Source organism: Dysidea avara, chromosome 5, assembly GCF_963678975.1.
Source record: "Dysidea avara chromosome 5, odDysAvar1.4, whole genome shotgun sequence".
NCBI classification, from domain to species: domain Eukaryota; kingdom Metazoa; phylum Porifera; class Demospongiae; order Dictyoceratida; family Dysideidae; genus Dysidea; species Dysidea avara.
Window position 1 is genome coordinate 34,811,108 of NC_089276.1, and position 72,089 is coordinate 34,883,196.

At 38.7% G+C, this 72,089-nt stretch overlaps 5 protein-coding genes across 5 annotated transcripts; 2 read left to right on the forward strand and 3 right to left on the reverse strand.

The window, feature by feature from the left end:
* Positions 1-9,331: 9,331 nt before the first annotated feature.
* On the reverse strand, positions 9,332-10,785 carry LOC136255222 (uncharacterized). The gene is made up of 2 exons (XM_066047948.1): positions 9,959-10,785; positions 9,332-9,878 (listed from the first exon to the last, which is right to left on the reverse strand). The coding sequence occupies exons 1-2, from the start codon at positions 10,783-10,785 to the stop codon at positions 9,332-9,334; spliced, it is 1,374 nt and encodes a 457-aa protein (XP_065904020.1).
* Positions 10,786-12,171: 1,386 nt separating this feature from the next.
* Positions 12,172-37,356, forward strand: LOC136255223 (early endosome antigen 1-like). Its single transcript, XM_066047949.1, has 9 exons — positions 12,172-12,184; positions 12,271-13,061; positions 14,479-14,529; positions 14,610-14,927; positions 16,936-17,082; positions 17,878-17,991; positions 36,796-36,963; positions 37,016-37,261; positions 37,309-37,356. Exons 1-9 carry the CDS (start codon positions 12,172-12,174, stop codon positions 37,354-37,356), a joined length of 1,896 nt encoding a protein of 631 aa, XP_065904021.1.
* On the forward strand, positions 37,343-41,978 carry LOC136256865 (uncharacterized). The gene is made up of 2 exons (XM_066049926.1): positions 37,343-37,843; positions 40,965-41,978. Exons 1-2 carry the CDS (start codon positions 37,370-37,372, stop codon positions 41,931-41,933), a joined length of 1,443 nt encoding a protein of 480 aa, XP_065905998.1. The 5' UTR covers positions 37,343-37,369; the 3' UTR covers positions 41,934-41,978.
* A 2,637-nt stretch (positions 41,979-44,615) lies between these two features.
* On the reverse strand, positions 44,616-45,662 carry LOC136255224 (uncharacterized). Its single transcript, XM_066047950.1, has one exon. It carries the CDS (start codon positions 45,660-45,662, stop codon positions 44,616-44,618), a length of 1,047 nt encoding a protein of 348 aa, XP_065904022.1.
* Positions 45,663-45,768: 106 nt separating this feature from the next.
* Positions 45,769-47,210, reverse strand: LOC136255225 (uncharacterized). Its single transcript, XM_066047951.1, has 2 exons — positions 46,249-47,210; positions 45,769-46,195 (listed from the first exon to the last, which is right to left on the reverse strand). Exons 1-2 carry the CDS (start codon positions 47,208-47,210, stop codon positions 45,769-45,771), a joined length of 1,389 nt encoding a protein of 462 aa, XP_065904023.1.
* Between the last annotated feature and the right edge of the window lie 24,879 nt (positions 47,211-72,089).

Here is a 72,089-nt window from a genome sequence, read left to right on the forward strand (position 1 = left end):
TATTCATAAAAAGGGTGATCCAATTACTGTACCAGCTAATTACAGACCCATTTCACTTACATCAGTGTGTTGCAAGGTTATGGAACACGTAATTTATCATTCTATCATGTCTCACTTAGAACAGAACAACATACTTAACCCCCTCCAACATGGATTCAGATCTGGTCACTCATGCATTACCCATTTACTTACCATGATTGAAGAGCTAGCTAAGAGTCTGGATGATCGTAAACAAGTTGATGTGTTATTTTTGGATTTTGCTAAGGCTTTTGATACCGTGCCCCACCAACGTATGTTTTTAAAGTTACAGTCTTATGATATTACCAGTAGGACTCATCACTGGATATCTCAGTGGCTAACAAAACGAAATGATTAATGGAAATGAATCTGACTATGTCCGTGTTATATCAGGAGTCCCCCAAGGAACCGTACTAGGTCCCCTTATGTATTTGTTATATATAAATGACATCAGTGAAAACATCTCATCATCCCCATTCGTCTATTTGCAGATGACTGTATTGTATACTGATCAATCCGTAACAATGACGATACCACCTTATTGCAGAAAGACCTTGTTGAAATTTCAAACTGGGCACATATATGGCAGATGAAATTTAATGCTAGCAAGTGTGTGTTACTAAGAGTTACAAGGAATCATTCACCATTTACAAGTGAATATATTTTAAACAATTCAGGTAAGTGACACATATAAGTACCTTGGAGTTCTACTCAATAGTACACTTTCATGGAATGCTCACATAACAAATATCACCAACTGAGCCTCTAGAATGCTAAATTTCATCAAACGAAACCTAGGTAAATGTACCAACAAGATTAAATCCAAAGCTTATACATCACTTGTCTGCCCAATCCTGGAATATGCCACCCAAGTTTGGGATCCATACCAGAAATCTTTAATTTACAAAATTGAAATGATACAGAGACAAGCAGCAAGGTGGGTTTTTTCCAACTATGATTTCCATAGTAGTGTTTCATCCATGTTGAAAGATCTTAATTGGTCTACACTTGAAGAAAGACGGAAAGCCAGCAGATTGACACTTTTATCTAGAATTGTTCACCATAAAGAGCCAGCCATACAAATGCCACAATATTTTTTTGCCACAGACCTCCACCACCAGACATTTCCACCAATTACATGCTATATTACCATCATCACACACCCAACACTATCAAGAATGCTTTTTTACAGAACTGTTAAAGAACGGAATGAGCTGCCACCATCTAGTTATGACGAACTCCTGGACCAACATTTATAAGTCAATTTATATTATTGGAAGTATATCAGCACATTGCTGTCTTTCCAATATAATATAATCATAATCATCATAGTCATTATAAGTGGGTTAAAGTGGTCTGTTCAGTTAGGTAGTAATGTAATTACAAAATATTTCAACAATTACGAAATACAAATTACTATGATTCAATTGTGTATGTAGCAACCCAAGTACACTGTTATATTAATTCCAGTTAGGTTTGTTTGCTGCATGGCGCCTGGTTTTTAGAAGCAGTACAACATCAACTTGTTTAAACACACTAAACAGTCGCTTGTCCACCCCCACCCTTTTTGGAGTTCACCTGGTAGAGTCAACATTGAGTTATATATCTAATGTGGTAGAAAACTCAAGTGTTGGCTACTTCTACTGTGGATGCTTTTGAGGTAAGAAATGGGTGTAATATGTGTAAAAATTTGGCACATGTAGCTTCTACCATTGGTGAACTACAGTACACTGAATACTTAAAACCAGCATTTCTCGATATTTTAAAATAGGTAATAAGACTGGTATTCCCAGACTGGGACACACATTGCCTTCACAGAAATTATATTATATCTCATGAATTGCAAATTTGTATATGTAATAGGATGGATGGCTGTGGTATTCGGGATTAATAGTGCGAGCATTGTAAACAGGAAGGAGTAAAATAGTGCGAGGCGAAGCTGAGCACTATTTCCTTCCTGTTTGCAATGCAAGAACTATTAATCCCGAATACCACAGCCATCCATCCTATTGCAAATTAATCCGAAACCATAGCAACTGTTACTAGGCAACAGAAATTCAAAAATAACCACTGCAAAAACTTAGCAACCATTGCTAAGCAACCATATTGTTGCTATGCCATGGGGCATCTATCACTATGGTAACACTAGTTGTCAAGTCGGACATTTACGTATAATAGAAACACACCACACTAATTTAGCCAATCAAATTAGTATAACAGGTTTATGTCAAGGGACCTTGACAAACAAGTGTAATACTAAATGCTATTGGCTAATTGCTTGATGTATTTCAATATAATACGTCAAGCTGCTATTGAGAGTATTATATTGTAACACATTCAGTTGTTGGATTATTAATTTTATAATTTGTGCTCTGCACTACTTATATAGCCAGATCTTATCTAAAGTTATTGCAACCTTAGCTAAAAGTGCACACAGTAATAAGCAAATGATTTGATGGATTCCCAGCAGAATGATGCTAAAATTGAAAACAAACACAAATTTTTGAATCTAAGCTACCCTACCATCCAAGACAAACAAAGCTCAATCTTCTTCATAGTGATATAGCTGAATGCATAGTCTACTTATGCAGTTGTTATAATGACCTGCTGAGCAAAAGCCAGTTATTTTTGCAAAATTCTATTTTTGCATTAATAAACTAGGTAAAAAATATATGAGTGTTACAAAAAATTATGCATGTTTTAATCGCTTTAGTATGTACTGAAAAAAGCTGAAATAAATAAAACCTATATACACCATCAGATTTGCCTGTTCATGGGGAGTAAGGACAATCTTTGTTTTGTGTTTGTGCAGCATACAGCACATGAGTTATTGGTATTTATTTATGATGCGGTGGAAATTAAGTTCATCATTGTCATTATGTTGTTGAAATGGTCTTCTTCTTTGTCCACATGGAGATGTAGAGGGAAGACACTATATTTCAATCAATTTTCCAGTTCATGGTGAAGAGGCCTAGCCTAAACCCGCATTTGCAGCTTGTTTCAGTCGTGAATTATGATCAATTAAATAAGTGCCTATAATTTATTAGTGGTACTGTTGCTGTACAAATTAAATTTATTCTTGCTCCAACTGTCTAGCACTGTAACTCCAAGACTATTCATCACAAAAGGCTGGAACATTGGTTGTCCACTTGTTTGTTACTATAGATAACACAGAAGCAATAAAATGAAATTCGAGGAATATGCAAAAATGACCAGTTTTTGCTCAGTGGATCACATATAGTCTGGAAAGGATCTCACTATCTGGGTGATAAGTGTCAAAATTTTCTGCAGCATTAAGGAATTATATTGTACCTTCTAGCTATTTCCAATGTTTCTGCAGCCATGATAGCCATTAATAGAAAAAGTCGGTACTAGTGATTGTTGAGTATTATTTCACCCACAACCTGCATGTATCGTTCAAAGCCCTACATCACAGGAGGGAGCTAAACTGTCCAAATTTGACTTCACCTCTCAAGCTCACAGTGGCTTCAAGGATCACTCTACAGCACCAACATGTTGCAACTTATCCAAAAATAATTCTGAAACCACAAACTATTTAACGTTTGAGCTGAGCTTGATGTAATTGTTGTTATACTATCTATAAACACCAAAACATTGACTGCTACTACTGTCAAGTGTTTCAGTCCATCATTTGTCATCATTTAAAGCAAAATTAGATGACCAGTATGGCATCAGAAGTGCTGGAAAGGACTTTAGCATCATTAAGAGAATACTAAATAATGAACTATGAAAATTTTGAAGGGGCACTACAATGAACACCCCACAATAATTGATTGGTAAAAGTTGATTTTTTGGCTTGTGGACCTTAACTATGGAAAATATACCACTCAGGCATGGCAAATATAGCACTCAGCTTAGCCTCTTCCTAATTTGTTTCTATACCACACCCTTGTATTGGATTTTTCATATTGCACCCACCACGGTGCTTTCTATAGTGTAATATACAGTTACAGTCCATTGGCAGATAATCTGGCTAATAAATTCAAATCTGTAGTGAACTTGTTAGAAGCATTTTGGACTGTTCTGAAAGTATGTTCGGACCTTAAAATTACTGTTGAGTCATCATGAAGGAAAGGAGAGGGTGGATTTCAAGTGATATTTTATGGCACGTAAGTGCAAATCAAGCTGACATAGTGTAGATAGGCAGGCTCAAAAACGACATATAACTGTGTGTAAAGCATACTAGGCATGCAAAGCACAATATCTCTAAGGGGGGAATGCCTTCGGACATACCCCACAATAAAATTTTAGATTCTGAAATCAATTCTGAAGGCAATTTTATGCATTGACTGTTCTATTGAAACAAATAATGACTGTTCTATTACAGTATTTTGACCTTTTTGCAAACTAAAATCAGAAAATCAGTAGGGGACTCAGGTTGCTATGCCTATGCTAATCTTCATGATTCCAACTACAATGCTATATGATATATGTTCTTTCTACCAGCATTATTATTTATGGCAAACCTATTGTAGTTACAGCGTCAAGTGAGGTGGACAGAATCACTGGTGGTGAAGTTGTTAAGCAATACACTGAAGTCAGGCAAGAGTTTATTGTGAACTGTAAGTTAACAGATATTATATTAATTGTGTAATGTTTCTAGTATAAAGTTAATAGCATAGTGTATTGCACACATGCAGTAAGTATACATGTGTTTTTTGTATCATGTAAGTTGGTGTGTTGTGTATTTTCTGCTTTCTAATCTTTTCTCAGAGCAAGATCAAACTTTTATCGCGTAAGATTAAAAAAATATCTTTGATGGAAATATAAGGACTTGCTAATCATGTTGGTATAATTTTTTGGACATAATAGTAGGGACCCGCCGATTATGCTGGCATAATTTTGAGCATAATAGGTACCTGAAAGCATTGAGCATAATGCCAGCATCATAGTATTAGTATTTGTGTTACAGGTAAAGAAGGCTCAAGGAGCCTGTAAAGCCTGATCTGTACAAAAAGAATTTAACAAATTTGCAACTACATAGCAAAAACTTATATACAATAATAGTTAACTAATTAATAATTATACAATAAAGTAAACCAGCCACTGTAGAGAAAATTTTTTAATCATTAAGCGGTTAAATATTTGTACGATAGTGTAAATTCTTGCTGGAAAAATGACAATTGCAAAATAAGATCGATATACTCTAATAGAGCAGTCAGTAACTCTAATAGAACAATCATCACACTGACTGTATTAGAGTATATCGATCTTTTCTCTTACATGCAGCAAGAATTTATCTGTGTTCCAGCCACTCGTTTTCTTTCTTTCTATACATTGTTAAACTAGTAGCAAAGCATATGAACTAAGGCATGAACATTGAGCATAGTCGAGCATAATAGGTAAATGTTGAGCATTAATTTAAGCATAATAGGTGAATTTTTGAGCAGTGCAGCATAGCATAATAGGTAAAATTATGAGCATAATCGGCGGGTCCCTACATAATAGTTCTCTAAAAGAAGTAAGAATAATTCTGAAAACAATTCTTTGATTTACTTGCAGTGTAATATAAAGTCCATGAAAAGACCCCTAAAACTTTGCTAATCTAAAATCAGCCTGGATACTAATACAGCAATAGTTATACGATCATTTATGTGTTATCTGACTGCTCTATTTGATTATTTTGATACCAGTTGTTTTTCAAATTGCAAATGAAATGTCTATACTAGCTATTAAATTAATTTTAATTTTTTAAAGAAAGTAAGGATTGATATAATACACATGCTACAAAGGTAGGGAAACAAGCTCAAAAATGTTAAAGCTAAATAATAATGATTCATGCAATGAAACCAGTCAAACAAGATTAGATGGCTACTTGAGACACATTCTAATGCCTACTTTTGGCTAATTTGATATAGCTAGTCTCATTTCAACATGTTAGCCAAAAGTAGGCATTAAAATGTGCCTCATTTTAGCAAGTAGCTTGTTTCCTGACTTTTCGTTCCATGGATCATTCTCATTAATTTTCAACTGTAATACTTTTGAGCCTGTTTCCTTACTTTTTGTGGTATGTGTATTATAATGATCCCTATTTTTGAATTTTTAATAGCTAGTTTGTTAACTTTTTATGTCTAGCTAGGTACGTAGTACTTTTTGTTGTAGCTTTTTCTTCACTCCTGTAAAAGGCATGATTGCCTTGCAAAGAAAACTAAGCTGATATATAAGACTATAAAACGACTGTACAGTGTTAATAAACACCAGAGATAATGACTCCTTGACTATTACACCTTTGCTACCGTACTTTGTATTATTACTCCCAGGAATAATTTTGAAACTGATACATAGATGGGATTACTATAAATTTAGAAGCATAATCAGCCAATCCCTAGATACAACTCTTATGTAAATTACTTTACCCATTCATACAGTTCTTGGCTCCCTACAGTATACAACTGAAAATTGTTTGTAAGAATCTCGAATAACAGTGATAAGGACACACAAGGCAGAACAATTCTTATCACGTGATTCCAAACACACACTAATTACATTCCTTACATTACAAAAGAAACAATCAATAATATTACACACTTCCCCCCTTAAAATGTTAGTCCCACTTACAGAGTATGTCCTACAAAAGAAACATAAAAACAAGTCAGTATCCATAATAGTCTACTGGACGAATTACACGGCCACTGCGAGTTGTCTGTTCCACTACATGATTGTTGTCTAGAGTTGGTGAATCATTCTGCTCCTCTGCGGTGCTTGATTCAGTATGTGTGAATAGGGGAGGTTCCCAAGTGAGAGTTTCAGTAGTTGAAGTGTCCTTCATTAGCAGTGGACGGATCCGGTTCATGTGAATTACTTGTTCTCTAGATCCCATCTTCACCTTTACACTGGTTGCATCGATTTGTTTTAGTACAGTCCATGGCCCAGTCCACCGTGCATCCAGTTTCCCTCGAGTTGGATTACTTACAAGTACTTTTTGTCCCTCAGCTAGTCTTATTTCCTCTCCACTGTGATATGATTTCTGTTGTTGTGCTGCAGACTCAATTATGTTGGCTTCTACAAGTTCTCTTAGTTCAAGGAGTTTCTTCTGTAGTCGATCACTGTACTTACTAGGGTCTAGTGCCTCTGGAACGTTTAGGATGGGGATAGCAAGAGAGGGGGGATTGTACCCAAAAAGGACTTCATGTGGTGACATGCCTGTGACACGATGTCTGGTAGTGCGATAGATATATAATAGCAATTGGAGATGATCTTCCCAATCTTCGTCATTCTGTGTATAGCCACGCAAGAGACTTAGCAGTGTTCTGTTCATTCGTTCCACCAGGCCATCTCCCATTGGGTGATATGGGGTGGTACGAGATTTTACAACCTTAAATGCTTTGCAGAGTTCTAAGAGGATGTGGCTCTCAAAATTACGTCCCTGGTCTGAGTGCAGCTTTTCAGGTGGGCCCACCACTGTAAAGATTTGGTCTTTTAGGATTCGCACTATTCGATCTGCCTTCTGATCAGGCATGGGCATAGCAAAAGGCCACTTAGAAAAGTAGTCCTGTGCCACCAAAATGTATTCATTGCCATTTCGTGACATTGGCACCTTGAGCACATCTACAGCGACTAGCTCCCATGGTCTAGAAGCAATTACAGGTTGTAATGGGACTGGAGTGTGGGGCAGAGCCTTGGCCGTTTGGCAGGTAAAGCAGTGACTGCAATACTGGCTCACCTCTCTAGCCATACCCACCCGGTATGCAGTCTGTGATAGCCTGTCAAGTGTCCTCTCTGAACCCTGATGCCCTGCCCTGTCATGAGCTTCCTCTAGGAAGAATTGGTGGAGGGATTGGGGGGCAACAATGAGCATCTTGTCCTCAACCATGGTTGGGGATTTCACTACGCGATACAGGACCTGATTAGAGAGTTTGAGCTGGGACCATAGCTGTTTATAGCGCCGAAGGGGGAACTTTTGCCAATGGTTTGAAGTCGGCACTGTCCCTGGGTTATCTCTTAAATGTGCACAAACCATTGACAAAATAGGATCCTGGTTCTGGGCTGTGGCAATTTGTTGTAGTGCGATTGGTGTCTCTGAAGCCACAAGTGATACAGGTAGTCTGGACAAGGTGTCAGCACACTGGTTGTCTTTACCTGGACGATAAGTGATTTTGAAGTCATATGCCCGCAATTCAAGAGACCACCACTCTAGGCGTTGCGAACGGGCTTGGCTCTGTTTGTGGGATTGTAGCCACTCAAGTGGTTTGTGGTCAGTTTCTAAAGTAAATGATGTGCCTAGAAGGTAGTGACGAAACTTGCGTGTGGCCCACACAATAGCCAGGCACTCCTTCTCTGAAGTGGTGTATTTCTTCTCAGCTGAGGTCAGTGCTCTGCTAGCAAATTCAATGACTGTTTGTTGAGAAGTGGAGAGCACTGCACCCAATCCCACATCTGAAGCATCAGTTGTTAAGATGAAGTAGTCAGTTCTTTTAGGGTAGTCCAGGATTGGAGGTGACATCAGACTTTGTCGGAGGGTGTCAAAAGCTGTTTGGTGACATGCTGTCCAAATGAAGGAAGTCTTATTGCTGGTTAGCTCATTGAGTGGGGATGAAATGTTGGCAAACCCTGGAACAAAATTCCGATAGAAATTAGCAAGCCCTAGAAAGGACCTGAGTTCCTTGGGAGATATAGGTGTTGGCCATTCTGCAATCACTTTGGTCTTGTCTGTAGATGGGGAGACTCCTTGGGACGAGTACTGAAAGCCTAGATGAGTGATGGAACTCTGACCCAGAAGGCATTTGGATCCCTTCAGTGTGAAGCCTGCAGACTGTAACTTCTCTAGCACTTGTCTCAAGTCGGTTATGTGAGATTCCATGTCATCTGAAAATATGATGATGTCATCTACATAATTGTCAACACAATTATGGCACTCACTGAATAGTCCATCAAGACCACGCTGACAGGTCTGAGTGGCACCAGTTAGTCCATAAGGCATTACCACAAACTCCCACAAACCATATCCTGGCCCTGGACTGAAGGCTGTCTTCTCTATGGATGCCTGGTGCATGGGGAACTGCCAATAAGCACTTTTCAGGTCCAGTTTTGAGAATACCTGTTTGCCTGCAAGACGTTGGTGGGGTCTGTCTGCCCTAGGGACTGGATAGGAGTCCTTCTTAGTGATACGGTTGAGTTGCACAAAGTCTACACAAATGCGTATCTCCCCATTTGGCTTTGGTACGTAGACAGCTGGTGCACACCAGGGACTACTGCTTGGTCTAATGACTCCCTCTTGCACCATGTCTCTAAGTTGATGTTCGACTTGGTCAACAAGGTGGAAGGGGATGGGTCAGGGTGGAACTTTTACTGGTCATGTATCACCTGTGTCAATGATGTGCTTAGTGAGGTTGGTCTGTCCTAGCTGTTGCGAGAATAACCCCTTGTACTCATCTATGACTTCCTGCAAAGCTGGGTGAGCATTCCCTGGCAGGTCAAACTGGCAGTGACTTGTGCTACTCTTTGATGGTATGGCCTGTGGCAGATCTTCATCTAAGAGTAGGGGATTACAGTTCTCAGTCTTATGAGTATCTAGGGGTAACTTAAGGGTTGGACGCCCTGACTGGTGTACTGTCCCTGCTTGGATATCTAGGACGAAGCCATGCTGAGACATGAAGTCACACCCCAGAATGACAGGTATGGACAGCTGTTTGACCACTACAAAACTGTGGTCAGCTGACAACTCCCCTAGTGTCACTCTCATCAGTGATGTACCCAGTGTTGTGAAGGATCTGCCATCTGCGTTAACAAGTTGTATGGACTGCCCAGCTGACATGTGTGGTACATTTATGTGCAGCTTACTAACTACTGAACAGGAAGCACCTGAGTCAAGGAGCATTTGTGTTGCCTCATTATTTATTCTACCAGTTATACATGTAACTCTTACTAGATTGTGTGTCTGTGTGATTGCTGGAATGTGTTGTGTTGTGCGAGCACTCACTTGCGTCTGGGAGCACTCCCTGCTCGCTGAGTTGGGATGCTCCCCCTGTCGTTTCCCTGGTCCCAGCAGTTGCGTGCTAGATGTCCTCGCTTTCCACAATTAAAGCAGATTGGCACTGTGGGTGGTCGCCGCATTCTACAGTTTCTTGCAAGATGGCCTTGCTTCCCACAATTATGGCATTGAGTGACATCCCTACGTTGGGTACCGAGGGCCATTAGCTGTGCAGAGAGATTCTCTAGTGTTGCTTCCATTCGGTCTAGTCTGGTAGTTGCCACTGTGTCCTGGACCTGGTTGACTAGCTTGGCGGCATCTGCCCGGTTATAAATGAGACAAACTTCCCTGGCCTTTGAGATGGTATCCGCAAAGCTAACTTTTGGTAAGAGTTTTAGCTGAAACGCAACTTTCTCCGGAAGAGAGTTAATCAAATGAAACCTTAGCTCTGTATCTCTCACGTTTTCCAGAAGTCCCGGTGATGCCCTGTCTAACAATCTCTCCAGCTTACGAGCTAGTTCATCGATGCTTTCTGCCCCATCTCGAAACCTCCTCACGGATAATCGCTCGCGAGCAGCCAGTCTGTCTTCCTCGGTGTCTGGACTCAGACGGCGAAGGAGCGCCGCCTTCAGGTGTTCGTATGAGTCCGTGTCAGCTTCACCCAGAGAGTCGAAAACCGCCCAGGCGCGGCCTCTAAGCAACGTAGGAAGACGTAACAACTTCTTCGCTTCATCCCATCCATTCGCTGCCGCACACACTTCAAATCTCTTGAACCATGATCGAGAGTCTTCATCATGTAGGGGTTCGGGTAGGGCAAATCCTACTCCTGTCGCCATAACTGTCCCAGGTTTCGGCACCAATGTAAGAATCTCGAATAACAGTGATAAGGACACACGAGGCAGAACAATTCTTATCACGTGATTCCAAACACACACTAATTACATTCCTTACATTACAAAAGAAACAATCAGTAATATTACATGTTTAAGAAGTGCATATAGCTACATTAACTAGTAACTACTTCCATAACTCCTGAGTACATGACTAACATAAGTACACTTTACTCTCTGACCCTGTAGATCTAGTGCATGTGCACAATCAACACACTGTGAAATGCATGTATAATACTTATGCACAATACATAAATATCTGCAAAAAAATTAGCTACTATATAATTATGCATGCTACTATACATCTCATGTACACAGCTGATCCTGATAGTCACAAAGTGGATTTTCATCAATTTTCAAGTGTTACAAAGGCATTCATTAGTCTTACTTCTAAAATGACCAAGTTGCTGCGAAATGCTGATTTTTCAATAGTACGAAGAGCCTGTATTGAGCAAATCAACACACCAGATGGTGCCCAGCTTACCCAGAAGGTTGTTGATGACATAAAAGCATCAAAGAATATTGACACAATATTTGACACACTGGCTGAATCACCATACTGGAGTTGGATTGATATTCGACTGTTAGAGGCTATGGCTGTATCTTCAGACATTAAACAAGCTGATAAATTGCTTGAAAATTACAAAAATGCCATATTCACAAAGAAGCTGAAGGATCTTTTACCAAATTCTCCAAGCAAAGAAGTCAAGGAGAAATACTACACTAAAGTGGTATCAAAATTGAAAAAAGATCCCGATGATGTAACAGTACAAGATTTGTTAGATTTTCGTCAACAGCTAGAGACAGTAATCATGGATATCAAAAATGGAGTTTGCATCTTAGAACACTTGGAGAGAGGTTGCATAGAGGTGTACTGGTACATTCCTACCTGTTGTGCTGATCATGCATATCAGTTTGCTCAACAAAACTGTGACCAGTTTTGGTACATTGGTTTACAGCACCTTCAGATAGGAAATCATCCAGTAATCTATGATCCATCAATGTTACATGATGTCGCTATAGCTGAACCAGTTCTTCAAGTTAATACTGGTAAGGTGAGTTAATAACAACCATCTTGTAATGTTTTTTTCTGCAGTAAAGAGTTTTATCAACCACTACTATGACTACTTGTCAGTCAACATGGATGCTGAGGTGGTTTTACAGTTGATGATATCCCAGCAGCTACTCAGTGAAGACATTGTTATGACTGCTCAAAGTCTTTACAACAAGAACTGTTTCATCCTGGAAAGTGTTCAATACACAGATGTGCAAACACTGGTATCCTTTTGTGAAACCCTGAAAGCAAGTAACAGTCAAAAAAAGATTGGAGAAATGCTGTTAAATGGTTAGTTAACAACCAGTTAGCTACATAATAATTATCTTGAAGGTTATTTAAACACATAGTATAATCACTTATTTTGTTTTCTTTAGCATTACAGAATTCAAGCTTCACAAATGTTGGTGGCCAGGATGATTTTATGGTTACTGCTAGAAAAATACACAAAGACACTGTCAGTAACATTTTTGTGCCATCTTATCTTGAAAAGTTCTCAGGTTTGAAGATCCAGTTGACAGAATTTTTACAGTCACTTGATCCTAAGATAATTACTAACCAGTGTGGGTCATTGAGAGCTAGTGTACAAGCCAACATTCCTCTGTTTCCTACAGACTTTGTGGAAGTCCTCAAGGAGAGTACAAATGCCACAGCTGTGCTCTACAAAATAGCACTATTTACAAATTGGAGCGATCATTCCATTCTCAACTCGATAGTTGAAGTTTGCAATGTACCTGAAGCTGTAGCACTCCTCGACCAATTTGATGCTGAGATTGATCCATCTCAGCCACTCATGAAGTACCCCATACCAGCACCATCTCATCACATGGTACCATATGATACTAGTACACACACTGTACTGGCTGTTCAACTTAACTTGCAACTGCAACACTCAACTCTCCAGAGTGTGTTTGATATGAGATCACTGATACAAGAAAAATGTGAGGTCACTCCTCACTGTTTACAACTACTGGCAGTAGCAAAGACTAGCCACACAATCATCTACTGGACTATTCCTAAACATGTGGCTTCTCTCATAACTTCAAAAGTTCAACAATACCAGAGTGACCTTCACCAGAATGGCATACAACAAGTAGCAATCTACCCTGGAATAGTACTTGTTATTGGCAGTGCTCTGACTGTGGGACCATTCTCATTCTTTACTAAAGTGAGTGTTAGCACATACCAGTCACCTATAATTGTATGCATAATAAAGAGTGTTAACTTATACTTATAGGAACAGTTTTATATACATATACAGTAGCTACAAAAAGTTTAGTGAAGAACTTAACTTTTTACATATAATCATGACACATGAATTCAAATGACTCTTATAATTTCACACTTCATAGCTAATAATTTCAAAACATAGTGAAAACCGTGATGTATACATGTAATCCAAATTATAATTGCCCAACACTAGAGTGATTTTATACAGTTTGGATGTTTTGATCTACGCAGTTCTACACTCTTTTTATCTGCTATATAGTTTCATCTAGCTACAGACACTCACCTGCAATTTCTTTGGCCCATTTTCTGTTTCACCTTATTACTAGCTAAGTGTAGGTGTCTCAAATTCAGCCTAGGTAGTCCAAAGGCTACAGCACAATCAGTGCTGGTCACTGTAAAGCTTTAATAATTTGAATTTTTGACTCTTCTCATTTGATTCCTTTCATGAAACTTTCAATTGTCAAAATTTTCAGTTATTCAGTTCATCAAAGCTTTCATATCTTTACATTAGTAATGCAAATAAAATTATTATCTAAATTAAAATTTTATAGTATCAACTATTTATTGCCCAGTACCTCTCCTCTCATTTAACAATGCGTGTTGTTCGGATTTAGAAATACATGCTATACGTTATAGTTGCAACACACCCATGAGTTATTTGCAAATCAAACACAAACCAAAGGGATGTTTTATAACTTGATTTGTGGTATGGGCATGCACAGATCAAATTTGTAACATGGAAGGAACAAGAAGGCATCTTAAGGCTAATATAGGCTTTCACTGAGCACTATGTACAAGGAATGATTTTACTCGCTAATTACTGTCTTAGTGGTTTGTTACTTCATTGTTAGCTGATTAATTCATTGGTAACATGTTTCACATGCACAAGCACGAGGTGTATTTCAATGCTGATCACTCCAGCCATTCACATCATTTAGACTGGTGTAGCTGAAGTGTCTGATATTCATTGTTGAGTGGTGTAGTGCTATAATAGTCTTGGTTAGCTTATTTATTGGCGATTAGGCGTGTGGAATGCAGACTCAGCCCAGTGGTTGTACTACTTCCCATTAATTCAGACAAGTGCAGTGCTGTGTGTTTATTCATTCTGGAACGATTCATCTCCTTGATGTTTTAGCCAAATTCATTGCCTTCTATTGTGACTTGCTGTGTTGGTTTGATGTTTGGTGTCTTTGAACTAACAGTCTGTGTGAGGTACTTAGCCATGTTGCAGTTATTTATAAACTGGTTTATAACTGATTTGTAACACTGGCGGCAGCCTTTGACCTGCCTATGCACCATACTACAAGTAATATATGTAACATATATAACATGTTACTAATAACCATCCATTACAGGTATCCAGTATCACAAGTGACAGTCTTAACGCACAGCTCTACCAATTGAAGGTGATTTATTTGTGTGTGCTACACTGTATAAGTAATTACACAGTAGCTTTATGTACATTTTTGATGTGTAACACATGTAGGAAATTCCTAAAGCAATGAAGAGAATACAAACTGATCTACAGCACCTACAGAAGAAGCTTTTTAGAGAGAAACAGCAATATTCTATACTGTTGGATAAGTATGAGAAGTTACAAAGTTTCAAGTCAACAGAAAATTCATCCCAATTAGTAGTGGACACATCCCAACAAGAGAATCATGACAAGGGTGAAGAGCTACAAACCTCAAGATCACTTGATGAAGACAGTATAACTGAACTGACCAAACTGCAACTGAAAATGGAAGATGTTTCTGATAGTTTGGATAAGGCTGAAGTGATCAGAAAATTTTGGATGGAACAGGTACAAGGCTGTTGTATATGTAAATGCACTGACTATGCATACAAGAACCAGACACATACTGTACATACAAGTTTTTAATAAGCGTGTATATATTGCACAGCATGGCTAGGAATTCATATCAGAGGACACTAAAATATGATTTTAAATGTTTGTGGACAGACTTAGTAAGAATTTTATAAGGTAGTAGCCCACTATTATAAGATATAAGAATTGATGCCATCAGAGCTTTAAAAGTTTGGTTAATGTTATGACAATTGACACAACCTGCAAAAACATAATTTAGGCCACATAAACCTAAATATTAGGTTCTCATCACCACCTGCATCACCATTTTTCTTACCTCATCAAGGATTTTTTGCACCACTGGTGGTTAAGGGAGGCCAATTAGCACCTTTTATAGTTGGTACCTTGCTAGAGCAGTCTATGACAATTGGGTAGATAAAAACAGTGGACCTGTGGACCAAGGACCTGGGATCAGGGGACCCGGGGACCCATGGATATCCAACTTTACTTGGAATTTTATAGACCTCACAATATTCTATACTTGCACTAGGTACCTTTGCAAGTAGTCTTGCATGGCCAATCCACTTTTTCTCCCCTCGCAGTGCCAGCATCTCACACGATGTTTACACCAATTAGAAATTATAAGTGCCTCTAAATTATAGTTAGACGTCAAGAACCAGGGTTCTACGGGATTTAGAAAACTCGAAGGGCCTGGGCTGTAGCGCCCGAGCACAGCAAGGGCGCTACTAAGGGCCTGAGGGTTTTCTAAATCCCGTAGAACCCAGTGGTTCTTGACGTCTAACTTATTTAGACTACAACTCGTTATTGTACCTTGAGTTGACAGCTGCTTGTAAATGGGAAATGTATGGCTAATTACTAGAAACAAGCGCTCTACACCTCCCTACATGGCGGGACCTCAGCGTGGCTGTTGCTACCCGTTTAAACGCCCATGCGTTGCCAATGTTACAGGCGCGTGCTATGTATCGAAGTACTGGACTCAGCGACTGGACTACAACTCATTGTTGCTGTTGTTGTGCCCCGACAGCTGCTTGTAAGCAAGTAATGTAGTGTTGATTAGTACAAACAAGCCCATTACACCTCCCTCTAATTCAGTACGGCTGTTACTAGCCATTTAAACGCCCATGCATTGCCAATGTTACAGGCGCGTAATTATCGTGTTTCGTATCGCCTCAGAGCGTGGTCTCTATTGGACATGACCGTGGCTCTACGAGATTTAGAGACCACGTTTTCAGCCAATCAAATTTCAGTATCAAACTTGTTGTAGTCTAAAAAGTGTCAGAAGCTGACTGCATTTATAGGCCACTGCCTGCTGCACAGTAAGCATACTAGTCTATTATGTCACCTAGCTACTAGAGTAGTTTAGGAACATTGTGCAAATGCATCATGACGTATGAAGAGCTGCTGGAACTTGCTTAGCTTGGCTTAGTGGCTGGTAATTGTTCGCCTGCTGCACAATGAGCATGCTAGTCTATTATGTCACCTAGCTACTAAAGTTTAGAAACATTGTGCAAACAAATACTCTGGGAAAATAGCGAGTGACCTGTAATTAATGCAGTCAGCTTCAGACACTTTTTCAGAAGCGCTTATAATTTCTAATTGGTGTAAACATCGTGCAAGACGCCACGAGGGGGAAAAAAGTGGATTGGCCATGCAAGACTGCTTGCAGAGGTGCCTAGTACAAGTATAGAATTCTGTGAAGTGTAAAAAGTTCCAAGAAGAGTTGGATTTCTGTGGGTCCCCGGGTCCCCTGGTCCCAGGTCCTTGGTCCCCGGGTCCACTGTTTTTACCTACCCATGAAAATTGCATTTTTAGTCATTTTAGCTAGCTAATTCAGTTACCTAGTTAGTAAAAAATAAAACAAAAATCCGCCCTCCCGCAGCACTGCTATCTTGAGTACAGGAGGATGAGAAACTAATAATTAAGTTTATGTGGCCTTATGCACACATTTATTATTCTATGAAGCTACTAAAATATATTTTTATAGAACTCAAAAAGTTCACTGATATCAATGAAGGATCAAGAAAAAATGAAAGACTCCAGTGGAATGCTAGTAATAGCACAATCAGAGGAAGAAACAATTCCATTAGTAATGCAACTAAAGAAATTGAGCATAAAGTTGGTAGATGTGGAGGTAAGTACTAGTGACTTATGTAGAGACAGACCTTCCCTATTGGCAGCAACACTTATCATTATCAATGCAATATAGTCCAAAAGATGTTTACTGCAACCACTGCTCCACGCACAAATGCCCAACTATATACCCTGGAATCATTCCTGAACCTACTTCAACAGTGTATAGTAATTGTGAATGTTGCAGTACAGTAATTTGATGTAAAGGGTAGTAGCCTTTAGTAGTTTTATGCTAGCAGCACCTGATTTATAGCTAACCTTGGGAGTTGAAAACACCAAGTAAGTGTTTATAAATGTTATAAAGTAGGCAAAAGTATCTAGAGCTAGGTTTTATTGCACTTTGGAATGCGTATAATAAAATGAGTATGTAATTGCCTTATCTATTGAGATTCAATTGACTTTGTCTTCTGACTTATATTTTTGCTTTTGCTTGTTTCATTGTAGTAAAATACTGTTCTTAAGATGTGGCTGCACAATGTTGCCAATCTTCTTGCGTTCTTCTAATAGCTTTTGCTTTATTCCACAACCCAAATAAACACTGGCCACAATATATACCTTCAGGGCTCCCGGTATTGGTAGTATAATGAACCTTCAGTGCAACCCAAAATGCTTCCTATATGTTACTACAAATTTTAATATAATTTTATTGAATGGTAGCACAGCTGAAACTGAAGTAAATTGACCACTCTGCTTGCCAGTAAGTAATATTAGAGGCATGTGTTGGTTGAGTGTGTGTTAATGTAGTGTGTATTCCACAAATGTAAGGAAATGTTGGGAATAAACTCCTATTTGCTAGGAATGGTCAACAGTGATAAACTGTCTGCACACTGAAATAACTGACTGCAAAGAAAAACATGATGAGTTAGAGTCCAACTATACACAGGCACAAGAAACAATAAGAACACAACAGGTAGTCAACTAATAAGTGTCTAGTATATTTCAAATTTAATATCGTTTACATGTTTATAACTAGTTACTTTAAAAATCCAAGTGATAACAAGTAGTGAAACAAGAGATGAATGATGGTTTATATAGGATAGCTCTGTGAGAAAACTCCTACATTGGTATGTTATAACAATAATAAAATTAATGCCAAAGTAGGGATTTTCCCACTGAGCTATGCTGTAAAACCACCATTCATCTCTTTTTTCACTACGTTTAATCACTTGGATCACTGCTTCATTTTAAAATTAATACTTTTTACATATACTAGAATACAGCTGCAACAAGTGGGACAAAAGAACTCATCTCAATTTCCCTAATACGTTCTTCATACTTCCGTTGTTTCTTATGTTCAAAATGTGAGGACACTTGGGTACCACAATATGAAGGTGCATTAATAGCATTAACTTTAACTTCAAAAAAATGCCTTCTGATGTTTATCTCCTCAGAATTCTGAAGCAGAAACATCTGCATGAGCTCCATCCTCATTATTAGCTGTTGCATATTGAAGAGTCTCACCCGAAAGATGCTGCAACAGAATGATACATGAAACTACGGTGGTTTCTGGTTCCGTAAAATGAGTATGTTGCCCACCCACATTGGCTGTACTTGGCTGCATGACATGGCTATTTCATAATGTTTGTTTTCCATTGGTAGATCTATGAATTTTACTATTAAGTATATTTTAGCTAGAATTTTCATTTATAAAGCAGAAATAAGGTGAGGTGATCAGCTGTGATAGCAACAGCTCGGTGGTTAAGGATTTGGGTGTTCAGTATGGAGGTCCCTGGTTCGAATGCTGGAAAGTTTTTTAGACATTTTTCATGCACTTTTTTACCCTGCAGTGACTGTCTTATTAGTCTGACCCAGTGATTTACAGCTGTTTGGTTTTTGCCTTATAACTCTGTAGCTGTCAATGCGATTTCTTTTAAACCACAAAGGTTTGAGCTATGATGGTTTACCTATATGCATACAGATTTTTAAATTATTCCCATAAGTGGTTTACCCTGTAGGCATGATTTAACGCAAATAATCATCCATAGCTCTATGACTATTAATCAGAGTTGCACCAAACTTGGTACGTGATTGTGTTGCAATATGCTCTTAAAGTGCACCAAAGCTTAAGACAATCAAGCTACACATTTGCATTTTATAATGGTTTTTGTAAAGTGTGTGAAAACAAGAATCTAACTCCCTGAGCCTCCTAAACGAAGAAAAAAAACCAAGAAATTAAGCTGAATTTTGAAGGCTTATATTTCACGATTGCATTAGGCAATCTTGCTCAAATTTGGTATGTGTGGTGTTGAAGGTGGAGGACATTTGCAGTATAAAAATGATTCCAATTCAAGAAGGGAGCATGGAGCTATGTATGCATGAAAATCACATTTTTGTTTCTTCCTGTAAATATACTCACAGTGTGGCATACCTGGTCTGGCCCAGCTTTCTTGACCACACAACACACTACTGTGTGTCTTGATATTATTGTCATGTGCCATTTTTAAGCTTGAACAGCCTTCTTGCTTGAAGGAATGGGTAGATATAGTTGCCTTTCATCCATGCACATCCCATATCACAAATCAATTATAGCACATTCGTTTGGTTTTTATCTGATTTGTAAACACTTCACTGTCATGCCTGTAGCCCTTGGGTCAGGATTTTTGATAAGTATTTTGACTCTGAGTCAAACTGGTACAACATAGACATCTACTGCTCCATCAGTAGTGTACCGCTGGGCCAATCAACTTATGTTTGATGTGCATTAGTTGCGAAGCTGAACTAGTGCTGAGAAAATTGGAGTAGAAACCATGAGTTATGTGGGTTATTTTGTGTTAATTAATGTAATTAATTAATAATTATATAATATCCCTTTCACCGCTGAATTTTCCATAGGGTCCAATCAATGAGCTATATGCCACTATATCTTACAAACCATACAACATAATCCCAGAAACCTATATATAATATTAATCACCATTAACCAGCGAATCCATTTATGGTAATATAACGGTAACCCCTACACAGTTACGTGACCACAAAGTTAAAAAATTGGCTAATCTTTGTAAACCAGCAAATTAACACTAACTAACAGTCTTACAGTGTTTATAACAGTACAATGAAAATCGCTAGTCTACTGACAATGGAAGTGATTCTAGGCTCCGGCCTATTATGCCCAAAATTTTATCTATTATGCTTTTGAGCATTGCTCAAAAATTAAGCCTATTATGCTCAAAATTATGCTTTCAAAATCAAGATTATGCTCTTAAACTGACTGTTTTATTAGACTATATCAACTTTTCCTGACTGCTGTATTAGAGTAAGTGACTGCTCTATTAGAGTATCTCGATCTTATTTCTGCATAGTGTGAATAACCAACAAAGAAATGTGTTTTTAAATATGAAATGTACTAATAATACTATTGGCAATGAATATTTGCTTTCTTTCAGGCGTACGTATTGCGCATTTTAATTAAATTTTCAAAATATCGTCCCTATTATGCTGGCATTATGCTTGATGCTTTTGGTCACCTATTATGCTTTAAAATATGTTGGCATAATCGGCCGGTGCCTAAGCGATTCACTGGAAGTGTGGTTTTCAGGTGATTTAGCAACTACGCATGCGCATAACCACACGAGGCCATAAATCCGTGATGTGAAAATCAACCTGTGAAGCATTATAATACATCTAATCTGTTTCCTTACCACTTCACTTCTTTTATACCATTGTTATCACTCTGAAGTAAGCCCTAGAACGATTGTTTCACTCGACCACAAGTTCACTGATTATGTAACCTTACGCGCATTAGTGCGCGAGTATCTGTTTATCCCTCTTCCCGTTTATGTAGGGGTGTGATCTTTTCAGAATAGACGCACTACCTATAAAAATACACAGCAGTGTTGATAGCGAGTCAAACATATAATCAGTGCATAAGTTATACTTCGTGGTGCCATATGGCATCTATGGTAGTGAAAAGGTTAACATTGGGCTAATGGAACACCATAATATTACCTTATCAAATACCCTGCCTTGGATGTTGTGTTTACACAGTAAATACCAGGGATTCCCCTAGTCCCTTAACATTTCCTGCAGTAATATTGAAGTAGTAACATTGATCCTTGATTAAATCAATTGCCTGGGACAACAATGATGTCATCAGATATAATAGTATTAGAACTTATTTAGGGACACATCTATTATGCCGGAATAATTTCAGGAATAATAGGTAGTTGAAAGAATTGGGGAATATACCAGAATAATCGAATGAGTTCTAGGAATAAAAAAAATTTGTACAAAATTATACTTGTAGTGCAATGCAAAAATATTTTGGGGACAACACTGAAACAGTGTAAGCATAAAATGGTTCAAAAGGTCGAGATACTCTAATAGAGCAGTCAACTCCCAGTGCATAATTCTGATATAGCAGTCACTTATGTAAAAACTTTCATCAATATGCTTGTTTTTCACAAATTCCAGGAATAATGTTGGGAATAATAGGTAAATGTAAAAAGAATTGCCAGAAAGAATTATTGGGAACTCAAAAAGTATAATAGACTCCTGCCTAAAGTTTTTATAATAGCACAGTGTATTTGTGCAACAATTATGCTTTTGATGAACCTCAGTACAGTAGTAAAGGTATTACAGGTTATTTTAAGTATTTGGAATAGGGCCATCTAAAATGTGATGTTTTAGTGAATTTTTATATTGAAAAGTGGTAAGTTTTTTCTTAATCTCCTTATGCATCAATTGAATTGTCAAAATCTGCTATAGAAATAGTCCTTACTCTAAGAACAAAAGCATATTTTACTCTGAAGTTATTATTTTAAATTGTTGTACACTGCTGCTATTTTACCCCATGCAATTAATTGAATAATGGTGTGAGGCTTGTTTCCAATGCTTTATTACTAACAATTTTACCATTTAAATGTGGTGATGCTTATACATTGGCATATAGTTCTCGAAATTTCAATGTTTTTATCATAAAAAGAATTCAAAATAGTCAATAAGTCCAATAATAGTACTTTACACTATGAAAAACCCTTGGCAACATACGTACACAAATCATTTTTTCAAAGCGGTTCGTACACACGTTAAATTGTACCAATGACTATACTTAAATTTCTGAAGCTGTATTAAAACCAATCATTATAACGCATGACAAAATTCATGTTAGCTAAATGTCGGTGCACCTGCATGAGTGCACTTTTAAATCAATAATATGTGACCAAATTTTACAAAATTGGTCCAAATCTCACATCAGGCAAAATCAAACTAACACCAGCAGTGGATTGCAACACTACCAGTCTATTGGTTTTTACCCTCACCATTACTCAAACTACTTGGGGCTGGCTTTAAAAAAATGTCTTTTCTGGATGGTGTTGCAAGCTTGAATGGAGGTTTCTGGCCTTGTGAAGGGCCTGGCTTCATGAAAATCATTGGTGCACGGGTGGATAGACTCATATGGTTAGACAGACGTTTTCTGTGTGGTTTTTGCTGCATATCAGACACTAAGGAGCCAGCACAGCATTGTAATCTCATGTCTGGATTTCGATCATGCTATACCTCCATTTTGAATTCTAATTTCTTGCCCACTGCTCCGTCCCCTGCCTCCCACACCTTTGTAAGCACTCACAATACTACTTTGCTTGTCCAACTGTTCAGATTTTCTATTTTATTTGGTAGGAAACTCTACAAACATCTACAAGTACTAGAAGTATTCTGAAAGTTAATAAATGGATGCATCTCTTGTGAAAATTTCATACACATGTTCACTTCCCTTGGCAAGTTATGATGGCTTAAAATCTTTAAAACCATATACCTCAAAACTTCTCTAATGTGCAATTTTGGATTGGATTTCTAAAAGCCAGTCACATAATATATTCAAGTTTTGTTGTGGCCCTCAGGGTGTCATGTTTACAAATCATATAGAACCTCATGGGTGTGTTACAACTATAACTTGTATACTCATATCCAATGCAATAACAGAGTTATATATACTAATCAGGTTTTCACCTAGCAGGTAACCAGTAGTGTTTGTGTCGAATACAGTGTTTATTCTAGGGCTGTTAGGGGGAACCTTCCCCACTTAAAATCTCAGACTCACTCCCTAAACTTGTGAGTGACTACTACACTATACTTAGGTTATGCTTGTTCTTAAAATGGCACACAAAACTTATCAAAAATGCTCTCAAATTCAATCTCAGAGTGTTTACTAAGTAAAATTTTACCAGGTTTAAAGTTGCAAACACAGACTTAAAATGCTCTAATTCAGTATCAGATCATAAATTTTTAAAAATCTCCTAGGGTACATATAGTGTACCACTAACAAAAATTCCTACATAATTTTATGGCTATTCAATATCACGAGAGTCCTATTTCTTAGTTGTTTCTAAATAGTATGCTTAACTCATCCTTAAATTCAATCTCAGAGAGTGTATAATTTTATAAAAATTTTAGCCAGATTACTTTCAAAATGGTATGCACAGCCAGCAAAAATACCCCCAGATTTAATCTCGAAAGCCTGATTTTGCAGATTTTAAATTTGCTATAGTAGTGTTTTTTGTGGTATCATACAATGATGGTCAATACAATATCTCAGTGATTTAGTGTTTAATCTCAGTGATTTATTATTTATTCAACACATTGAACAAGTAATGTAATGCACTACTAATAAAATAAGTACACAAAAAATTGGAATTTTCAACTAGAGTAGGGACCATAGCACATCAATAAAAAGTACTGAAACAAGTTGAAGTAGTCCATGATATTAAATCACAGTAAAACAATAAGAAGCTTAAGGTATCATCGATGTGCTATGGTCCCTACTCTTGTTGAAAATTCCAATTTTTTGTGTACTTGTTTGTTAACTTTTTTGTAAATAATTATTATGACTGGTGAACCCACACATACCGCATCTGAAATGGTGCTGCATGTTCCAGCTATATCAATTATCGTCTGAAAAGTGAAGTACCCATTATGCTTTATTGTCAGCTATGTTCAACCCATTACACAGCATTATGAATCAAGAACTATTCAAAAAGTACTTCTGCAATCAACGCATACCAAAAGAATGAAAGGGTGTTGCATGCCCTAGTTATATCAATTATCGCTTGAAAAGTGAAGTATCCATTATGCTTTGTTGCCAGCTATGTTCACCTGTTACACGGCAGTACGAATCAAGGACTGTTCGAAAAGCACCTCTGCAATCAAAATATCCACTATGAAAAATACGGACGATTTCCGTTACTAAGGGAAGCCATCACGTGCTACCACCAAATCGACACTTTCACTGTCAGCAAAGATGAATGGGACACAAATAGGCCTGCATCAAATATGCCAGCATAATCAAAAGCATAATAGGCTAGAGTGCTATGCTGGCATAATGCTAGCATAATAGGTAAATATTTCAACATCTGGAGCTTAATTCCTTGAAAATAGATCGATACTCTCTAATAGAACAGTCAGTGGAGAATTTAAACTCCAATAGAGCACTCAAATGCATTGTATATAGCTCCTTAGATCGATACTCTCTAATAGAACAGTCACTTTATAGTGAAACACTCTAATACAACAGTCATTGGTTTAAAGCTTCAAAGGTGATACTAAGAAATGTTGTCAAGCTAGAATGAAGAGTATAATACAAAAGAGTATAAAGAAGAGTATAACACAAAATGTATTATATGTAAGTAAGATTTCAGTGCTCTTCAGTGTTCTAAATACTCTTCAGAACACTGAAGAGTATAATACAAAATGTATTATACTTGACTTACATACAAAATGTAGCCGGGCTACAACTGGGCAGTGATTATATAGACGTTGAGGCCGAAATCAATTGTGGAGATCGATTAATACTCATGTGATTATGATGCACAACTTTGATTTTGCCATGAAAAACACTCAGACGGAGAGCATTTTGCTACCCTCGCCATCCTACGAGTTGAAAAAAGTTGGACTAAGTGAGAACTAGTGCTATAGCTTATTCACCAATCGTTTTTGCATACTTTCGAATATGGACATGCCCCCATCACAAAGCTACCACTCTGCATGGAGTAACCACTCTATAAGCAAGTAGGCCTTTAGTGAGCTCCGTATGTTTTCCATAAACAATTCAACAATAGCACTGATTAAAACATTATACTCGCATAACCGAAATTCTCCGTGATATCTCTAGGATGTGTCCATTCATCGTAACCAAATATTCATCGTAACCAAACGTAACCAGATTGTACTAGCTGCTGACCCACAATCAAAAATTTTAGGTATGCATATAATTATAATAATACCCAGTGGCTGTACTCGTATTGGCTTGGGTGATTGATCACCCTGTACACTGATAAGTGTTACATATTAGCTGTAACACAGGCATTCGAGTTTTGCCTGATATGTATGCCCTCTGGCCTCAGGCCTGCGGCCCTCGGGCATACATATCAGGCAAAGCCCAAATACCTGTGTTACAACTATTACACGCACACACACATATATATATATATTTATATTATGTATAGACTTTCACCTGTTCGCCCCCCACAAAATCCTAGAATAAACACTGGTCGAATATGCTGGCATAATTAGAATAGTAGGGGGTGAAAAGCATATAGCATAATGCTGGCATAATGGAGCATAATTAGCAGCATAATGGAGTAAACTTTCCCCATAATAAGTATCATTGCAAGTTTAACCCATGTTATGATGTGCACCAGATAGATATATTATATTGATTTAGGTGTATACTAGTACATATGCCAAAGCTTAGCCATCCACAATGCAGTGGTGAATGTATTGCAGGAGAAAAAATTACAGAGGTTTTTGCACCATTAAAAGACATATCTTCAGTACCCTTAGCACAAGAAATTGTGTCATAAGTTAAATACCCTTTTAACCCACTATTGGGTCCATAGTACTGTACATTTTCTGCTCTATTTAAGGACACGTCTTTAGTGCCCCTTAGTACAAGGTTAACCTTGAAACTGTATCATAAGTCAAGCACCTGTAGCTTACCATTGGGTTCACAGTGTGATTAGGCTACACCATCCCTTGCCAAATCTTGTGATTTGATTGACTGGTTAACAGCTACAACTGTATACCATATTTAAAATGAAATGATACAATCGATATTACACCACACCCATTTATTTGGCTTTGTGCCTTCTTTTCAAGAGATCACCAAAACTTACATGCCTGGTTAATACGTAGCTATACATAGAAGCATGAAATAACACAAAAGGAACATAATACTTAGGTGGAAAGACAGCTCACCTGCAACTGTCTTTCTGTGGCCACCTAAGTTGGTATATTTTTGGCATAAATGAAACATAGATCCCCAAAAATAGCCCATTTTGCACCTAAACATTATGTTTCTTTCTTGCTGGGTAGGCAGTTTACCCCTGCTCGCCTGATTCAATTGGCCCCCATGCAGCTGGAACCTCCTGTACACCTACCAAACCCACACCCAATCATTTGACTGGGTGCTTACTTCCTCCAGAATCTACCCTGTATCCAGGCACTGTGGTACAGAAGGGTAAAGCAAGGAATGATATTAATTTGCCATGTTAATCATAGTTAATATTATGATGTGTGCTGGATCAGGACACACGATAGTGTGTCGTGCGGCCCAAGAAGCTGGCGCGTCGCACCGTGGGTATATTGACAGGAAGAAAGAAAACGTCATTTTCACACCTTTGTATCTCGGTGATACCTTATCCGGTTGGAAACAAATTTGCTTCAGAGTTGTCCGCCATCTAGGAGAGTCCACATTCCAAATTTGAACGAAATCGCTCAGACCATTTCCGAGATACAAGCAGCCACAATTTCAATTTTTTTCTTCGTTTGTTTCTTCGTCTTTTCGCACACTTGCAAAAATTGCTATAAAACGCAAACGCATACTCCGGTCGCCTTGAAATTTGGAACACAGAAAGGGAGTACAAAAGCGAATCCTAGTATCAAATGTGGTGCAAATCCAATGAACGGTTCAGGATTTATGACCAATTATTCACGTAATACAAGATCAATTTGTTATCACGCCTACAGGGTAAACCGCTTCATGGAATGAGTTGAAAATCAGTTTGTGGATAGATCAACCATTGTAGGAGTGCCTTTTGGTGGTTTGAAAGCAATCGAAATAAAGATCATGGAGATATGACACGAAACTGAAGGTGTGTAACAACTGCGCAATCAAGATTTGTGAATAAAAATACCAATACTTTTCACGACTACCAGGAAAACCGCTTAGAGCAGTGAGCTGAAAATTGGTATGTAGCTGGAATACTCATTGTAGAAAGTCCTTGCAGTAGTACAGAGCAATCGGATTACAAACCGCTGAGTTATGATTCGAAAGCCAACTCTGTGTAGCAAATGCGAAATCGAGATACTCTAATAGAACAGTCACCCTAATAGAGCATTCAGCTAGTTTATGACTTACTCCATTATAGAATTCTATTACATTGCAAGTTATTCTGTAGGGAGTTCAGCTGCAAACAGTTAATATTATAGACAGTTCAACTACAAGCAAGTCACCCTGTAGAGAGTTCAGCTACAAATATATCGTTGTAGAGATTCAGAATATTACAAGTCACACTGAAGAGAGTTCAGCTATTAAGTTATGCACCCTGTAGAGAGTTCAGCTATAAACAATTCATTCTGTAGAGAATTCTGCTACAAACAGGTCATCGTGTAGAGAGTTTAACAACCAAAAACCACCCTGTAAAGAGTTCAGCTTTACTAACAAGTTACTCTGTAGAGAGACCAACTAGAAACAAGAGAGAGCTCAGCTAGAAGACATCACCTTGCAGAGAGTTCAGCTACAAACAAATCACCCTGCAGAGAGTTCAGCTACAAACAAACCACACTGTAGAGAGATCAGCTAGAAGAAGCCACCTTGTAGAGGGTTTAGCTACAAAGAAACCACCATTTAGAGAGTTCAGCCACAAACAGAGAGATCAGCTAGAAACAAGTCACCCTGTAGCGAGTTCATCTACAAACAAATCACCCTGCAGTGTTCAACTACAAATAAATCACCCCGTAGAGAGATCAGCTAGAAACAAATCGCCCTATAAGGAGTGCAGCTTGAAACAAGTCACCCAGTAGAGATCAGCTGAAAAAGTCACCCTGTAGAGTGATCAGGTAGAAGAAATCACCTTACAGAGAGTTCAGCTACAAAGAAACCATCCTGTTGAGAGTTCAGCTACAAACAAATCACCCTGTAGAGAGTTCAGCTAGAAGCAAGTCACCCACTACAGAGATCAGGTAGAAACAAGTCACCCTGTAGAGAAATTGGCTAGAAGAAATCACCTTGCAGTGAGTTCAGCTACAAACAAACCACCCTGTAGAGAGTTCAGCTACAATAAAATCACCCTGTAAAGGGTTCAGCTACAAACAAATCACCCTGCAGAGAGTTCAGCTACAAAAAAAATCACTCTGTAGGGAGATCAGCTTGAAACAAGTCACTTAGTAGAGAATTCAGCTAAAAACAAATTGCCCTGTAGCGAGTTCAGCTGCAAACAAAGCACTGAGAGTTCAGCTAGACACAAGTCACCCTGTAGAGAGTTCAGCTACCAACAGATCACCTGTAGGGATTTCAGCTATGAACAAATCACCCTGGAAGGAGTTCAGCTTGAAACAAGTCACCCAGTAGCAGTGCTCGAAATAACGTTCAACAACCGGACATTATCCGGACAATACACGGAATGTCTGGATAAGTTCCTATTTATCCGGACAAATTGTCCAGACACAAGAGAGCCAGTGAAGATACTGCTATATCAAATGGTCACAGAAGCGTGTAGTAACAAAGAAAATGGTCGAGAAGTTGGTGTCTGAAATGATAAAAGTCTTCAGATGATACGATGGCTGTGGTTTGAACTCGGGTTTGAAACAGCATATGGTGATCCGGAGCACGTCACCATGTAAAAATGTGGGGTGTTCTGCTCGATACGACACTACAGGTAGGCCGGCCTTTACTGAAGGCATGGCCAATATTCGCGTTTTGACCATCAAGGATCACGTGGCAACCGATATACACAAACGAGCAATGTCATTGGAGGCCAAGAAAGCAGCCAGTAGCTTGATGGAATATGCACCAATTGTAAGGGCAAAGGCACAAGCCAACCTTAGCGAGGCTGCCAGGTTGAAGGTTAAAAGAAAAATGGATATTGCTTACACAATCGCTAAAGAAAATCTTCACTATTAAAGATGAGAGTTATTTGTGAGTTTGAATTAGCTATGACTGTTTATGACCATATCACTTACTGTAATTATCAGTGTAATAATACATTCAATAATTGTAACATTTTATTGTGAAATTATTTGTAAGATAAAAATTGTCATTGTACAATAACACAAACTGATCAATTCTTGTTTCCTGTCAAAATAATAAAATTATTAATCATACATCTGTATAATATGGTAAAATGTTTGTAAGTGATTCACAGATTAAACTTACCCTTTCAAAATGCTTTCAGATGTGATCTCAGACATTGTAATTTTTAAAATTTCCAGTGGGGGGGGAATACCCCCAGAGCCCCCTACAATTAACTAGAGTTGCACCGATAATCGGTTGAATAATCGGTAACAGCCGATATAAGGTGATTTTGCAAGTATCGGTATTGGCTACGAAGAGGAAATTATTTGCCAATAACCTAAACCCACAATCAATCATTAACGACAGTAATAAACACGGGACAGTATTAAAAGAAAGCAGTGAATGCAGTGCTAAGCGGTAAACATTTATTTGCTGTACCTGTTTATAACTATTTAGGCTTGTTTATCAAGGCTATAATAGGCTGTGTATATTTATTGGTCGCCCACGCAATTAACCAATCACTATTTGGAAAAGGTCTGGAATCCCACCAAAACTCCATTTGAGAAGCTGACTTAGGTGTTTTAAAACTACGTGGCTTTCATTTCCATGTAAGGGGTTAGTGGCACACTGGTAGCAAACATTGTAGAATCGGCCGCCCACCCAAGTAATTAAATTATTGCAATTAATGTGATACACACACATAACTTTAGATGGTTTTTGCTCCTTCTCCCCTGAATAGAAGAATATCGGTAAGTATCGGCATATCGGCTACAGGAATGAGTGAAAATCGGTATCGGTAAATGTGAAAATATGCATATCGGTGCAACACTACAATTAACATACTTTGCATGCTGAAGTACATTTTGAATGTGACTGGATAACCACAATGAATGACAGATCATTGGTGACTTTGTCCAGACATTTTGACAGCGGAATATTTTGACACTATTTCAAGCACTGCCCAGTAGAGAGATCAGCTAGAAAAAATCACCCTGTAGAGTTCAGCTACAAACAAACCATCCTGTTGACAGTTCAGCTACAAACAAATCACCCTGTAGAGAGTTCAGCTAGACACAAGTCACCCAGTAGAGGGATCAGCTAGAAGAAGTCATCTTGTAGGGAGATCAGCTAGAAGAAATCACCTTGCAGAGAGTTCAGCTACAAAGAAACCATCCTGTAGAGAGTTCAGCTACAAACAAATCACCCTGTAGAGTGATCAGCTAGAAACAAGTCACTTTGTAGAGAATTCAGCTACAAACAAATCACCCTGTAGAGAGTTCAGCTAGACACAAGTCACCCTATAGAGAGATCAGATAGAAGAAGTCACCTTGTAGAGAGATCAGCTATAAACAAACCATTGTGTAGAGAGTTTGGCTACAAAGAAACCATCCTGTAAGAATTCAGCTAGAAACAATTCACCCTATAGAGAGATAAGCTAGAAACAAGTCACCCTGTAGAGAGCTCAGCTACAAATAGATCACCTTGTATAGAGTTCAGCTGCAAACAGATCACCCATAGAGAGTTCGAGTAGAAACAAGTCATGCTGTAAAATAGCAGTAGTCACTTTATAGAGAGTTAAGCTACAGTACAAAAAGCCACTCTGTAGAGAGATCAGCTAGGAACAAGTTACTTTGTAGAGAATTCAGCTACAAACAAATCACCCTGTAGAGAGTTCAGCTACAAACAAATCACCTTGTAGAGAGTTCAGCTAGGCACAAGTCATCCTGTAGAGTTCAGCTACCAACAGATCACCGTGTAGGGAGTTCAGCTAGAAAAAAGTCACCCTGTAGAGAGTTCAGCTACAACCAAATCACCCTGTAGAAAGTTCAGCTATCAACAAATCACCCTAGAAGGAGTTCAGCTTGAAACAAGTCACCCAGTAGAGAGATCAGCTAGTACCCTGTATGGCGATCAGCTAGAAGAAATCACCTTGTAGAGAGTTCAGCTACAAAGAAGCCATCCGTTGCGAGTTCAGCTACAAACAAATCACCCTGTAGAGAGTTCAGCTACAAACAAGTAACCAACTAGAGGGATCAGCTAGAAACAAGTCACCCTGTAGAGAGATAAGCTAGAAGAAATTACTTTGCAGTGAGTTCAGCTACAAAGAAACCATCCTGTAGAGAGTTCAGCTACAAACAAATCACCCTGTAGATAATTCAGCTAGACACAAGTCACCCAGTGGAGAGATCAGCTAGAAGAAGTCACCTTGTAGAGGGATCAGCTAGAAGAAATTTCCTTGCAGAGAGTTCAGCTACAAAGAAACCATCCTGTAGAGAGTTCAGCGACAAATAAATCACCCTGTAGAGAGTTCAGCTACAAACAAATCACTCTGCAGAGAGTTCGGCTGCAAAAAGATCACCCTGTAGAGTGATCAACTAGAAACAAGTCACCTTGTAGAGAGTTTAGCTATAAAGAAACCATCCTGTAGAGAGTTCAACCACAAACAAATCACCCTACAGAAAGTTCAGCTACAAACAAATCACCCTCTAGAGAGTTCAACTAGACAAACGTCACTCTGCAGAGAGATCAGGTCACCCTATAGGGAGATCAGCTACAAGAAGTCACTTTGTAGAGAGTTCAGCTACAAACAAATCACCCTGTAGAGAAATCAGCTAGAAACAAGTCTCCTTGTAGAGAATTCAGCTATTGTACAAAGAAACCATCCTTCAGCTACAAACAAGTTGCTCTACAGAGAGATCAGCCAGAAACATGTCATCCTGTAGAGGCTTCAGCTATGAACAAATCATCCATACTATGAACAGATCACCCTGTAGAGAGTACAGTTGGATACAAGTCACCTTGTAGAGAGATCAGCTAGAAACAAGTTTCCTTGTAGGGAGTTCAGCTACAAAAAAATCACCCTGTAAATATTTCAGCTACAAACAGATCACCCTGTAGAGTGATCAGCAAGAAACAAGTCACTTTGTAGAGAATTCAGCTACAAACAAATCACCCTGTAGAGAGTTCAGCTAGACACAAGTCACCCTATAGAGAGATCAACTAGAAGAAGTCACCTTGTAGAGAGATCAGCTAGAAACAAGTCACCTTGTAGAGAGTTCAGCTACAAAAAAATCCATCCTATAGAGTTCAGCTACAAACAAATCACCCTGTAGCAAGTTCAGCTACTAACAAACCACCATACAGAGAGATCAGCTAGAAACTTTTCATCCTGTAGAGGCTTCAGTCATGAACAAATCACCCTGTACTATGAACAGATCACCCTGTAGAGAGTTCAGTTAGATGCAAGTTACCCTGTAGAGAGATCAGCTAGAAGAAGTCACCTTGTAGAGAGATCAGCTAGAAACAAGTCACCTTGTAGAGAGTTCAGCTACAAAGAAACCATTATGTTGCTAGAAACAAGTCACCCTGTAGAGAAATCAGCTAGAACAAGTCACCTTGTAGAGAGATCAGCTAGAAACAAGTCACCTTGTAGAGAGTTCAGCTACAAAGAAATCATTATGTTGCTAGAAACAAGTCACCCTGTAGAGGGATCAGCTAGAACAAGTCACCCTGTAGAGAGATGAGCTAGAAACAAGTCACCTTGTAGAGAGTTCAGCTGCAAAAAAATCACCCTGTAGAGTGTTCAGCTACAAACAAATCTCTCTGTAAAAAGTTCAGTTGCAAACATATCACCCCCTGTAGAGAGATCAGCTAGAAACAATTAAATCACCTTGTAGAGAGTTATATTACAAACAAGTCACCCTATAGAGAGTTCAGTTACAAACAAATCACCCCCCGTAGACACTTCAGCTACAAAGAAATCACCCTGTAGAGAGTTCAACTGCAAACAGATAACCCTGTAGAGAGTTCAGTTAGAAACTGTAGAGAGAACCCTGTACAGAGTTCAGCTACAAGCATATCACCCTGTAGAGAGTTCAGCTACATTTCAAAACACCCAGTAGAGAGATCAGCTGCAAACAAGTTATCCTGTAGGGAATAATTGGCATGTAATAAATGTATGTAAATAGTTTGTATAATTACTGATAAAATCAAAAATAGTTGAAGTATTAAAATCTGCTGTAAGTCTTTTTTTTATTCCTGTGGTAAAGAAAAAAGATATGTTAAAGAAGCCCAAAAGCTAGCTATAGGCTAGCTTTGGGTTATACAATTACAAAAAGAAGTGATATCTAATCAAGCTGTAAAAAAAAGATGTGGCCCCCAAAAAGGCCATGGTGGAAAAAGATGTGAAATCCAAGGTGGCAGCCAAGAAATGGCTGTGATGGTAGGTTAATGGTAAAAATTTTAATAACGACAATTCAGGTGAATTTGGTGCCGAATCCACTTGGAGGAGGCAACACAAATTTACCTGAATTGTCACTATTAAAATTTTTACCATTAACCTACCATCACAGCCGTTTCTTGGCCACCACCTTGGATTTCACATCTTTTTCCACCATGGCCTTTTTGGGGCCGCACTTTTTTTTACAGCTTGGCTGTTTTTGATTAGATAGAGATGCAATCTATAACCAATGCACATACTCATTCATATGACCTAATTTGGTAGCAAAAATTGGAGAAGATGAAGTTTCTCCACCCTCCCACCCATACATGTTTGAGATATTTAGGCAATTATATTTGAGATAATCATATTGGTAGATAGGTAGTTGAAGTTACAATTGTTTCAATTCTCTAAGCATACCGATGTATGAACACCCCCTCCCCTTTACAGAGTTTTTTATTGAGGGTTTGCACCACAGGTGCTGGGGGTCTGTGGGGACACCAGTTGTAGATATATGAATCATTTAATTAGCTCATACAGCTGTACATACCCATAAGCATGTGTTTGAAGGTACCTAAGTGTAGTTTGTGTGGAGCCCCTACTTGGTATAGTAGGGTGTTTCTGCGGTGACCAGGATGTACTGTCTTCCATCCACTCCTACGTGGTAGTAGGAAGGTTCTATGGAAACAAAAAACTTGGTGCAAAGCTCCCAATGGTGACAGTAGTTGTTCTGCAGTTGGTCAGGGGCGGATCCAGGGGGGGGGGGGGGGGGGGGCTTTTGGGGCTGAAGCCCCCCCTTCTTATTTAGGCTTTACTTGATCAATATGCTGAGTATTATTATGAAATTTTGTCTTAGCATAATTATATGATCACTAATAATACAAATACTCATAAAGCCACCTTATAAACATCTTTCCAAGGTATTATCAGTGGATTTATGCTAAAGTTTATGCAACAAGGACCCGGATCAGCATTGGAGGTGTACAAGATCGAGATACTCTAATAGAGCAGTCACCTAACTACTCTAATAGAACATTCACTGGAAGCATATAGTTGGTTCTGTTATGGAATTTTTCCAAATCTGCCTGCACCTATACATACAATGAAATGCATTGGTCTGTTTAAAGGGCTTCATTCACCTACTTGTGTAGTTAATATGTATGGCAATACTTAATTCAGGTACACAATTTACATTGAAAATGCTCTCAGATTCAATCTTGTATTGTTCAAATTTCAAAATTTTCAACATTATTATTCTAACATGCACCTATTCAGTGTTGTGCAATTGTGAGAGGGGTGCATCATGTACTTGGTTGTCTATACCTAACCAAACTTTTCCATTAGCAAAATGCTTCAGAGAACTATACCTATAATCTAAAGGCAGTATATAAAATATCTACAGGCAGAAAATATTATGAATTTTATGTGGAAATGTCTCCAAATTGCAGTATTTTAGCATCTATTTTTCAAAATTTTCCTGGGGGGCATGCCCCCAGACCCCCCTAGTTCCAGCATACTTCGCACACCTCTACCCAAGAGATTAGTACCTTGAGTTAGTCCCCCCCCCCCCCCCTTTTATAAATCCTAGATCCGCCCCTGTTGGTATATCATCCATTCCTCAGAATGAGACAGTACAGTCAAGGTTCAATTAAGTAGCTGTATGACCTCTAAGTTGGTCTACTTTTGGTATAAATAAATGTAGGTCCCAACATTACCCGTTTTGCACCTAGGCATTATGTTCCTTTCCTGCTGGGTAGGCAGTTTACCCCTCCTCACCTGATTCAATAGGCCCCTCTGCAGCTGGAACCTCCTGTACACCTTCCAAACCCACACCCAATCATTTGACTGGGTACTTGTTTCCTCCAGAATTTACTGTGTTCAGGTACTTTGGTAGAGGAGGGTAAAAACAAGGAATAATATTAACTTCAGCTATAACAGTTACAAAGTCAAGGGCTAACCTGTTTTAGATGGTGTAATTATTCCTGACAAGAGTAGAAACAATGCGCTATAGTATTGCTACAAGTTTACACTCAACGGAAGGAATGTTTTTCATTGTGGGTGTGAGTTTTATAGGACACACGCAGTCATGTGCCAACTGGTACCAAGGAATGGCAAAGCAGTTTAGTTGAGATTCAGTCACTGAAATTGATATCATCTAACAGTGCTGTGTCAGAAAACTAGTGAATGTCTGGTCATTAAAAGTAGTTAAGTCTCAGCAGTTCTGCCAGTGTTTATTCTAGGGCTGTTAGGGGGAAACCCCCCAAAAAATATCAGACTCACCGCCTAAAATTGTGAGTGACTACTACACTATACTCAGGTTAAGCTTGTTTTAAAATGACATACTAAACTTATCAAAAAATGCTCTCAGATTCAATCTTAGAGTGGTTAATTAATATGCAAAATTTCCCAGGTTAAAATTAGCAAACACAACCTAAAATACTCTCAGATTCGGTATAAAAATCTCCTAGGGTACGTATGTATACAACTAACAAAAATTCATGCATATAGTGATGGCTGTTAAATATCTGAGAACCCAAGTTTACCCAGTTTAGAAAAAATAGCATACTTCACTTCCTTAAATTTAAACTCAAAATTTCTACTTTTAAATTGGCATGCACAGCTAACACAAATATCCCCCAGATTTAATCTCAGAAAGCTTGATTTTTAAAAACTTTCTGTTTTGTTATAACCATGAAAATGCCCTAGTTTTTAATTTTAAACACTACATTATTTCTTGGAAAACTTCCATCCATGCAGATCTTTTTTAATTTGCTAGTGTGTTGTGGTATCATACATACAATGATGGTCAATACTGATCTCAAACAAATTGTTTATTCAAAAGGTTCAAGACTTGATATACAGTGCATTACCAATTGAGACAGGTTAGAGTATGTATAGATGCAGGTGCACATGGTTGTCCTAGACATTACATTGTTATGCATGTCATCACTACTATACGTATACACTCATACAGTGAAGCTCTGCCAACCATGAAACATACGATCTGGCACAAAAATCAACACTCATGGCACAACCTTATATGACTAACCACTGTTTGGCAACTATTTCAACTGTTTTATATTGGACAACTATATAACAGACTTTCACCTGGTCATCCCCCAAATTCCTGATCCCCCCAAAGGAGAAATCCTAGAATAAACACTGAGTTCTGCAGTGAGACTGAGGTTAATGTAAAACCAGGAAAAATTTTCAAAAGATTGAGATTCCCATAAACTATATCATTAGCATTTCTATATTTATAATAGGAACAAAACAAAGTTACTATTAATCAACTCACTGATGAGTTGTCTGAGACAACTTCACAACTGATGATGAAGGATACAGAACTAACAAAACTCAAAGAAGACAACAAGCTGTTAGTTAAGCAATTCAGGGAGAGGAAAGACAAGAAGAGGAGAGAAACAATACTTCAGGTGTGTTCTTATTAATATGATACTGTTGAATATATTAACATGTAAACTACAGGACCAGATGGTCCACCAGGAGTTACTAGGAAGAGGTAGATATGGGGAAGTGTGGAGGATGAGTTATGGTGACAAGACATATGCTGGTAAAATCATCCACAAGACCCTCCTACCAGGATACCCTGATATGAGTGTAGACCAGATCAACCAGTTTGTAGCTGACATTGAGAGTGTCTCTGCCGCACTTAGTTCACATGAACATCCTCATATAGAGAAATTCTTCACAGTAGCTCAACTAGATATTGATGTTGCTCCCATCCTATTAACTGAACTGTTACCTGATAACCTCAACAGTTTTACTGTAAAGATGAAAGGAAAGTTACCTATTCATGTACAACTTGACCTGTGTTATGGTATGGCTAGAGGTGTACAGTTCTTACATGATAATGAAATGATACACAATAACCTCCATGGTGGTAATGTGCTGATCACACAAAGTAACCAAGCAAAGATTGCTGACTACATCTGTCCACAAACTACTGAACTGAATGAGAAAACAACTCCGCAATATATAGTGTACATGTCACCTGAAGCAATCAAAAAAACTACCATGCGTTCCAAACCATCTGATGTTTATTCTTTAGGAATACTCTTCCTACAAGTAGCTACTCAAACACCTCCCACACCGATAGAAGATAGTGAACTAACTGAAGTACAGCGGCACAAACCACATCTAGATGACATTACTGGCAATCCTCTACTACCAGTGATAATACAGTGTCTTAACATTCTACCAGCCAGACCCTCTATTGGTCATTTATGCAGTCGTATCAACATTGCTAAACATAGTCCCCAGAATGTGATGTCTGGTGCTTTACATCGTATAAAGGTGAGACCTTGTCACCCTACATCCTTACATGTAAAATGCAGCAATGATACATCTTTGCATAGTCAATATACAATAATTTGACTTTATAGTTTGCATATGTTGCCGCAATACATAATATCCATTTGTGATTTATAGTGTAGCAACCTAGAAAGAAATAGAACCACCACATTATTACACATCTATATAAAAGAAAGCGTAGGAAATCTATGGCTTACATTCTAAATACCATAGGGAATGTTTGACATACTCAATGTCACACACAAAAAGATATTACACAAGCTGTGAAATAAAACAACTTTATTATTGCAATTGTATAATGCAACTTGTAATTAGCACAATAAATGAAACTTATTTCTTACAATATTGATATCCATTGGTGAATTCACTTATAATTAGTTTGGTAATACTGTACGGTGATCTACATGCATGTATGCATGCACAAAACTATTGTAAGAGTGTTGCCATCAACAACAGGATATATAAATTGTTTGAAATATATATGTGATATCAAAATTTGAGGCCAAGAAATGGCTAGAATCATCTGAATTAATGTGTAATTAATTGATACCAATGACACTACATCCATTTCTTCACCACCTTTGATATTGCATCTCTTTCAAACTAACCTGGCAACTGCACACTTTTTCCACAGCTCAGCTGTTTTTTTATTAGATATTGTTCACTTTTATAGTTATACAAGTATAAGGAAAAAATAAGAATTTCAAGTTCAATTAGAAATCAGAACAAAAAGCAGGGAAACAAGGGAGATAGCTAGCTACCTCAATGCTGAATGAAGTAGCAAGTGTGAAATTGTTTGGGGAACATGCCCAATGATGTTATCGTGTGACAGCATGGCTACCGCAAAACAATCCAGCTTCTTCATTTCCAAGTTCCTGTTCACAGAATAACACCTCTCCAATAACTGGAATCTACAATAATATCCTTGAAACACGATGCCCTCTGATGATGCTGTCTGCTGTTATGTCATGGAACACTCCAGCATCTGGTAGCGAGATTTAATTAGTGATCATGTGCAAATTAAGAATGTTTTTAGTTGTTGAAATCCTTAATATTATGTCTGAGTGATTGTATTCAAAAGTGATGTATTTATGACATTGGTCGTCCTCCCGGATGATGCAGGCACTCACAGTATAGTGCCTTTCCTCATGCATTTCTGATTTGTGGTACTGTTGTTCTGCCTCAAGGCATTCCAATTGTTCCCTGTAGAAAGAAATCCAGAAAGAAGCAATAGTTAAAATGTAAACTGATTGTAAATAACAAAGCCATGAAGTGTGCAGGCTGTATCAGGGATAGATCCGACAATAGCACCAGGTTGTACATTTTTCCTAATTGTTAATTTATTTCTGTATATTTTTAGGGAGTCTATATAGGGTATCTACTTTGTATACACCGAAAGCTGTGTCGGCGTTCTCCACACAATGCCCTGCCAGGCCCAATGCAAAACTACTGGTAGTTGAGTGAGTGCCGGTACATCAGTGGTGTGGCAATGGCATAATGATGCGTAACACAATACTGTACAACATACAGGAGATGCACTTTATACTGTAGAACTTTATGCAACAATGTATTATTATAGCACTGAACACTGGAGATGGAAATAATTCAGCTAGCTGAAGCCAGGTAAAGGATGAACAGAAGTATACAAAATGATACAAATACACAAACAAACAAACAGTCATGTTAACATGAAAACATACTTTTGGCCTTGTTCATCACACGCGGACGTGTCCATTAGCACTTGGCATGGCGACTTGGAACTCGCTGTGCACCATGAAAACTGCTTAGAAACATACTTGTAGTCTCAAGTAAAGTGGCCTCTGGCTCTCCTGCAATCACATGCAGTGGTTCGCTAATCTTCTCCTTCGCAAAATCTGAAATTAAAGCATGTGTGTGGTACTGGGCATTATATAGAATTACACGTACATTTAAGTCATCAGCACGGACAGGCGCAATGATTATACGTTTGTGTCTTCGTTCACAGGCGAATCAATCCCCTGTTAGTTTGTGTCTCTAGGCCTCGTAGTTTTCTCAAACAGTAATTATTATTTATCTATTATTTATGACATAATTTTAACTGCATTTCTTATTATCTTTAGTACTTGGTTGTATAATTATATGTTTGGATGTGTTGAGAAATGCTCCAAACAAGTTGGAAGATACAGAAGCTCACTAATAGGACAGCAAAAAGGTATTGCAAACACGACCCCAAAACAAGGGCAGAGTGGCTGATACGTTTGTGTGATAATGCATAGCTCTCAACCTGAAGCCTTTCAGTGCCAGGAATGAGATCACTTTGAGATAGAAACTACATAAACACTGCCGTAATTACATCCCATACAACCTGATTGAGATAACAAACACAACATACACAAAATGTGTCCTTAGGCTGATAATTGCTGCTGTTTATTTACTTACATACTGTTAACTATATTATCGTGTCTATACATAGTTACAGTCTGCAATGCTACCGCACAATGGAATTGTACTTTTTCCTGGTGGAATATCCATTATTTTCTGGTATTGGATTTTTATCCTATTAAAGGTACTGCCATCTTTCACAGTGATCAGCTGCATGCAGTCGTTTGTTCTACAAAATTTAATTTCATCTTGTAGTATATTCATGGCATCATGTCATCATTTAGCTACCCTACCATGAAAGACCACATCATGCATTGTCACTGTCCCTACTGCATGATTCTCACAAGTTAAGGTGCAAGTGCATGCTCTCATATCGATGGTATTGAATCTCACACCTGCAAGCAATGAAGCTTAAAAATCAATTAAAATTCAGTATCAACAGTAGCAGGTCCTCACGATTGGTATTGCATAATTTATGTTTACTGTATGTGCTACTGTGTATATGCATCTTTTCCATCCACACACACTGTGCTGGTCATGCACTGTTGTACATGCCCCATTTGGAGATTGTCCCATTGGTGGTTGTACTTAGTTGTATGTGCCCCGGGCCTAGTAATAATAATAACAAAAATAATAATATGCAATTTTAAAGCTAGACAGTTTTAAGTCTTATGATCTGATAGTGCGTACGTGACATTGGAAAATATATGTACAAAACCTATATTGAAATACATTTCTATAGGATTCTCCAGAGTTGGGATCTTCACTAGCAAGTGGCAAATACAAGATCAAGTGGAGCAAATGTAAAACCCTGCCAGTACCAATGCAGGGATCAAATGCCACAATCATTGATGATGTCATTTATATTGGTGGAGGGGAGTGTCCAGGTGCCGATGATGAGTATTACATATTCATGTATCACCAGAAAGAGAACAGGTGGACTAGACTACAAGCTCGTCTACCACAACATGGTGGTGTTATTATTAACATTAACAACAAGTTGACAGTATTAGGGGGGATGGAATCTGTTACTAATATCTCAACTAACAAAGTACTTACACTACAAAACAACCGCTGGATCTCACTATATAGTGACATGAATACTGCTAGGTACAAGCCTGCAGCATTATCATACCAGCACTACACTATCGTTGCTGGTGGTAAGGATAATAATGTAGTGCTGAACACTATTGAAGTATTTAATCTCAGCAATAATCAATGGACGATTAGCAAAACTTTTTTACCCACACCAATGTGGATCATTAGTGCAACGACTAGCTATGGTGCCTTCATTATTGCAGGACATCACACCATAATAGGTTGTAGTAACACTGGAGCATACATTACTACATTGGACAACATATTGAAACCAGAGCTTTCCAGTACCAGTTCCGCTGATGATAACAAATGGATTGTACTTGCTGCTATACCATATTGGAATGCTACCATTGTCCCCCAAACCACACCTCCTGTTATTGTGGGGGGACATGATGATCAGTTTAATACCACTGATGCCATCATGGTTTATGATGACAGCATCAACATTTGGAAAACAGTATCAGTTTTACCACTCAAATGCTGCCGTACAACAATGGTAACAACACACAATTCTATAATAATGGCAGGTGGAGTTACTGAGTATAAGACACCACAGACTATAAAATCTACTACCCTTACCACTGTGATGATAGGCAACTTGGTAGAGCAATAGCCAATTTTGTTATGTGTTGGAATTAATGATTAGTACTTTGTTAACATCACATATTGTACAGTTATATACAATCACCCACTTGTTTTATAAAAGAGTGAGTACTAGAAAATCAACACTAGATGATCATTAGTGATTCATACATAAATGTGACCAAAGTTTGGAAAATTACCCTTATGAGTGCATTCAACACATTAAATATTTAGTTTTGAAGCACAGCATTATAAGTTAAATTCTTACGTAACCATTTAAGGGTAGAATAAATGATAGATACCTTGAATTGCAAGAAAATTTTAGAAATATTTGAAAAGTGTTTTCTGCTATAACAGCACCATGCTAGTTTCAAAATTCTAATTGTTTCAGGCGCAACCATCAGAGTGATTTTCCAAAATTAGGTCACAAACGCACAATGATGTGAATAATTATAGTTACGTATATGGGTACAATGCGGAGTCTATGGACTTCCATGGCTGTTTCTGCTGTAGCATCTGTAAAAGTAAATACTAGTACCGTGGCAACCATGCATGCTTGTGACACACTTTAGCACCCCATGTTAGGAATGCATGCCCATTGGATGAACCTAGATAGTGAGCATATGTTGTATTATGCCTGAAAAATAAGGTGGAGTATATGAGATTTATAATCCATTAAAAACAGCCTGTAGAGTAGTGCTGAAATGATTATTTAGATATTCAGTCAGTATGACATTATTTGATTTGTTAATACCCTATTCAAATAATAGCTAATTGTTTGTTAGCACTGTCGGGGGCGGAGGAAGTAGTTGATATGAGGGGGGGGGGCTGACCAGAGGTGGATCCAGGCTTATGGTAAAAAAAAATGAACTGAATTAAGCACTACATTGTCTCTGGTTTGATAAGTGTGAGACCAAAAAAAGGTCGCAACCAGCTGACAATAGCTGCCCACCTCACCAGCTAAGAATAAACTACATAAAAATCCTTACATAGCTCACTACACACTGCTCTAATACCGTGATTGCTTTATTAGAGTGACTGCTCTATTAGAGTATCTCGATCTTGATCACGGTTTTCAGCCCCACTCCAAGAAGGATAATTTCGCGTGATATCATTCTGAGGGGGGGGCTAAGCCCCCCCTCAGCAGACCGACGGGGGGGCTCCAGCCCCCTAGCCCCCCTTTCCGCCGCCTATGAGCACTGTATTAACTATTAAGCTATGACCAGATGGATAAAGCCAACCCAGGTACTTGAGATTGTGAACAAAGTGATGTGGTATATATATTCATTCTATTTTAGAAGAGCTCTCAGACTTTGACCTTACTGCCAAACAAAGATTTAATAATAATCAGTCGTTTTGCTTGCAATTTGTTTCAGCACTACCGTAGAGTCTAAATGTGCAGCAGCAGAGGTTGGATTGATTTCTTTGAAACCCTTTAACTTATAGAAAATTCAGCTGTATTACAAGTCACTCTGTACAGAATTCAACTACATTGTATACAGTCGATCTTTAGAGTATTCAACTACAATTAATCTAGACACCATGTTGAGAGTTCAGCTATATTACAAGTCACCCTGTAGAAAGTTCAGCTAAGTTACAAGCAGCTACATTGCAAGTTACCATGTAGAAAATCCAGTGAATAAATAATATTCTGTTAACTATTAAGATATCAGTTAGTGTGGTACAAAGCGATATGAAATAACCTATCTTATTTGATGTTATTGACGTTGAGGACAATATGGTGAAAGTTATTCAGGTTTACCAGTTACATACACAGGCTACTGCAGTGATTAAATTCAGGAGCAATTCTAAAGTGGTCAGGCCAAGGGGTAGGCACTATGAAATGCTGAGCACTTGTTATATGAATGCTAGGGGGTCTGAAGGAATGCTTCCCCAGGAAAATTTCCAAAATTGCATGAGCATGAGCCTAACATTTGAAACTGATAGCTATATAACTAATTTTTATGTGAAGTCACAACTCATTGAATAGCTAGCTAGGAACTAAACTTATCAAGACACACGGTAGTGTGTCGTGCGGCCCAAGAAGTTGGCGCGCAACACCCGTAAGTATATTGACAGGAAGAAAGAAAACGCAATTTTTGCACTTCCGTAGCTCTGTGCTGCCTTTATGAAACAAGCCGATTTTTGCTGTGGACATGCCCTCCAACTTCAGCACTCCACATTCCAAATATGAGCGAAATCGCTTCAAGCGTTCCCGAGATATGCGACTTCAAAAATTGGCTTAGTTTCTTCGTTTTTTTCTTCTTATTTTTCTTCCTCTTGTCGCACACTTACAAAAACTGCTATAAAACGCGAATGCTATATCCGATTGCCTTGAAATGTGGCACACAGAAGGGGGGTATAAAGGCGCATCTCGGTACCAACTTTGGCTAGAATACGATAAACAGGCAAAAAGTTATGAGCGATTATTCACGAAAAATAACACCAATATGTTGTCACGCCTACAGGGTAAACTGTGACGGATGTGCGAATAATTCCAATACCGGTCGTCACAGTTACCAGGTTCTATTAGGCAGGACGTTCGAAGAAAGCCACTCTGCTCTTGTAACGTTGCACACACGAGGCGGGAAAGAGTCTTCTAACTAACGAACACACAAAGGATCACGTGTACAACCACAATACTGAATAACTATAGTAAACCTAACCTAATACATGAACATCAAGTTTAGCTATGAATAGAGTAAGTTAGTCATCATCCTCGACATCCTCCCGGGGGGCGACGAAGTATATCAGTCCATTCTTTCAACTGTTCCCTTGCTCTCACTACAGCTCTCCTGGGATGTCTTTGTGAAGTCCTACTATCACTTGGCTGTGCTGTTGACTCAGGTTCCTGTTGGGGAGACTCCACACTTGAAGAATGTTCCACTTCTAAGGGGTAGAGACGTGCTATTGGACGATTGGTACGCCCACTTGCTGTACGTACAGTAACTGATCTAACAAATTCATTGTTTCCTTTCAAAAGTTCTTCAATCACTCCAAGTTTCCACTGGGATCTGGGTGTGTCTTCATGTATTTGAACCACATCACCTATCTTGACTGCTTGCTCAGTAGTGCCTGTTGTGCGGTGTACCTCTCGCAGTGATGTCAAATACTCCTTCCTCCAGCGTGATTGAAAGTGTTGTAACAACAAGCCTTGTCTGTCTAGCCTACTTCTCAATTGATTAGCAGAGTGGTAATCTGGATCAGTCATCTCTTTATCGTCCACATCTGGGTGTGGTAGAGAAACAATCCGGCGTCCACACAATAGATGTGAAGGTGTAAGTGGCTCTGGGTCTTCTGTGGTGGATGAGAGGTAGGTCAGTGGTCGATCATTAAGCACTGCCTCTACTTCAACAATGGTGGTCTGTAAAACAGTCAGAGTAATGAAGGCTCGGCCTAACGTCTTCTTCAGAGACATCTTCACCATCCCAACCAGTCTCTCCCAAAAGCCCCCGTACCATGGGGCTCTCTTGGGGATGAATCTCCACATTGTACTCTTGTGCATTAAGGCAGACTCCAGTGTAGGTGACTGAAACAGTTCATTCAACTCCTTGGCTGCTGATGTATATGTTGACGCATTGTCTGATATAACCAGACGGGGCAGTGACCTCCGGGCAGCAAACCTTCGGAAAGCCTGTAGAAATGTTACTTCTGTGAGGTCAGTTACCACTTCAAGATGAATTGCACAGGTGCTGGCGCAAGTGAACAGACAGACATACACCTTGTACTCACCAACTGCACCTTCATTCTTCACATACATTGCTCCTGTAAAATTTACTCCGGTTACACTAAAGGGAGGTCCATCCTGAACTCTGGCCAGTGGCAGTGGTGGAGGGTCAGGGGTAGGGAATGGTTTTCCGGCAACTCTACGGCAGATCACACACTTTCGCAGTAACTCTCCGTGCTGCTGGGATCCAATAACGTTGTCTCAGAGCTGTTACAGTACTGAGTGTGCCTCCATGTAGTTGAGTGGCGTGAGTAGCATACACAGTTAGTGAAGTGAATCTATGAGTGGCAGGGAAGAGATAGGGGAACTTGGTGTTGTGGTTAAGTGGAGCATTATGTATCCTCCCACCACACCGAACAAAGTTGGAAGAGTCCAAAAACAGTCGTAGCTGTCTGACAAGTGGGAGACGTCTACTGAATATCTGGCTTTTCTGCAGGGAAGTAATTTCCTTCAGGTATGTTGAATGCTGGCAGCTTTGAACCCATAACATCTGTGGCTTACTTAGTTCACTGGCTGTAATTGGCCCTGTAGGCTTGGATCCATGAGATTTAACACATTCAATGAATCTTAGCACATATGCGGTCACATACAACAGTTTAGATAATGTACTGTACTGTACCTCTCTATGTCAATGATGTCTGCCATCGTAGAATACTTGTTCACTTCACGGGGTTCCTCAACTGGGTCAGATGATAACACCTCTACTTCTGCTGCAGTAAGTTGGACATGTAGTATGTCAGTAGGATTCCACGTTGGCCTTAAATCCTCAGATACAATCCACTCTGGTCCATGTATCCACAACACCGATGTTTGTAGGGATGAAAGTGGAATGCCCCTAGTCAACAAGTCTACAGGATTTTCTGCAGATGGGCAGTAACCCCACCACTGAACAGGACAGACTTTGGTGATTGTCGACACACGATTCGAAACAAACTGCTGTAATTTCTTGTTACTATTAAGCCAATGGAGCACAATTTGGCTGTCACACCACATGTGGGTCGAATCAATCTGGCATTGAATTGAGGAGGTGATCATAGTCAACATCTGTGCTGCGATAGTGGCACCCATTAACTCAAGTCTGGGTAAAGTTAGCTGCTTCAGTGGAGCTACCCTGTTCCTGGCGATCACATAGGCTGTTGTGTTCCCTTGACGGAAGTATGACACTGCGCCATAGGCCTTGGTACTAGCATCACAAAATATGTGCAGTTCAATCGGAGCATCTGTACTCATTCCATTCTTCCAGTAACATCTAGGTATTGAAACAGTGTGCAGATGTTGAAGATCATGAAGGAAGGTCTGCCATTGCTGTTGATACTCTGATGGGAGTGGAACGTCCCATGATAACTTCTTCTGCCATAGCTGTTGTAGCAGTAGCTTAGCACTAATTGTAACTGGGGCTGTGAAGCCCAGTGGATCAAAAACTCTTGAGGACTGATGCAACACGTCACGTTTTGTGGCCGAAGACTGATCAATAGAAAAAAACTTCTGAGCAAGTGACAAATTATCATTGGTAGTGTTCCACACTAGTCCAAGAGTGTTGATCTGTTCACAACTATCTGCAACTTGATCCTTCTCTGCCATGCTACGTAACTGTTTGCTGTTAGATGCCCAGCTCCGTAAGTTGAAGTTAGCCTCAGATAGTGCTGTTCTAGCTTCAGTATAGTATGCTACAGTCTCCTCCTCAGTGGGACACCCTAGCTAATGTACCAAAGTAGGGACTTTCCCATTGAGCTACAGCAATAGCATGCATCATTTATCTCTTGTTTTACTACTTTTTATTGCATAGATCCCTACTTTATTTTCAAATTAACAATTTTAAAGTACTAGTTTGTTTAGTTTTTGTTGAAGCACACCTAGGTACAATGTAACTTGCGACTGTTCTTTTAGAATATCTTACATGACTGCTGTATTAGAGTGACTGTTGTATTAGGGTATATTTCGAGTCAACCAAGGGGTGTGCAGCTAGCTAGAGCTGGGGTGAGGTCATCTTGTTTACTGATAAGTAAATAGCCAGATTGTTAAGAGGTGCATGTGGTCTCCCAACTCTATCGCTATTAGTCCACCTATATAGACCAAAATCTTTGTGTTTACTATGAAGGTTTGTTCTATTCTGTCCTTATTTCAGAGAGTAGGTTAAGAGAAGTTTTACTGTATTACTGTAATGTATGATAGCAGGGATGAATTTAGGGGGGGAGGCTAAGGGGGCTGTAGCCCCCCCTTCCTTTCTAAGTTAGTACTTGGCCAATAAACCCTAAATCTTCTTTGTGTATCAAAAGCAGACTTATTTCAGGAACTATGCATCACTACCAACACAAATAATGTCTATGTAAGTATACCTATTGTTCAACTCTGTTCCAGGAGAGTATAGCTTCCTTTTCCTCTAGAGTTCTTCAAGAAAAGGTTTCAATTGTGGGTTGCATCTTTAGTTACAAAAGTTTTAATTGTGCGTTTTGTTTAATTCAAATAATTAGCAGTGTTTTCCACTATGGCTATAAGAGGTGATTAGTGTGGTTTTATATGAATTTATTATATGATTTAAAAAGTGTTATTTGGTTTAATTGGTTAGAGTTATCAGCTTCAGTATAATATGTACGTAGTTACCAACTCAGCCATTAGCAAACGGTAGTCTTTTGGTGTTTTTAAAAGCAGCTATAGCACTTTTGTTTATGAATGTAAAATCTGTATCAGTTACCTTCTGATATGACCCCATGCTGTGTGTTTTGGTGCTGGTATTTGTAGCTAGCTATAGATCAGTCTTCATAACCGGCAGATCTAGAAATAAGTTGACTATCACAACAGCAAATTCAGAAACCCCATAAATGCAAATATAGTTGCACTTTGCTAAGGATTTCCAGTGGACTAACTAATAGCTACAGTATCTTTCACTGTGTTCTGGTTTTCAGTACACTTTATTGGTGTTAAGGCTAACAAAGTGTCAGTAGGCTAAGGAGCATGCATACTAATGATTGTGACATTCAACACCACTACTACTTTGCTATACATGTTTCTGCATCTGTTTAGCTATACATGTTTCTTCCACACAGTATCCCACAAGGCTTCCCCTATTGTCTGGCTTGGTTTGATCATGGGAGTATTTAGAAACAGCATCCTTCACAGGGGCATAGCCAGGATTTTTTGAAGGGGGGTTCCAGACCAGCATTGAGTTACCAGAAGCAGGGGTCTGGGGGCGCAGCCCCCGGCCGCTGAGAGACTTTAAATATGTTAATGAATCAAAACTCAGCAAATTGCTATATTTTACGCAAAAGTACATTGTATATAAGTGCCCCGCGATGAAGGTAGTACTAGATAAAGCCACCTAGTGGAAACAGACAGCATAACACATAGAGACACATACTAGTAATCTGTAAGTGATAGTTATCTCACTGTGGTATAAGAGCCATGAATCCACTGATACAAATGGAATGACTTACAATCAAAACAATATAACTATACAAATATGCATAGCATGAATTCATTTTGCATAACACAAGTGATAAACTACTGGAGCTCTATATCTTTAAACACTGCACACCAAAGCTATCGCAGTATAAGGTCATGCTAAGTTTTGCATTTAATGTTAGAATGTCTGAAAAACTTCATATGGACATGGATATATTTACATGCATGTTCTATTAGAGTGTACCTGACTGCTCTATTAGAATATAAACCTGACTGCTCTATTAGAGTATATACCTGACTGCTCTATTAGAGTATATACCTGACTGCTCTATTAGAGTATATCGATCTTTTAAACAAGTTTTGAAGAAGCCTAAGGCTCATGTTACCCCTGTAAATCCTTCCTTGAGAGATGAATGCAAGCTTTATCAATTGTTGTGCTGTGCCATTACACTATATTACTCACTCATTTTGTCCTGCCACACTAAATGGTGTGTTAGGATCCTGCTTGCAGAAGTCAAAATTTACAGGGGGGGTTCAGGCCGGAACCCCCCTCCCTATGCCCCTGCTTCATGCAGACTACAAAATCATCACAGTCAAACTTGTAGTCATAGTCACCCAATGTTGATAAATCCCAGATGGTCTTTAGAAGATGATAGTCTAGTGTTCCATAAAGAGAGCCTGCCTTGAATCTGTTGATGTTAAGGCTGGGGTAAACATTTTCCACAATTCTTCCAACTTCATGATGTGTGAAATAATCTACTCCAACTTTCCAGTGGGATCTAACAACATTAATTTTAGCAGTAAGATAGACAGTTGGGGCTGTTTGAGGCTGTTGAAGAGGAGCTGATGCATTATGGTATATAGCTAGCTATATCTAAATGCTTGGTAGCTACAAATGAAAAGATTATCATGCATGCATGATAGCTATTCAATGCATATTGCAATCAGTCTTGATTAAATGGAAAAGTAAAAGTGATTTGATAACTGAAATTCCATTATTTCCACTGAAAAACTGCTAAAAATACTCTCAGATTCACCTTTAGAGGAAAGTTTCCTGGGGGGCATGCCCCCAGACCCCCCTAGACTTTGCACACTAATGTAGTCATTATTCCAAATTGCTAATTTGACCATGGACACTACATGAATCTTACCACTAGGGCCTTGTGAGAAGGCTAGTTACCTATGTCCCTGTCCAGCTTAGCCCCCCCTTTCAAGATCCGCACCTGGATAGGATAATATGTGTGGACCAGTAAAGACACAACATTTTGCATATCATTGATCACACAAAACACTCACTAGTGTGGAACTAGTTTGAATTAGTATTGTATTGTGTATTTGAGGTTCACTGGAGCCTGCAAAAAATTCAGCATCGAAAAAAAATAACCAATGACTTCATGTCTTTGTTATTAAAGTTTCATTCACTACTTACATAGTAGAAGGTGTACAAATCAATTGTGGGTTTTGGTTTTACACATGTTAACAAGTAATAGTTGTATCATGGTCCCAAGTGATTTGCCTGATATGTGCATCCCAGCCCAAGGGCCATCAGGCCCAAGGGCATGGGTGTACATATCAGGCAAATCACGAGGGCACATGATACAACTGATATGTACCAAGTAGGCTAATAGCCTACTGTGGTGGGTGACTAATCACCCAAGGCAATACAAGGTAACCTACTGGATTTATTATATAGACAGTCTTGTAAAATTTGACCATCCAAAAACAGCTTGTAGCTGTAAAAAAAGTGCACATCCAAGTAAAGCAGAGTTAATTGCGACAAAAAGTAATGATATCATAATGCGGCCATGTGTGAGGTGTGCAAGTTGTAAAATCACATAATACAATGTTGTTGTTAAAGTGTTAATGAGAACTATGTGATGTTGCTAGCTTTTAAGTGTGTGAGCATCTTCATAAATGCCACACAAATTTGATTCTCAATAAAGCAATGTGTATAGATTCTCTGATAGCAATAAATAGTTTGAGTTTGGCCGCCTTTCCTGTATACGGCAATGCTATGAACAAAGGAAAGACGGCCAAACTCAAACTATTTATTGCTATCAGAGAATCTATACACATTGCTTTATTGAGAATCAAATTTGTGTGGCATTTATGAAGATGCTCACGCACTTAAAAGCTAGCAACATCACATAGTTCTCATTAACACTTTAACAACAATATTGTATTATGTGATTAGCTAATATTAATTTTACAAACTTGCACACCTTGCACATGGCCGCATTATGATATCATTACTTTTTGTCGCAGTTAACTCTGCTTTACTTGGAAGCGCACTTTTTTACAGCTACAAGCTGTTTTTGGATGGGATTTCAATACCTTTTGTTAGAATAAGCATACGCTGTTGAAAACAGTAGGTGAGTTTCCATGGTTTTGACAGAAACCCCAGATTACAGTGACAGAATATTAAAATACAACTTAATTTTAGTGGCATGCAACTGCAGTCAACTAACACCCATTTTAACTAGTAAACCCTTGGTAACACTTTGCCTTTCATCTTGTATTACAACTTCTGCCTAGCATTGCTTAAATTACTAGCTACTTACAGACTTTACAATATAAAAACACAGCACTTGTAGAAACGTGACTGTTCTATTAGAGTGATTGACTGCTCTATTAGAGTATCTCGGTCATTTACTAATTCAAGCAGAGAAGCCACATCCCTGCCCATATCAGTATGAGCTCTAGTGAAATAAAATGAGAATAGTAGAGAAATGGTAAGTATGTACAGAGACAATAGAGGGGCATGTAATTATGTCCTGTTGAGTGTTGTAAATAAATGCCTTTAATATTTATATTACTAATAAATAAGCGGACGAGAATAGGCTGTAATCTTTGCTGACGAGATTCTTAGGTCTTAAGGCTGTTGCACATCGATGCAGATATATTCATGTAATAATTCTACCTTTAGCTACCAGTTAAACTGCATAGTACAAACTGAAAATAAAATTATTGCAAAATTCTACAGTAATTTGAGCTGAAGTGTAACCATATCAATTTAAAATTCCATAGTAACTTCAAATCAATGATAGTAAAAGTGGCACGTGTCAAACTTATATTACATGCCTAACTGCAAACTACCATAACAGGTGATATGTACTAATACAGAAAATGCACCAGAAATGTAAACAAATTACCTTGAAATTTCCGCATAACTGGAAATCACCTGGACAGGTGGTATGTACTAGTACAGGAAATGTTCCAGAAATGTGAACAAAGAACTCCTTGACAAAATATGGTTGTGGAATTTCCTGCACAACTGGAAATTAGATGGAAGAGTGATATGTAGAAGTACAGAAAATGTGTCAGAAATGTAAACCAAAAAATTTCCTTGACATTTCCAGTTCCAGGAAATGTGACATTTCCTGCATGAGTGGAAATTGCCTGGAAAGGTGGCATGTATTAGAGCAGGAAATGTGCCAGAAATATGAACAAAATATTCCTCGACATTTTTGAAAGTGGCATTTCCTGCAAAACTGGAAATCACTTGGAAAGGTGATATGTACAAGTACAGGAAATGTGTCAGAAATTCAAACAGAAAATTTCCTTGACATTTCCTGTACCGATATAACCGCCGGAAATGTGGTATTTTTTGCTGTGATATATAGGTTTTGGGACATTTCTGATGTGATGAATCACCACAGACTACATAGTGATATTAGTAACAGCTGATGACAAGTGCACTGGAGCATTGAAGTTTTGCACACATACAGAATAAAATCTTACTAAAGCACTAGATTAATTCTAAGGAGTTATTTATAGATAAAGCATTGCTGTGTGTGATTCATCAGACTGTGACAAATGGAATCCATGCCAAAATACAGTATTGAGAATTGCCTGCTTACTGAACCACTGACTTTGACATCATTTTGGTGAGCTATAGTTCATGCTATCAGTGCTCGCTATGGCTTGTCACTACCACTCAAGAATAAGCTATAAGAATCTAGATGGAATTATTCTAACAGATGATGGAATATTATAGGAATCATCAGAATCCTCTAAAGGAAATGTATTGCAGATGACTGAAATCTTGTACAACAACCATCTGATATTATACTTTCAATCATCCGGTTATCATCCTGTTTACCAAGAGCTGCTTTTTCCCAAGGTAGTTACAAATGTATTTTGAGTGAGAAGATATGTGAGTAGAAAGTGACAATACAATAGAAACTTTTCATTTTTACAGTGAACAAATAATTTGTGCACCTGGAGCAAATGTTCACAAACTTCTTCATCATACAGTACTATCGTTCTGAGCAGGGACATTGAAGGTGTGGGCATGGCCCACATTAAAAAATGCCACAAAAAACTGTTTCAATTATTCCTCACAATGACATGACAGTATTGGTTGGGTAAAATCAAACCCCAAAATGCCTTTAGATCAACCCAAAACGTTTTTGTCAAATTGCTACAGAATTTTAAAATTTTTTCTACTGCCTGTCTGATGTGTTCAGTCAAGTGCAGCAGAAAACTGGCTACAGCTACAGCCCTACTTCTTTCACAGAAACATTTCAAATTCACTAAAGAAGAAACCGCTGGTGTATTAACAATGTACAATGCTTGCGCTATTGTCATACCGTTTATCCTTCTTTAGCAGGGTTCAGCATAGGGCTTCCATCCATGGGCATACATGTATATACATCTTGCAATATTATGCCACCCATAGTGGCATTTCATCTATCTTCATTCTATTGCTGATCATACCACCACCCATAGTGGCATTTCATCTAAAGTGGCCAGAAGAAATTTACTCAAGCAACTTTCTGTTTGTTTATGGACAAATAATGCTCACATGATTTTACAATATTGGGCTCTGCAAGGTGGTGATGATGACTTTCCCCTTTCCTGTAGTTGTTCTTTCTTTGTTGTTCCCCTTTCCCCGTAGCTAGTTGTATTTGCATTTTATTTGTTGTGGTTATGTAGTTTGTTTTTTAGTTCTTTAGTGTATGCTCTCGCCCATGTGTTGAAGACATAGCACTGTTGAGCAAGGTGATGAGAGTGAGCTATTTGAGAAGCTCGGAGCTCGGAGCTATTCAGTGAGCTATTCAATACTGAAGTGTTTGTATTCAGTAAAAGATAGCTAACTGGCAAAGTTAAACTGCTTGCATTTCTTAATGCATTCTCATTTGCTGTGACCAATGTTGTTTACTAGCTGCTATTCTTATAAATATTTTGTCACATCATTGGGTTTAACCAAGTGAATAATATTGTCACTGAGTAAACAACAGAGTTTTAAAAGTTCATGGCAGTCTCAACATAACTTTTAGCAAATATTACAAAATTTCAATTATGTCCCAAAATTCCCATTATGTGGTCACCTAATTTTTTAAATGGTCTTTTGTCGCTGGCCCTTTCAATTATATTTTTTCTAAGATGTGTGGACACATTACAACATGTGCATAAAAGAAATGCTACATACCATTTTAGCATTCCAAATCACCACATTAAGTCAATAATACTGCATAATTCCCATCAGTAAACCTGAAGAGGAAAAGTTATGAAAAGTAAAAATGCATATAAGTACATACAGTTAGCAATGGTGAACAATATTAATGGTCAACAATACGCACTGAACCCTTACTCAGGTCACTTTATGGCCAACCTTGTGGCAGAGTGCTCTGTATACAAAATGACACATTCAGATATTGTATTTAGATAGATAATAATGTGATATAAATACTCATGATGTGTCACTGCTAGGCAGTATACTGATATGGCTACCATATATACCTGAGTAAATCAGATAAGTAGGTGCAGTAAGATGGTTACCTTTGGACCAAAATTTCTTGGCTTAATAAGCAGGTAGCTGCTCTAGCAAGGCACTGATTTAACCACATAGATGTCTCACAGGAGAATCTAAAAGTTGGCCTTCTTAGAGAGGCAGCCTTCTGTACAAGTCTTCTGTACAAGTGGCCACCAAGGCAGGTTCACTGTGGATGAAAGTCAGGCATTAGATATTTGGCATTTCATGTGTTCAAGGAATTCCAGGGCTTCTGGTAGTCTGAAAGCTCACGACAGTTAACTCAGGCAGTGTTGTGGTCACCACTAAACCACTGGAATACTGTATTTTAGTCTTATGCTTGAACTGAAACGGATACATATATTCTGAAAAATATATCCTATAGATAATGAATTCCACCACTTTCTTCATCAGGAGCTTATCAGAACCAAAAGTGAAAATTCTTACACCTTGGGCTAACACCCAACTTGGAAATATCCCATCTGTGATCCTATAACCTATGTCAGGAGCAGTGCCTTTGGCACTCTAGCAAATTGGTTGCAACTACTTATTTATTGGCAAAACCCTTAGGGATAACACAATAATGAACAAGTACAATAATAATCATTATTCAAATAAGTACAATCTAGATGTTTCTATGTATAAACAGTGATACAGCTACAGCCAGCATACCTGGGAATTTTACTGGACATCAGATCACTTCGCCTGGGCATCACAAAAGTTCTCAGAAATTCTTCATTCAACACTGTCCACAAATTTTAGCCTTCTCACTAAAATTTAGCCTTAAAATCGTAACCACAAGAGATTTTAGCCTTCTCATCAATAACTCTAGCTAATCAAAATATCTTATTAAAATTGTTACGCCAGTTCTGCTGTTCACTTCCCTACTTCACATATCATTGTACTCCAGCGAAATTAATTAAAGTGGTCTCCTGTTATGTGCTGTTGAGTTATGAGTCTTTCTGAGGTACCTACAACATGAGATTTGTAGTCTCTGCCTATTTGATGGTATATATGGTATAATTAATTCAGTTCAGTAGAGTGTGCTTAGCTGAAGGCATTAGTTAGTAAGTTAGTAGAAAATTCAGTTAAATAAAAAACATCTTTCCATAAAAACTTTTTGTTTGAAGGATTTGGGGTTTCTCTGAAGGCTGATTGTTTTGTGTCATCAGTGATACACAAAATGTTATGTCTTTGCTGGTACACACATTTTAGACATTTTCCTATGTATAACCCTGGTCTTTGTTCACCTACACTCTTTTAATCCAGATCACAAAAATAAGTCTCATGTTTCTTTAAGGGTGAATTCAGTAGGGTATCACTAAAAGGAGGAGTGGGAAATTAGGAAACCAGAAATGGGAAACAGTGTAGCTATTTTTCTTTAGTGCGTTTCCGTTGTATGGGCGGTATTGCTAGAGGTAGCTACAAATTGGACACAAAAAGCCAAGTGCATGGTCAAAACTTGAATTCATTATTCAGCGTTCTACACTAGTCAGTGCGGCTTTGCTAGGAGTGACAATGAGCAAGACTGATTGAAAGCAGCTCTTCAAGCGTTCTCACTAGTATTAGCCTCATTCTTCCAGCATGTGCATGATCTCATATTCGTGCTGTGATTATACTGTAGCGTGATTACTCTATACCCAGTGTCAAAACTCAAGTTCTCCTGCACCAAAAGCAACCTACTGCCATGGCATCAGAGCCACTACTGAATCAAACAAGAATTATTTTATTTTGAAGTTCGGTACTAATCAGATTATGATTCATCAAGAATCACGAATTAAAGTAGCTACTAATGACACATGTGCATGGCCACACAATATGATTATATGTAGCTACATGTATATGACATATGTGCAATCAGTGTAGTCTGGTAGTAGCTTGGGTAGAGTGAAATCTCACTAGTCAGCTATGTTCTGGTTCCTTCAAAAAGAAAATAATGTGTTCCAAGAAAGATGATCCAATTTTATTTGTTAAGGATATGGTGAAGTAAAGACACCAATGCACTACTAGCAGCTCCATGCTATCATGACTGCATAGTGGGCTAGAGTAACTCAAAAGGGAATCTCTTATACTCTGTCATGATTACAAAAATATTATGCTTACATGATAACATGTACTATAGCTACTACAAACATTGCAAGGTGTGATGCTATTAAGTTCCTTCACCGACCACTACACCTGAGACTACATTAAGCATGTCACAATGTCATGAGCTATCATCATCTGATAGCTACAACATCACATGTACAATATACCAGTGTTAGCAGCAGTGATAGGAGAACTTGTGACACTGGGTAATCACACTATAGTAATCACAGCAGGAGGTACACAAATATGAGATGATCAGGCCGAGTTTGCACATTACTGACTGAGAACACTTGAAGAGCTACTTAGTGCTTTCAATCAGTCTTGTTCATTGTCATGCACTCTAACTACTCCTAGCAAGACTGTGGAATGCCAAATAATGGATTGAAATAGTAAGTTTTGACCATGCACTTGGCTTTGTCCATCACTGACAGCTTCTGACGCCCTCACTGGCTAGTAATACCACCCATACAACGAAAATGCACTATAGAGAAATACTCTGTTACCCATTTCCTCATTTCCCATTTCCGGTTTCCTAATTTCCCATTCCTCCTTTTAGTGACACCCAATTCAGTATGTTTGTAGATTACTATAACAGTGTCAGTGGCATAGCTAGGAAAAAATTTTTACCGAGGCAAAGTTTATACATTGTCAACCAAATTGAGAGGATCTGCTTCTGACTCAACTGATTTACAAATACTTTCAAGTATGGGTGGTACTGGTACAGCATTTGTAGGTTGACTATCTGCTTTAATTATTAGACTAGTTCAATTGCATGCAACACAACTTACTCCAGAGATATTTGAGCGGTCAGGCCGTCCATGGACTGTAACAGAGGTCATAGTCATGTTTATTGAACAGATCTGATGTGATGCTTAAGTCAGAGATAATTATCTCTTTCATGTGATGCTCAATTGCATATGCTATGTTTCATATCCAACAATTAAGCGACTTTTAATAAAAAAATTTTTATTGGCAAGATACACGCGTCTACACTGGAAGCAGGTTTTCAAGGCTCTGTTATGGAGCGTCAGATAACTTTTAATCCCTTTCCAGGTTCTAGCAGGAATGGCCAGCATGACATCTACTTTCACGTAAAATGTAACAGCTTAATACGGCCTTCTTCATGGTACAAAGTAGGGGATTTAACATTACACATAGAACCATTGGCAATGAAAATATTTGCTCACCCCAACAATCCAGGCGCGAACTTTTTAACGATTCCAGGTTATCCCAGGCTAGATCTATCCTTTCTTGAATACTTCAGCTAGCTATACCGTTCGTGACGAACGTTTTACACGGTACAAATAATTTTATAAAAATCACCATCTCGATCCAATAGTCGCATACCCTGGCTGAGCACTGATTATTAATGACGCGCGCGCTATATTGCGTGGGCGAGTTGCAATGGAGAAGTATTCCGTTCTTGAATGTTTAATTCATCAACTTTTCAATGGTCAGTAGTCCTTGTACATCATGCTAATAACTTTTTTTTGATCACGTGATACATCTTTGTATTTTGTACATGTAATCAAATAAATATTTTGAAAAATGGTCATTATAAAAATTTCAAGTTATTTGTTTGCAGTTCTCCAACGTATAAACCTGTGGAAAAAACAGTCACATTTAAATTGGTGAATTTAAAAAAATCTTTATCACGCACACACTACACACACACACACACTCACACACTCACACGCACACACACACACACACACACACACACACACACACACACACACACACACACACACACACACACACACACACACACACACACACTCACACACACACACACACACACACACACACACACACACACACACACACACACACACACACACTCACACACACACACACACACACACACACACACACACACACACACACACATACACACACACACACACACACACACACGTACACACACACACACACACTTCACTACATATTCACATAAAAATAAAACACTACAAGGTTTGGTAATGGTTGTTTACATTGGCTAATTTTGTGGTGTGCCACATATAGCAACTAGGGAAATGTGTATCTGTGATCAAGAATTTAATTTAGTTTGTAATATCATAATTAGATGGTCACACTATCTTTGTCAACTAGAGATGAACTGGCTTTTGGTAAAAAGGGAGGGGTAGCCAATGCCTCGGGACTCTTGTATGCTATGTGAGAAATCCAATCAGAAATACACAAATATATTAGAAACCAAATCCTAAATCCAAAATCATGTAAAAGTAATGGAGAAAGTGAGTTTAACAAAGTAGACAATGATCGATCATGAATAACTAGAACAAGATGTAGATCAACAACTGTACAGATAGTTACTAGTTAGCAATATCTCTAAATGCTTTTAAAAATACATAAAGATTGGGAGTCTCGTACACGCCAGTTGGGTGCTTTGTGTGGGCGTTGGCAACCCCTCTGGTACACCATTTCTGTGTTTTACGTGGGCGTTAGCTACCCCTCGGGAAAAATAAAATAATGAAAGACTATACAGAAGCTGATCTGTACAGAAGATGAGCCCTACACAGCTACGTGGGCTTCTTTTTACAAAGCATACACTCACCTTATTTGCACATAGCCCAATCATCATCATGGACGCTTCCACCTCCCACCGTGCACTAAAGTAATAGAAACAAACATCATTAAATAATATAAGCATTAATAGTATTATAGCATAACACAGCAGCACAATATTACAGCATGATAAACAAACCAAAGTATTTATACAGAAAACTATGTCATAGACATTTAATCGTCTTTGAGCAAGGCCATTTTAACGAAGGCGCAAATTGGGCGTGGGCGGGCAATTCATTACATTCTTTTCGCCGTTTATAACTATCACTTGCAAACTAATGCATATACATACAATGTCAAAGAACGTATATATTTAAACAGTTGTATGATACTTATAGACTGTTTTTTCACTGTCAACCACTTCCACCCACCCCCTATATGATATACGTGCTATACAGCTGAGCATATAAAAGTTGCTAAAATTAACAGGTTTTTGTAGAATCAGTTTTATTTTTAAAATTCTAATTGAACAAACAGTACATTTTCATACTGTAGCTGAATGACATTAAAATACATTGAATTGTCTGATATGTGTAAATCTAAGGAGTCTCCCTCAAGGAAAAGTTTGAAAATATACACTTTAAAATGGCATGTGGAGGCTATTTTTTGATTGTAACTGCTAATCCATGATATGTATTATCAATTAGCTCAATGTAATACCATGCAGTTGACTCACTGGAACTTTTGAAAAGTACAGGTTTTTGCAACTGAATTCGGCGACTTTGCAATTGAATTCGTCCCGTTTGCAATTGAGTTCGTCGCTTTTGCAATTGAATTCGTTGCTTTTGCAATTGATTTCGTCCCGTTTGCAATTGAATTCGTCGCTTTTGCAGTTACAGGTTTTTGCAATTGAATTCGGCGACTTTGCAATTGAATTCGTCCCATTTGCAATTGAGTTCGTCGCTTTTGCAATTGAATTCGTCCCGTTTGCAATTGAATTCGTCGCTTTTGCAATTGAATTCGTCGCTTTTGCAATCAATTGAATTCGTCCCGTTTGCAATTGAATTCGTCGCTTTTGCAATTGAATTCGTCGCTTTTGCAGTTAAATTCGTCCATAACAAGAATGGCAGCTGGAGCAAACATGAAAACATGATGTAGCAGCTGCTACAAGAACTTGTTCAAGTACAACAGAAACAACTCTTTATAAGGCAATAATTCTTCCTCTACAGCCTCTCCAACAACATTCCAAACTCTACTACGCCATTCGCGATGGGTGTGGTCACTCGCGAGCAAGCTAATTAACTTGTCAGACAGCTATCAACTTCGCGTACTACCAGCTTCAATTACCTTCTAGTGTCTCAAATGTAACTCTCCAAGGCATAAATAGTTCATCTCTTAATGAACGGGTTGGTTTCTTGAAGCCGTTTTGTTTATGACGAATTGTAATGCAAACGCGACGAATTCTATTGCAAAACCGACTAATTCAACTGCAAAAGCGACGAATTCAATTGCAAAACCGACGAATTCAATTGCAAACGGGACGAATTCAATTGCAATACCGACGAATTCAATTGCAAACGGGACGAATTCAATTGCAAAGGCGACGAATTCAATTGCAAAACCCTGTAATATAAAGACAATTAACATAAATGTAAATGATCAAGCAGTGTAATGAGAACTGTGGCTATAATCTGTATTGAATGCTCTATTAGAGTATATTACGATGACTGCTCTATTAGAGTATCTCGATCTTTTACAAATTCAAACCACACAAAATAGAATATATGGCTGTAGTACTAAGCAGGGGTGGAGCCTATGGTAACATGGTGCCTTGCATGGTGCTAGACCACTTTTTAGCTACTGGGGTACAGTAATGCTGTCTAGTAACGTTTGAGTAGAAATTCCGGGGTACCAAAACTCAGGTCTGCTCAGCCTGTTGTTGAGCATTTTTACCGAGGCAGCTGCCTCGGTTGCCTCAATGGTAGCTACGCCACTGAGTGTACATGTATCATACAGTATGATAGTACTGTATATTAGGGATCATGAAGGTTTGGATTTTCTTGCCCTTCAAAATTCCCAGAAAACAGCCTCAGCATCCCTTCAAAACAGCAAACAGCTTGGTTAGTCATAACCAAGCCTAAAATGGACTAGTTTGAATTAAATATTGTATTGTGTATTCAAGGTTCATTGGAGCCTGTCAAAAATTATGCAAAAAGTCGATATATGGAGCTGCTTAGTCAAGTTTCATTCACTACTTATATAGTAGAAGCTGTACAAATCATTTGTGGGTTTTACTTTTCATAGCGATCATCCCACCACATTACTTGTTCTATATCAAAACGACATTCTACAAACAACTATAAACACTATAATGGAATCACTACAAGTTCCTCTTGATATTTTATTATCATACACACTAGCTGTATTTCCATATTTACACAATTATCATAACACTTCTATGCAAGTACACAAGAAAATTTGGAATTTTCAACTAGAGTAGAGTAGGGACCATAGCACATTGATAAACTAGCTGGATTAGTACACTACATTAAATCACAATAAGTTATAGTTATATCCCATTACGAGGGTGATATCATTGTTATTACACAAGTCCGAGGCAGAGCCGAGGATGAGTGTAATAACAATGATATTATCCAAGTATATGGCCTATAATATGGGATATAACTATTTTACATCCCAGTGCGTGGGAGTGTGCGGAAGTTTACGGATAGTAAATTAAGTTCCGGTTTGAGTTCCTGTCACTGTGCTCAAGATTTCGTCCAAATTGTGTGGAGATTCTACTTCATAGCTACAAGAGAGACCTTGCATATTGCCTAAAAACTGTAGTGAAGGGCGGTGTTACGAAGCAGCGGTTCCAGGTACGATTTACCTTCGTCAGAAGTTGGTATGGTGGTGTCGAGAGAAACAAAATACCAGCAAGTGGCTATACTATTATTATTATTGTTAATTAGCAAAGCCCACTAGGGGCAACACGCTAATGAGCATTACAATCACATATTATATTATATTACTTACAGCATTCTTAAATGTTTCAAGATCTATTGTGTTGATGTTAGGAATTTGAAGGGAGTACTGTAGTCCGAGATAGAACGATGAAGCTAGAGGAAGTTAGTTCTTCACCATAGTGACTGTTAGGAGTGATTGCTGGAGTGAAAATCATCACAGACAGTTCTTGACATTTGTTAAACTATCGTATTGGTAACTTGTAGTGTTATTGTGTAAAGGATTAACAGTTTTCTTGTGAGATTTAGCTAGTTTAAGTGCTGTATTGGTATGCTTTGTATCAATGTTTCCTTATTTGGCTCTTTGTTCTATTGGTAAACAATACCATTCGCAGTTATTATGATGTCACGAACGAGACTGAGTGGCTCAGCAACTGGGTGATAAGTTATACCATCGTACAGTAGCAGCGCCACTCTGTCTAGCTGTATGGTAGTTATAACCCAGCACGGCGCTTTGATACTCCCATGCACTGGGATTTAAGTGTATGTTAGATACCCACTGGAGGTTTTTTAGTAGGGTTGACAACCCGAGGGCGCGGTTTCAGTGGTCACCGAGGCGTGGCATTAATTAGTGACCGAGGCGCAGCCGAGGTCACTAATTAATGCCCGCCGAGGTGCCAAACCAAGCACGGGGGTTTCAACCCTACTAAAAAACGACAGTGGGTATCTAACCTATTTAGAAAGCAGCTCGTTACCAGCACTGACAAAAGAAGCACAGAGTCACGCTAGGTAAGGTCCTTTACAGCGTGTTTGCTTGTGTCGCCGGCTTAGTGTTGTTTTAGTAGCTGTTATTTAGGTCCAAGACTTGTTTACTAGCTAATACAAGCTGGCCACGAAGCGACAAGCTTTATTACTACGCGACAAGCTGTATTACAACTAGCCACGAAGCGACAAGCTTTATTACAACTGATGCCGCAAAGCGATAAGCTTTGTTAGCTACGAAGCGACAAGCTGTATTACAACTGGCCACGAAGCGACAAGCTTTTTATAACAACTGGCCACGAATCGAAGCGACAAGCTTTATAACAACTGGCCACAAATCGAAGCGACAAGCTTTATAACAGCTGGCCACGAAGCGACAAGCTTTATAACAGCTGGCCACGAAGCGACAAGCTTTATAACAGCTGGCCACGAAGCGACAAGCTTTATAACAGCTGTCCACGAAGCGACAAGCTTTATAACAGCTGGCCACGAAACTACAGGCTTTATAACTGGCCACAAAGTGACAAATGTTACAAACAGGTGCAATAGCATAGCTGAAGTGTGTTGATGGTACAATGGCGACAGTGCTGACAAGCAGACGAACGCAAATGGCTTGCTGTAAACTCGCAACATCAGTAGTTTCACTGATGGCTAGCTAGTTGTGAATGTGAACATTGTTGGGGTAACTGTGATATGCATCGAGCAGCTGGCTCTTTCGGTTGATGGCTAGATTGGTCAAGTGCTGGTATGGCTGATGAAGGTAAAAACCCAACTCTCACTAACCATACAACCACTAATTAAATCAGTGACATAGAAAACTCTTTGGAGTGTTGCTGAATTTACCATAACAGTTTCACATGACAAGAGGTCTCTAAATGAAACTTAGAGCCCTTACCTCAGGTCTCTAAGTGGTATTAATAACCTCATTAACTGTGTCAACATCAAAGAGAATTATTCATGCTGCTTTCTAAGAAATGTTTTATCCCTACTGTGCATTTCCACTATGGTACAGTATCTTGAGCACAGTAGGGATATAACACTTGTTATTGTTTTACTGTGATTTAATATTGTGCACTACAGCTTTTTCATCAATGTGCTATGGTCCCTATACACACCCACTTTCACTTTTTCTACACGAGCAGGGTGAAGAGATCCGTTAGCTGATTAAGGCTTACTCATAGTAGTTGAGAGGTACTTGTCTGGACTTACTTTTGCATACAATTTTTCCTCACTCAAACCATAGATCTACATTAGTCACATAGCATCTATGCTAAACTAGGTAAACCTGCCGATTATGCTAATTTTATTATGCAATGTTGCACTGCTCAATTTTGCCTTAAATTAATGCTCAGTATTTACCTATTATGCTCAAATTATGCTCGATATTTATACCTCAGTTCGCATGTTTTCCTAGCAAATTTGGGAAAATAGTGAGTTGCTGAAGCACAGACGCCATCCTTGCTTGTCAAAATGCATGTCACAGAAAAGATTGATATGCTCTAAAAGAACAGTCAGCTACCTGATTATTACTGACTGTTCTATTAGAATATATCAATCTTTTTCTGTGATATGTATTTTAATAAGCAAGAATTTATGGTACTGCACAAGTGTTCTGCCTATTATGCTAGCATTATGCTCAATATTTTAAGGCACCTATTGTGCTCATTGTTATGCCAGCATAACAGGCGGGGCTTTACACTTAAACTGTTGCAATACTTGTTTATGCCACTAAAGTCAAGCAGCGTGTATCATCAATCTACCACAGTAAAACATCTGGCTCAGTATTCAGAACTGGGCAGATACATTTTCAAGCAGACTTTCCTGTACAACACAACCTTTTGTAAACTCTTCACTGACTTGGCAAAGCTGTGGCACAGGCATGACTACACTGGGCTGACCATTTTCTAAAACAGTTAGACACCACATACCAACATCTTCAAGGCATAAATGTTGAGTAAGAGGTATTCATATCAAAACATATGTAAAGGATTTGTCAAATCAAGCATTTTCAGGTGGTCAACATTACAGGTGTCCTACAGACCTTCAGCACTTGTGCTATAAAGCCTTAATAAATAAACTAATATCCATTTGGTTCCACATGGGGTACTTTGAGATAATAAGTCACTCCAATGGTGGATCCAGGATGGGGCATTTGGGGCAAATGCCCCCCCCCCCCTCTCCACCTTGTGGAGGAGCCAGCCATGCTTCTGATTAAAACAGCTAGTAAATTTTATGTCAGGCCAACCAAGATCAGTTTAAAACTTACGAAAATATGCACATTTTACTAGCATTTATTACAAATTCACCTGAGAACAAAGCGAACGAAGTCAAACTAACTGTAAAATAGTCACCCAGCACCTTCGTGCGTACTAAGCACCTCTAAAAATAATTATCGTGTTGCTGTTATTTAAGACATTCAGAGCCTTTTAAACAGTTTTAAGACTTCACAACCATCTGAAAAGGCCAAAGTGGCAAATATCAACAGTGAGACACCACTAAGAGGTGATTATTTGCTGCTTTAAAAAAGCAGCACTGAACTATAGAGAATATGGTTCTCCCCATGCATGCAACCACCTACAACTTACCCTGTTTGCGCCCCTCCCCTAGCCAGCTCCTGGATCCGCTCCTGCATGCTCTAGAGTTCCTTGGATACATATACATGAAATTGACAAGAAAACATCCTGACCGCCAGGTAGACTTGTGTAAGTGTTCGAGTGTTAATCGGATGGCTGCAGATTCGAGGCTACCTAAGTCCAGTCATGAATTTTTTCTCCTTTCTCCACTTTTTCAAACACACTTTCTGTGATGACTTTAAACAGGCTGTAGGACCAGGTGTCCTACAGACCTTCAGCACTTGTGCTGTAAAGCCGTAATAAATAACAAAAAGTAAAATTAAAAGTTTTCATAACACTGGGTTAAACCCTTAAAAAATAAGAATTATTCATTAATATCTGTTTAATATCTTTTTTGAAACCTCAACTTGGTGAAACAGGCTGATCATAAAATCTCATCATTCTTCGTCATTTGTTGTCCAATGCAAAATACATGTACCATAAGCATATTAAATTTCGTGGGTAAAATTTTTGTGGTTTGCCAAAAAGACAGGCTTGCAAGTGTATTAAATTTCGTGGGTATAATTTTTGTGGTTTACTCTTGCCGAGCCAGTTTATTTTCTCGAGGAGCTGTGGGGAGCAAAAGTTGTGTTTTAAGGTCGCGTTTAAGGTTTACAGCTTAATAACAGTTTACTATTGTTTGCAGGATGCTTAATAAGACTCCGACCGTACAAATTGTTAAACAGGTTAGTTTACAGAAATGTGTTGAAAAACATGTGTTTTTACGGGCATTCTGAACACGTAAATTTTGTGGTACAAGGCTCCTTTTTAGCTTCCTCTTGCGTTACTACACAAAGAACTTACACATGAATCAAATCGCCTTTCATCAAGGAATCTGATAAACCAAACTTTGTGTCTGTCAACCAGAGTATGTGGAAGTTATGGTGCCTTGTTTAGAAGACGGTGTTATTTTATATGGAACAGACATGCATAACCCGTTCGGAAGTCTGGAATATCTTACACAAGTTTGATATGTAGAATGATGCAACATGAACTGAGGAGTAGTGTCTAACTATACTGAACTAAAGTACTGTGGTGACAAATTGTATTAATTTGACCAGTTGATTCAGTCAGAAAATTGTGCGTGATCAACCAAAAGCCTTATGAATATTCCTGAAGGCTTACAAACTGTTTGGTTGCCCGTTTTAGTGCCGGCTTGATCGCTTAATTAAACTAGACCTGGGATCGATTCAGATACTGGCAGCGGTGATATTCAGTGATCCTGGCACTGCTTGAAGGTCCTTAGTTTACTAATTTGTTAAGCTGCTTTACTGTAGTTATACTGATAGTAAAATATCAGTAACTTTAAGTATATGGAACATATTGTTTTACTAAGTTTTAAACTCTCAGTAAAACATCAGTGAATGCAGGTTTACTGAAAAACTACTAAAATAACAAACAATTAACTGTTCCATATACTGGAGATATACCACCCTAGTAAACCAAGTAACTTCAAGCAGTGTGGGATCAAGCGCTGCCACTCTCTACCCCTTGGGGTCGTTTAAAAAGTATTATACCAATTATGCAACTGGTCCCTCATCACAACATGTTGTAATAATAAAATGATATACTCACAGCCACACTCCTTGTTCTGGTTCCTCTTCCCGTTTTCACTCGATCTACTGACTTTTCTGTGGTCCGGCTGAGTTGAACTAAAGGCACTGTAGCGTCAAACGTTTACATCACATTTTGCTAGACCACTAATATCAGGCGGTTCTTCAGATACTAACAACTTGTTTTTGTGTTTTACAGCAAAGAGCTAGCTGTAGACTGTGGTAGGCTGTTTTGAGTCACAAAGTGAGCACTTTGTGTCACATTGAATTTCCCATTGCTGTAAATTAACAGTTGTGGGCAGAGTGTCAGATGCTGCATGCAAGAGAAATGGCAATTGACCAGGGTGGAAACCCCCCAACAGACGATTCCAAGATTTACAAGAAACTTCTAACTCTGCTGAACCCTCAAACTTGGATTGTACAGTCAGTGTCTGCAAGTGATCTTTACATTGATGTGGTGTAAATTTTTTTATTTTACGTGACGTAATAAACTGTCTTGAGGTTGAAGGCATTTTTGATAGTTTTGTGTATTTCAAAGTATAACATAGAGTCTAGCTACAGCAGAACTCAACCTGGAAGCAGACCTGGTTGTGAGAAAGCCAGCCACCCAAACCCCGTGCAGCTGTGAAGCCTACCATCTTTGTGATGGGGCTCACGCACATACATTTGTTTTAACTTTAAAAAATGTTTTAAAAGGCACAACTAGCTAGCTATGTGTGGATGCATACTGCCGTTTACCGCAGCTTATAACATCTCCATGCTACAGTGTAGCCCGGCTATTATGACAAGAACCTACTATCTTTGCAGCTTCATCGTTGAATCACGTGATATCAATCTTTCAACTCAGTTGATGTACTGTTTCACCAGTGATTCCGCATCATTGAATTCAACTCTCATTTCTTGAGTAATCAGTATCCAGCAGTGGATTTAGTGTTCAGCACAGATTTTTTGCACAAGTACACCACACAACAACCGAAATTAAGCCGCAATAAACATTTGTAATAATCATAGATACTACACCCAATGGCGGATCCAGGATGGGGCATTTGGGGCAAATGCCCCCCCTTCAAGAAATTGCATACAAGATCGAGATACTCTAATAGAGCAGTCAATTACACTAATCAAGCAGTCACAATGCTCATGAGGCAGTGTAGCTTACCTATGAAGCTATAAATAGGATCAAGACACACGGTAGTGTGTCGTGCGGCCCAAGAAGCCGGCGCGCCACACCCGTGAGTATATTGACAGGAAGAACGAAAACGTCATTTTCACACCTTTGTATCTCGGTGATCACTTATCCGATTGGAACCAAATTTGCTACACAGTTGCCCGCCAGCTAGGGGAGTCTACATTCCAAATTTGAAGGAAATCGCTCCAGCCATTTCCGAGATACGAGTCGCCAAAGTTTCGTTTTTTTTTTCATCGTTTTTTTTTTCCTTCTTCGTCTTTTCGCACACTTGCAAAAATTGCTATAACAAGCAAACGAGTACTCCGATCGCCGTGAAATCTGGCACACAGAAAGGGAGTCCAACGGCGAATCCTAGCATCAAATTTGGTACAAATCCGATGAACGGTTCAGGAGGTATGACCGATTATTCGCGTAAAACAAGATCGATTTGTTGTCACGCTTACAGGGTAAACCGCTTCATGGAATGAGTTGAAAATTGCTATGTAGATGGAGTAACCATCGTAGGAGTGCCTTTTGGTGGTTTGAAAGAAATCGAGATAAAGACCACGGAGATATGACACAAAACCCAACCTGTGTCACAATTACGCGATCGATTTTTATGAATAAAAAAAGTATTAGTTTTCACGCCTACTAGGCAAACCGCTTAGATCAATGAGCTGAAAATCGGTGTATAGCTGGAATAATCTTCATAGAAAGTCCTTGCAGTAGTATAGAAGAATCGGAGTACAAACCACTGAGTTATGATTCGAAAGCCAACTCCGTGTAGCAAATGCGAGATCGAGATACTCTAATAGAACAGTCACCCTAATAGAGCATTCAGCTAATTTATTTACTCCATTGTAGAATTTTATTACGTCACAAGTTATTCTGTAGGGAGTTCAACTGCAAACAGTTAATCTTATAGACAGTTCAGCAAGAAGCAAGTCACCATGTGGAGAGTTAAGCAAATATATCACTATAGAGATTCAGAACATTACAAGTCACACTGAAGAAAGTTCAGCTATAAACAAGTCATGCACCCTGTAGAGAATTCAGCTACAATTAAGTCACTCTCTAGAGAATTCAGCTATACAGAATTCAGCTACACACAAGTCACTGTGGAGAGAGTTCAGCTACAAACAAATTACCCTGTGGAGAGATCGGCTACAAACAAATCAACCTGTAGAGAGATCAGCTAGAAACTAGACACAATGTAAGGAGTTCAGCTACAACCTGCAGAGAGATCAGCTACAAACAATTCAGCTTGTAGAGAGATCAGTTACACACAAATCAACCTGTAGAGAGATAAGCTAGAAACAAATCACCCTGTAGAGAGATCAGCTAGAAACTAGACACAATGCAAGGAGTTCAACTACAAGCAAATCACCCTTTAGTGAGTTCAGCTACAAACAAATCAACCTGCAGTGAGATCACCCACAAAAATGCACCTTGTACAGAGTTCAGTTACAAACAAATTACCCTGTAGGGAGATCAGGTAGAAGAATTCACCTTGTAGAGAGTTCAGCAACAAAGAAACCACCATGTAGAGAGTTCAGCTGCAAACAAATCACCCAGTAGAAAGATCAGCTAGAAGAAGTTACCTTGTAGAGAGTTCAGTTACAAAGAAACCATCATATAGAGAGTTCAGCTACAAAGAAATTACCCTGTAGAGAGTTCAGCTAGAAGAAGTCACCTTGTAGATAGTTCAGCTACAAACAATTCACCCTGTAGAAAGATCAGCTAGAAGAAGTCACCTTGTAGAGTGTTCAGTTACAAAGAAACCATCATGTAGAGAGTTCAGCTGCAAACAAATCACCCTGTAGAGAGTTCAGCTACAAAGAAACCGCTATGTAGAGAATTCAGCCTCAAACAAACTACCTTGTAGAGAATTCAACTACAACAAATCACCCTGTAGAGAAGAAGTTACCTTGTAGAGAGTTCAGCTACAAAGAAACCATCATGTAGGGAGTTCAGCTACAAAGAAACCACCATGTAGAGAGTTTAGCTGCAAACAAATCACCTGTACTAGAGAGTTCAGCTAGAAACAAATCACCCCATAGAGAGATCAGCTGGACGAAGTCACCTTGTAGAGAGTTCAGCTACAAAGAAACCATCATGTAGAGAGTTCAGCTGCAAACAAATCACCCTGTAGAGAGTTCAGCTACAAAAAAATCACCCTGTAGAGAGTTCAGCTAGACGAAGTCACCTTATAGAGAGTTCAGCTACAAAGAAACCATCATGTAGAGTGTTCAGCTACAAAGAAACCACCATGTAGAGAGTTTAGCTGCAAACAAATCACCTGTAGAGAGTTCAGCTAGAAACAAATCACCCTGTAGAGAGACCAGCTAGAAGAGGTCACCTTGTAGAGAGTTCAGCTACAAAGAAACCATCCTGTATATAGTTCAGCTACATTTCAAGTCACCCAGTAGAGAGATCAGCTGCAAAAAAAATATCCTGTGGGGAATAATGGGCATGTAATAAATATATCTATATAATTTGTATAATTACTAATAAAATCAAATATAATTGAAGTATTAAAAATCTTCTCTAAGTTCTTTTCTTCTTCCTGTGGTAAAGAAAAAAACACATGGGTTAAAAAAGCCCCAAAGCCAGCCATAGGCCGGCTTTGCAGTATTCAAATACAAAAAGAAGTGATATCTAATCAAAAACAGCCAAGCTGTAAAAAAAGGTGCGGCCCCCAAAAAGGCCATGGTGAAAAAAGATGTGAAATCCAAGGTGGCGGCCAAGAAATGGCTGTGATGGTAGGTTAATGGTTACATTTTAATAACGACAATTCAGGTGAATTTTGTGCCGCTTGGTCTTGGAACCAAATTAACCTGAATTGTTGTTATTAAAATGTAACCATTAACCTACCATCACAGCCATTTGTTGGCCGCCACCTTGGATTTCACATCTTTTTTCACCATGGCCTTTTTGGGGGCCGCACCTTTTTTTACAGCTTGGCTGTTTTTGATTAGATTTTATTTTACATAACAGATGTGATATATTTGGTAAAGGATAACTAGCTATTATTGTTGTGACCTTTTTTTCTTTTGGTCTTAAACTGTTTTTCAGCAAGGTGCCCCCCCCCCCCCTCTTTCCAAACTCTGGATCCGCCCCTGTTGTGATCTGTGTGATTGGATTACAAGAGTGTAGGTGAATACAGACCAGGGTTATACCAATAGGAAAATGTCTAAAATGTGTGCCTGCCTGTACATGTCACTATATATTGTGACATATTGAGTTGATTTTGGATCATAATTTCAATCATGCTTTCATGCACCACCTAGTCGTGTGCATAGCCTCACCAGGGGATTGTAATTCCTGCACACATGTCCAAGTTTGCCTTCAAAATACTGTGTAGTCCTAGTGTCCATTGTGTTTTAGTGATCAATACAGTTTGTCCTATCCTATCCTATTGTACCATGTGACAGGATGGACAGTACCATGGACTTCCCTGAGGGGCCTAATCCTATGTCCATCCTATCCTACTGTACCATGGAACAGGATGGATAGTACTATGGAATTCCCAGTCCTTCACTGAGGTACCTAACCCTATGTCCATCCTATCCTACTGTACCATGGGACAGGATGGACAGTACTATGGTATTCCCAGTCCTTCACTGAGGGGCCT

Coding starts and splice junctions, on each gene's coding strand:
- LOC136255222 (XM_066047948.1), bottom strand. CDS start 10,785: ATGGCGACAGGAGTAGGATTTGCCCTACCCGAACCCCTACATGATGAA. Junction 9,879..9,958: donor GGGAGTGCTCCCAGACGCAA/GTGAGTGCTCGC, acceptor TATAACTGGTAG/AATAAATAATGAGGCAACAC.
- LOC136255223 (XM_066047949.1), top strand. Junction 17,083..17,877: donor TAAAGTTGGTAGATGTGGAG/GTAAGTACTAGT, acceptor CCTATTTGCTAG/GAATGGTCAACAGTGATAAA. Junction 37,262..37,308: donor TAGCTCAACTAGATATTGAT/GTTGCTCCCATC, acceptor TAACCTCAACAG/TTTTACTGTAAAGATGAAAG.
- LOC136256865 (XM_066049926.1), top strand. CDS start 37,370: ATGGCTAGAGGTGTACAGTTCTTACATGATAATGAAATGATACACAAT. Junction 37,844..40,964: donor GTGCTTTACATCGTATAAAG/GTGAGACCTTGT, acceptor ACATTTCTATAG/GATTCTCCAGAGTTGGGATC.
- LOC136255224 (XM_066047950.1), bottom strand. CDS start 45,662: ATGTATGTGAAGAATGAAGGTGCAGTTGGTGAGTACAAGGTGTATGTC.
- LOC136255225 (XM_066047951.1), bottom strand. CDS start 47,210: ATGGCAGAGAAGGATCAAGTTGCAGATAGTTGTGAACAGATCAACACT. Junction 46,196..46,248: donor GACATCATTGACATAGAGAG/GTACAGTACAGT, acceptor ATATGTGCTAAG/ATTCATTGAATGTGTTAAAT.